This window comes from Leptonotus elevatus, chromosome 3 (genome assembly GCF_054856555.1).
Source record: "Leptonotus elevatus isolate MCC_2025b chromosome 3, RoL_Lele_1.0, whole genome shotgun sequence".
Taxonomy (NCBI): domain Eukaryota; kingdom Metazoa; phylum Chordata; class Actinopteri; order Syngnathiformes; family Syngnathidae; genus Leptonotus; species Leptonotus elevatus.
Window position 1 is genome coordinate 8,137,996 of NC_141241.1, and position 72,089 is coordinate 8,210,084.

A 72,089-nucleotide genomic window follows, 5' to 3' on the forward strand; every position below is an offset into this window, starting at 1 on the left:
CCGCCGCCCGGGATTAGCATGAATATTTTGATATAGATCGATAAGCAATCTCCCCTCCATGAGAAATGCCAGCAGCCTTCATTTGGCTGATCAAAGGCGCATCAGCCAGCGGACGACAGCAGGCTATTGTTTTTTTTTCTTCTTCTTTTCTGTTGTTGTTCTTGTTGGAGAGAATCCATGGGAGAGGGATCCACAAGCGGGGTCTCCGCTAGTCTTCTCACCTCATCGTGGAAACAATCATTGCTTCACAGGATCCCATCTTCCAGGGACGGACCCTCCCAAATGAGGGAAACATAGCCAGAGACCACAGTTCATTCCGGGCGGGGCCCGTAAATTGCTTGGCCAGTAGGTGCTGCTGACCCAGAAGTAAAAGGTTGGGGTCAGCAATCTGTTTATCTGGCTCCGACCTTCACACACCTCATTGGATTTAGAGTCAGGACACAGCACTCTGCATCTTTTTTTGAGTGAAACTATGCCCTTTTTATGGATTACTAAATGTTGCTGGTCCATCATTCGTAAGCACCCTTCTGTCATCGTCAGTCCGTCATTTTATTTTAACCACGCTTCTGTCATCGCCACTATTTTAGGACCAAAATACAAAGGTGGGCATTCCATCATTCATCAACAAAATGAGCGTCAGTTAGTGATAGACTGAGCGGTCCGCATGAATATATATCAAGATACGGCAAAAAATCGAAATAAAAAACATTTAATTTGATTAAAAAAAATTCCTTTACTTTTGCAAGAGTGCAGACTTGACGGTTAGTGACGATTAAACTGACGGACGAAAACCTGCTTCCGTCAGAGCTTAGTCCCTTATTTGTTTAATGGGGAAGTCAACCCATTTTATTTTTTTTAATAATATGTTCTTTGCAGCCACACAAGTCTAAATATGGTATTTTGGTTAAAATGGCGTTAGTGGAATAGCAGCAAAATCCAGCCGTTTTTATCCATCTCCATTTTTGCCACTTGCTGTCAACTGAAGATGACATCAATGTTGCTCAGGTCTCATGTAACGGCCAATCACAGCGCAGCTTTAGAAAACAGGTGAGCTGGTTAAAAATGGCTGCATTTTGCTTGATAACTCATTTTCCACAAATGTAATATGAATCAGAATGACGGACTGTCCGTCAGTACTAATGGAATGCTGACCAATGCCAACTAATCTCTCGACCTGCAAATTCGTGTTATGGTTCAGCCACACTCGTGCATTTCTTCCTGGGCCTTTTTTTCCCTCCCTCCCTCCCTGCACTATGTGACCCCCCACTCATTTGCCAGATCCCATAAAAGAGTGCAGGTATGACCCGGGCATTTAGCAGTTAACTGGTGCAGAGTGGGACCACACGCCACTAACTGACAAGGGGCCGATGCCCCGGACTGGCACATGGTGGGAGTTGGGGGGCACCAGCACATGCGGGCAAGAACGTAGCACTTGTAGAAATTGCATGGTTGATTAATTAGGAAGTGTCACTTTATTCCAGGGAAGCCGGAGTGGTCTAAGTGCTAATCAGGATTAATTAGGGGAAATATATATGTGAGGATTAGCAGGCCTTGACCCCCGGTTCCCTCTTCTGACAGCATGCATTTCTCGAGCTCTTTGACGAGCTTTGGTTCCTCGACCATATGTTGAAATTTTAGCACCACTGCCCCCTATTGATCTTCTGTTTACCTCCACCAAGGAAGATAGCATTGTTGTAAATCCACTTCATGAAGATTTACATATTAACAGATTCTCAGTATATATAAGTACGGAGTCTCACAACTATTTTATGATGTTGTGTCTTTTAGTGAATATATATCAAGATACGGCAAAAAATCTAAATAATTTTTTTTTAATTTGATCCAAACAATTTTTCCTTTACTTTTGCAAAAACTCAAATGACAGAATAAACAAGACTTGGGTCAGATTCGATGGAGAACCAAGTTTCCCATTCATCATTTAAAAGATTTTACACAAATTGCCTTGGGGTCATCTCAAATCTTTCACACTGCTCGTTTATCACAGTGTTTATATTATCACTTTACCACGGTTCTGTTAGCATAACCTCGAATAGCAGAGGTTCAAAGTGCCCTTCTGTCATTGATGTTGGTGAATGACGCATGTACAACCGAAGACCAAGACCCAAATCCTGCATGTTCAAGGTGGGACACAAATCCAGACTTTTTTTTTTTTGTTGCATGAATAAGTGTGTATATATTGCAGCACTAACTTGGTTTTAACAGTTATAAATAAGATGTATTCTTACAATAACAATAGTGACTAAAATAAAGTACACCTCCATCTCTATCATTTGTAGGTGTAGTATGAATCACTTTTTGCATTGTTTACTGTACTTTAGTATGTGCGACAGTGGACGTGACCATGCACAGTACTCGAATCAGGCAATAAAGCTCTCAGGAAATGTCAGTTGCAAGCAATCAGTGGGGATACATTATATGCAGTTTAGATATTTCCTCCCAGTCCAATACTTACAAACCCAGTTTTTACTTGACTGTGCAATTTAATGATTTTTTTTTTTTTTTTTTTGCAGATCTGAAAACAGGCCAGGGACTTAAATAATAGCAGGAGTGGTATTGAACCTTTTCGAGGGAGATCAAACGAAGCTTTCATTAGTTTAGTACAGCGCCGGGGCCTCATTGACGACTTGTCAGACAGTCTTGCCTTCAATACGGGGCGAGAGGCTCTAAAAATCATCCTTTTACTGAGCCCCCTCGGCTGTAAATTCCACCCCCGGCTCGATAGAGCACCCCCCCTTCCTTGGCCCGGCCCGCCATTATTTCTTGCCGTGGATTAACCCTACGTCGCTGATCAAAAGGAAGCCTCCCCGCATATCCGTGCTCGGCCGCCCATTAGCCACTCATAATGATGTCTTCAACTTATTATGATGGAAAAATCCATTGTTTGTCCACAGGTAGCATATTTAGTGGGAGTGCATGATCTTCAGGGGGATTAAGGGGATGCTACAATGGGGGTTTGCTGATCTTCATTGGGAATGGAGGAGGTGGGTTTGGAAAAGGGATTGCCTCACAATATCAGTAGTCTTAAGCCATGTTTCTACCGCAGTATAAATTACTTTACTACACTCTAAAAACAGTTGGGTCAGAAATAACGGAACTAGGAGGTAAAAAAATGGACCGATCCTCTACTTGGGTCGATTTGACCCAACTTTAAGTCAAGAAATGGGAAAAGTGTAAAACAACTCATAAATAATGGTCAGACCCTTTACTTGCATCAAAATTTTTTGTATAAAACAACCCAGAAAATTGGGTCAAATGGACCCATAAAGGTGATCGGTCCATTTTTTAAAATCAATAATTAGGTAACTTTTGAACCAACTGTTTTTAGAGTGTACAGTACTTTTTTTATTATTATTTGCAGGTTCATTGTGAAATGTGAAGGAGACACAAAAAGGAGTATAACCAGTCCAGGGTGTCATTTGATTGTAGTTTTCAAGCCTCCTAACATGACCTCGTGCCAATCAAGATCAAGTTTATTTCGACCAGGACTACAAGTATGAAAATCTCCTTATTTGAGACCTTTGGTGGGTTACATTGGGTCACACTAGGGTTCACTAGGGTCATAGGTCAGGTAAGTGTAACTATCATATGCTTCATCCACAAATCTACTCCATAAACAACCACGGTTCGCCTCAGCTGCCAGTTAGCGTCAAACTTTTGATAGTATGTCAAACTTTTTAACTCATTTGAAATGTCATCAGTGCAGCATGAAAAAAGAAAATTCCAATGGCTTTTAAAAAGCTTCTTCCCGGCTCTTCAGATGGAGCCAAAGTAATAACAAATGTCATTGGTGTGTTTATAGCATAATATTTCACAATGTTCACACAGTTACTGATACACTTGTATCATTCACTTCCTGAAAAAGAAGACAAACCATGTTTTTAGTAGTTATACATCTTAAATATCTGATTTTGTTGTCATTATATAGATTATTTTGTTTATCTTATAATATTAAATTTAGAAGAAATTGCACTGCTAGCAGTTTGCATTTCTTTTAAATCATCGATTTTATATCATTTTTACACAAAAGAAAAGAAGTGCTTATATTTTGCATTTTGTTCCCTTACTCTACCAAGGCATGTACTAAACTGTGGCATACCATTAATATCTTTCGAAGTATGAGCCAGATCAAGATGAACTGTTCCTCACCATACTGTTGAAAACCGTGTGGGTTGTACAATTTTTAATTAGAACCTCATGAACCCCACAAAAATCACTCTTCTACCTGATTGCAGTGATTCACACATTCGATCCATGTGCCGTGAGAGATCATCAGGTGTGCTGTGGGAAACGATGCAATTTCAATTCATTTGACCCAAAAAATGATTGACTAAAAAGAATGTATGTTTGTTGAACTAACCAGTGACGTAAAGTGACACATTAAATGCTCTTCCACTCAAATCGCAGATTAACTTGTGGATCCACTTTATTGGAACTTTTTGATTGGTGGTGAGGTTTTCTCAAAGTAAAATATGTGCCTTGGCTCAATAAAGGTTGAGAAAAAAACACCGTTTTATTGCATTAAAAACACACACATACAATTTGAGCCAGTGATCATATTTACTTGCTGTCTTCCCCAGTTGACCTGAGCATGACTATTATGCCCGCTGATTCACGTTGCATTAGCCCTTTCTTTGGCGTTTGAAGTGTACTTACAGTAAATATGATACATACACCGGGGCTAAAAGCTTTACATAAAACTGTCTGAGCGCAGCATATTAAGCCATCTTTGTTTACAAGAGGCAGGTCGAAGAGAGCAAGAAGGAGAAAGAGGAGGGGGGGAAAAGACAATTTGGCACAATGGTCATAAAACGCTGCATTTGCCCCCCCCCATCCCATCGCATCACTGGCACACAAACACAGCAGACGTAACGCAGACGCGAGGCTAAATCACTGGGGACGGGAGCATTTAAGACGCAGAGTCACATTTCTGTGTAATAAATAGCAGAGATTGATTTGACCTCCCAGCCTGAACCTGCAGTTTACTTATATACACACACCGGGGAGAAAAAAAAAAATGGCTCCCTCTCGGGGGATGCCTCAAAAAGGAAATGTGATCAGGTTGGAGGGCCGCGATGGTGCCCTATAGCGTCAAAACGGCTAACCCAGCGACTCGCGCTAGAGGAGAGCACGGCGAGTCTACAGCTGAGCTGGAAGGTCAAAGGGTTTCTGTTACCGCTTTCTTCTGGGAACAATCTTGTGCATTATTCACTAGACGGGGGTGGGCAAACTTTCGTGCTCAAGGGCCAAATTTGAATTTTAAAGCGCACAGATGGGCCATTCCTAGATGAGGTTTAAAAAAATAAAATAAAAAGCATGTACATGAAATATGTCAAATATTTGATGGTAATCATAAAATATGATTTCTTAGTCATTTTTATTACTTATGATTCATTTTAATTTAAACAATATCATAAAATATTTTTTTAAAGGGATAGTCGATAACACTTTTTCCCCCCCAAACTGATACCAGTATGAGTACTCAACTCTTGAGTATACTGATACCAAGTACCAATACCACTAATACTTTTGATACATTTCCCCAACAAAACAATGATGATAATTTTAAAGAATCACCCATATATCCCAATAGAGCATTTTCCTTAAAACTGCATGAAATTAATTGAAAATTTCTGTTATTGTAATTTTTCATTTCTAGTTCCTGATTGCAAACAGCTACAAGGGGCCACCATCATATAAAGTCAAGTACTGATACCTTCAAATAAAGCCGAGTATTGGCCCGATACTGATACTTGGTAGCTGTGCTTACCATCGCTAAAAGAATTTAAAATGGTGAAACAATGAAACCTCAATTTTATGTCCATTAGAGCCGATTGTCCATAAAATTTTAGTTGTGCAGTTATTTATTCATAAATTTTTTTGTCCCAAAAATACAATTCAGTAAAGTTTTTTTCTTCTTCTGTAAATTTCCATGGAACGTCGATTTTATGGACTGATTCGGATGTTATTGTAAATAAAAATGTTAAAGCTTTAAACTGTGGTAAAACTTTTTATGTTTGTCCAAACTTACCTTGGTAGTGGTTGGAAGGAAAAGTGACTTGAGCCGCGATGTTTCCTTTTTTTCTCATCCGTTACAATTGGATTCCATACATAAGGGACTTGAAAAAAAAAGTCTATACGGTATATATATATATATATATATATATATATTATTATTATTTTTTTTACTGTTCAATAGAAAGCTTTTGATCTGCGTGCCTATAGCCCATGCCCATTCTTTCCATGACCTTTTCTGTGACTGGTGCCCCTGCCAACATGGCCGCCACATATGTCCATGCATTGTGTTTGACGGGAAAGTCGGCCTTACAAACATGGCTGCCTGCTCTAGTATACTGTAGGTTTGAGACAACAGCGGCACAGCCTGGAAATAATACCATGGAAATAATATATATTATATATTGCAAAATTTCTGTCACGTTTATTATTTGCAATAAATCAATTATAAATGAGTAAAAAAATATTAAAATAAAAGTACAACATCTATTCTTGATCGTGTAAAAAATTAGTAGGCAGATTATAGATAATATGGATAAGGCCATATGTGGCCCGCAAAACGTATTTTGCATACCCCTGCATTTGCCACAGGATACACTCTAAAAAAACAGTTGCGTTAAAAGTAACACAATTATGGATAAAAAATGGGCAGATACACTTTATGGGTCAATTTGACCCAACTTTCTGGGTTGTTTTATACAAAATGACCGAATAGTTTGACCCAAGTAAAGGACCAATATTTATAAGTTGTTTTACACTAAAAGACCCATTTAGACCCAAGTAGAGGATCGGTCCATTTTTGACCCATAGTTGTTGATTTTTTTTACCCAACTGTTTTTAGAGTGCACCACACGTCATTTTGGGAGGACGTCCAGGGGATGTCTTTATCGCCTCAGGGGGTGCACTGCAGGTGGGAGACAGCAGGTGTAATAAATAAATAAGTAAATAAAGAAATAAAGAAATCCCAATTTGGGACATATCACCAGGAGGCAAAGACGCCTCTTCCGCTTGTGAAGCGCATATCTGCAAGCTTAAATAGGGGGGCGGTGTCTCTGTAAGCATTTAGTGTGACACAAGGGGAGGAAATTGTCTGCGACGCAGGGCAAATGTGCATGCACGTCTGGCACACAGCTGCAGGTCCACTCACAATCGGCATGTACCTACTGTAAACTTCGTCCATAGAGTCTATGACGGGATACTCAAGAGCCGGATTTGATTTTTAAAATGGACACATGGGCCAGGTCATTCGTAGATGAGGTAAAAAAAAATAAAAAGTTTACGTGTAATAAATGAAAACGAATATGTACAAACATGGTGACTTCGTGGTTTGCATAGTGAAGAAGTTCTGAGTTCGAATCGTGACCCTGCTTTGTTAATTATAACTTCTTTCTCAAATAATTACTTACAGCTGCACATTTATTATGGGTATTGTTTTAAAATTGCGATTCACATAATGACTCTTAGTAAAAAACTTTCCTGTAAAATTGCATCTTGTTCTTAAATTACTATATCACTTTTGTAAACTTAATATACTCTTCAAAAAAAAAAAAAAAATTAACAGAGAAGAAATTCTGACTAAAATAAATTCCTGTAGCACCGTAAGATTTGACTCTTTTTTTTCTTCTTTTTTTTTTTGTGGATTTTGCGCGTGACAAAGACTGAAGCCCTGCTACAATTTTGGTACCTCATCAAGCCAACTTAATGTATACGTTGGCTGAAAAAAACCAGCACATCACAGGAGGCAAAGTGATGCGTCGCAGCGAGAGCGGAAATCCACAGAAGCTGTTTTCCACGCAGACGGCAACATGTGGTGGCCATAAAGCACCGCGTCTCATTTCGGCTAATTATATCGCTGCGGCCACATGAATTGTGCGTGACGCAACATGTAGTGACAGTATCTTGAAAATATGTCAGCCGCAACAAGGAGCTTGGTGGAGGCTAAACGCATTTGCGCCGGTCCGCTTCCGATTATGGGCTTGGTGAGCGGGCTTAAACGTGCTTGAGTTGCGATTTAAGTTTGTTTAGTGGCCTTAAACTTCCTTCGCAATAGACATCAATGAATTATTACTGTTGTTATATGTTAAATGTTCATTACTATGTTCTTCATATTGAGTTGTTTTATATGTGAGGCATATTGGATGAATGTGTTATTTGTTGCATGATAGCAACCATTTGACATACACAACCATTTTCATTTTTTACAGTGCTGTATAAAAGTCTAAATCGACATACATTTATGTATGTATGGGGGTTTGCATCTTTCTAATAAAAGACAATTCAATATGTATATCGATACATGGGGTGCGATGCGGTTCAATGACATTGTATTTTAAAGTAAATTGGAATGATTCCGTTTGGTTCAATGCAGTCATGTATTTTAACTCAAAACGGATTTTATTATTCAAAGTTCTTTTTGTTACACCACTAATTAATAACTATTATTATTATTATTACTAAAAAAATAGAAATAAAATAAATAATAACTTATTTATTTTGAAATGACTAATTATTTTAATGTTTTTCAGTTCAATATATTTAAGTTACAATATATATTAATATATTTATTTCCGATATATAACCTACATTCTTGCATAGTGACCGAGGGAAGAATATAGATATTACAACAAACAAACCGTATTTTAGCTTACAACTTAGCACATACACAAGTACATATTAGGCCTATATATACAGTATATTTCTATGTAGGTATAGATTTTTAATTTTATTTTATATATTTTTTTACAAATCAACAACATAAAAACCGTTTTGTGTGTTTCAAAAGTTTTTGGGGTGTTTGGGAAAACATGCTTCACACCAGACAGTGTATTAGTCCAGTAATTCTCGGGGCATTGAATCAATCACAACTGAACTGACGCGGTTATCTTAAAATTCTACAATTGTTAAAACAACCAAAACAATCCAGTCCATACAATGACCAAATGAATGAGAACATTCACAAGCATAGATCAGTGAAGTAAATGTACAGTATATTACAATACAGAAAATGCCATCTGGTGGGTCTGTAGTCATTTAATTTGCATGGTTGTCTGACTTGACTTATGAATGAGAAATGTTATTTTTTATATTTTATAAAAACAGTTGCCATGTTCTTTCTACAATAAAAAAAAAATTCTGAAGGCTATTTTTGAACAATGGTGTGCTTACTGAGCTTAAACCATAATATTTGACAACTAAAGCAACACGTCAATAACTATATTTTGACATCTTAATCAAGAAAGAAAATCTTATACCTGTAATTAGCAATATATGTTGACATTAAAAATCTATTGGTTTAAAAAGCTTCTACCTACTGGTGCATTAACCATTAAAGAAAAAAAAAAAGCTTAACTGCTGCTTTTCTAATACTGTATATTATTCAGCATTTTTCATGACACTACAGGCCACCTTTGAGACAGACACTCAGCACGTTATATAACATAAGCCCTCTCCAAAGCTTTAAAAATCTTTAGAGTAATGTTTATTTATTTACTTTATTTATTCATAAGAAAATGGAAATAATACTTATTAATTTTTATTTTCAAAGCACTTTCCTAGAAACAGTACACGGTTAAACAAAAAAAATATATATACAAGAGACAAAAAACAGCAAATATACATTAATATCAAATAAATATATGGAGAAAATGTTTGAATTTCACCGCGCAATAAGGTTGAAAGGTTTCTTTTGAAGTGGCGCAAAAGGCCGGCAAGCGAGCTTCTATCGACTGGGGCGCCTCCTCCGCGGAAAAAAGCAAAGCAGGCGGTGATGAACGATGTCAGTGCAGTCGATGGGGAGAAAACACACACACACACGCACACACCCCCACACACACACATTCACACAAAGCTCTTAATGCTGGGCCATATTGGTTGCTGACGAGAGCAAATAACACTAGAGCGCAGCACTTATGGCGACCAATCATAGCATTAGCTTCCGGAATTGTGCCGTAAATTCTTTGCTCTGATTAAACAGTAAATTCTGCATGCCTATCAGGCTCCCATTAATGGAGGGGGTAGGGGGTGCTTTCAAAAAGAGAATCGTTCATCAAGCAAGAGATATGGCGTGGAATATCCGTCATCGATTGTGAGTGTTTATGACAGTTCACACAGGGAGCGGACGCCAATCTATCTATTACCAGTTGCTGCATGCTAATTGTGCATTTCTCCCTCTGTTATCGTAAGGCCTTAATGAAAGCGTGGAAAATCAATAAATATAAATTATACATGCAAAGATGTACTACTGTGGACATAAAGCGGCTATTTAATTGCACTTGATTAATTTATATACTTTAATTATCTCCGGCGGGCTGCACATGGCGTCAAATATCGCGGACAATCTGCTTATTGGCGCGTCCGGTCATAAAAATCTGCAGATTGCGGCACGCCCGGTTAGTGCGCTTTCGCTCGGATATCTGCTGACAAAAGAAGGAAATGTTTAAAAAAAAGTGGCCTGTGAATTATTTAAAAGGGAGCAAATTGCGGAATTGTCGCGGGGCTGTCATGATCTCTCATCTGTTGGCGTTATGGTGACTGGTGTGTCCATGTTATCGGGAGCCCAGCGAAAACAACCTTTTTAAGTTAGAGCTATTGATGTGCCCCCGCAAACCCACCTCTTTTAAAAGCAGCATAAAAGGGTAATTTCTGCGTTACGATTTAATATGTCATATACACGACAATAGCGATTTTGTTTTTTTTCAAATGGAAATACAGCGTTTTAACTTGGTTAGCATTTGTCATTAAACAAATGGAAACTTTAGGCCAAAGGCTCGCCCACTTTTTGGGTCCAATCACCACTCACAAGTGGATTTTTTTTCTCTCTTTCTTTCTTAATCAGGCAATCAAACAAAACGATCACATGTAAGTGCCTATTTTGGCAAAACAAACTCTTACGGCTCTATTTATTATTATATTCTTATTAGACAGGCGCATGTGCACTCAGCGTAAAAAATGGCCACGTCTTCATTTTCGCCAAGTCTTGTTTAGTGTGTCTGTGAATTTGGTAGGCAGACTGAACACAACATGCTAACAAAAAGTAGGCAAGATATTAGACTCGGTAAAACCAGGTCTAACTTGTGGAGTGGGTGGTGAAACGTGATCAAGGATGTGTGTGGTAAATGTCAATGTGTCTCATAAATATGACAAATGCATGGGACCCTCCTAACCATTGATCAACTAATTGAATGAATGATTATCCGTATCACCTTAAAAATATTTTAATAGCAGTCCCCTGACCGTGTGTCACAACTGGGATCAGACTTGGACGCAAGGCCAATAATTGGTTAATGAGGTGTGTTTTAGTGATCTATTCGATACATTACCAAATAAATATTGCTCAATCATTTATTGCAAATTCTTTTTGAGGACCCCCAAACTACAGTTTACAGTTCCCATTTTGACAACCACTGCTTTAGGCCGTTTAATGAGGGTGGGAATAACATAACTGTAAAAAGTTACGCATGACGACGGTGTTTTCCAAATAACTTCACCTCTAATGGGTGTACATCTTGACATTGTTAATGAGGGTGCGTTTCATATAATTAGCACAACAGGGGCTCTGCAGCTTAATTACCAGATAGACATTAAAGAGGTACAGGAAATGCATCCCGATATGCAACGATGACGTCTGTCCTTGTACGACTTGGCTATTTTAGGCCATGCAAATACAATGTCTTATTTGAGTCAAGCGGAAGTACATAATAAACACGATTTTACAGTTGATCAGCTGGTCTTGACGATGTAAGATCTGGTAGGGTTGTCTAGTGACTCCAGACGTACAGCTTAGAGCACATAAATGCCACAATGCCTTTAAATATCACGTGGCCAGTGGCCACGACTTCAAACGTCAACAGTGCACTCTATTTACCTTGGTAGGACTGTAAGAATATAATTTGACGACATAACTCTTGATTTCATTGTTTAAAAAACAAAACGGCAATAGTTCACAACACGAAGTGACGTAATCGAACCGTAAATCGCATCAGTGGAAACAGGAAGTATATGAGATAGATCATCGACTACGTACAACTTTATATTGTTGTTAATTCACTGTCAATGCGCTATCTGTGACCGCTGCACGATCGGAGGCAATCTGAGGTGCGGATGCGCGGAAGGTCGGCCATCTTGTCTCGCTAACCTATGGCAACCAGTGCGTAAAATCGGCGCTACGCATTCGTAAAATGCTATGAAACAATATACAACACTTTGATGTTGTCTAATAAAAGGTAACAAGTTCTTCACAGCCTCACTAAAATGAAGTGAGGTAAAAAAGTGAACTAGTTGTCTTTGAAATGTAGTGCAGTTCAAATAATAAGTATAATAATATATATGTTCATACAGTAATTCATTCATACAGTCTAGTAAACACTAACATACATAAAGGTCAACATCATAAAACTGTCTGTCTGTCTATCTATCTATCGAATCAAATTTTTCTACTCACTCTATCTAATTTTACGAATGCGTACCGCCAATTGTACATACAGGAATTACGTATATGTTTTGTCCTAGTGTGGTTGCCGTAGGTTAGCGCCTCAAATCGTGCAGGGGTCACAGATAGCGCCTTGACACACATTTTTGTGGCATTATTATTTGAAAAGATGTTAATTTGGCAATGTTTATATAAGCGTTAAAGTCTATGCTAGCACTCGCTAATTGCGTTAGCATAAGAATGCCATTTCTCGAGCAGTTGAGGTCATGTTTAATTGTTTAGTTCATTCAAGAATAAGTCATTTATATCATCTGTAAATTCACGGTGCTTTTATTTTAACATTGACTTTGTCTATGGTGTGAAGTGAAAAGTAATATCAACTCAAAGTGTTGTTAGTTTCACCTTTTTCTACATCATTAAACCTGTGAACCAGAGCATCGTCTTCAAAATCGTGATGTTGAAAATGAGTTTAGCTGTCTGTCTGAACAAGGCTGAGACAGTACAAGGACTTTTAGCCTATTTAGGGGACCATGACGGAAACCAAATAACAACTAAATTAATGCAGCAACGAACAGGCCATCACGGTCCCTTATCAATGGTGACATCAAATTTGTAGTCGCGGTATTCCCCATTACTCACGTCCTATTTGTCCGTTTCGTTAGCTGCACTTCTAACGTTCAGGACCCCAAAAATACATACTGTACATTTTCAAGACAAAGTCACGGTCAACCATTTTTTTTTATCTGGTTCTCTGGATCCAATGTCAAAGCAAGAAGTCTTTATTTTTGTTTTACATTCTCTTGCCATTTCAATTGTACATCTATTGAAATAAATCCAATGCAAGTGCAGCAAATCATCAACAAACGCCCACACCACAACAGCGAGGGAATTCACAGACGCAGACACGATTCCTCAAAGTGCGTCTCAACTTTATCTCGGCTGTCGGCGGAGGCGAGCACTTTTAATCATGCAGATATGATTGAGTCACTTTTAAACAATAATGATCGTGGCGGGGGCGTCGTTTGGGAGGAGGTGATCAATCAGAGGCTCATTGAGCTTTAATTCATGTAGATGCACACCTAATACTCATTACAAAGATGCAATTTCCAGCCAGTCAACATAGATTAATGGGCCCGAGCGTGGCGGCGCCAGTCGCTTCGCGCAGTGCCGCGCATTGCGCAGGATGGATGGCGGACGTGACTGGTTATAACGCGAGCTTGTTTATTTCACGTTTATGACAAACAGCCATCAAAATGGCCCCATCCCAGTGGTGTTGTCTTAAAAAGTTGTCTCAATGCTTGCTTGCCCAACTCAATTTTATATAGCATTGAAACTAAACTATTGTATTGTATTGTATTTGCAAAAATGTCACAATTATATGTGTAAGATGTGCACATTTATTTTAAAGATGGTACTGTCATAATGCTGCAAAACCAGTCCTTTGTTTGGAAAACCAGCTTTGAGAATAACTTAAACTAGACTAAGTGCAATTTCTGTAGAAATTGCATGGGAATGCTGAAAGCTGAATGCTAATGTTAATGCTAATAGCTGAATAATAAGCTGAATGCTTATGAAAAGTGTTATTTGAGAGTAGCTTTCACTCGATAGCGCCCCCTAGGCATGCAGTACCCTCCATTAATTTACATGGAAAAGTGGAACTATGATAATTAGTTGGTATACATTTATACCCCTTAGCATAATTTCCATTGATATATTTGATTCGAACCCACGACCTCCTGGTTACTGGACAAGGCAATTTACCAAATGCAAGACAGCAGGTAATGATGGTCAGTTGTATGTATGGAAGTGGGCCTTCAATGTCAGTCCCATTGAAAATTTATGGGGAAAAGTTAATATTTAACGTTAAATTGTGCCAATACTGTAAGTAATGTGGAATCAGATGATAAATACCCCAGAAGGCGTACATTTTTTGTTGAAAGTTGAAATTTGAATGGTGTAAATCGGATGTATTATGTGAGAGTTATTATACGGCAAAAAAGTGAGAATAAAATGCTATAATAACTAAGAATAAAGAATCTCAATAACATATGTTTTAGGTTATGCTTCCAGAATTCCCACAACTATTTAAAAACTATGGATACACCAAAAATTTGATTTGTTGTCCAAAATTACCCGGAAAAGGCATTTTCGTTTTTGGGCTGAAAGACTTCTGTCACCAAAACTGCATGGCGGAACTTGGATGTTGTGGTGACGCAAAAACCTTGCAGGCTAACCAGTGCTAAACCTGAGTTGAAGGTAAGATTAGACTAAAGTAAAAAACAAAAATGGGGGGGGGGGGGGGGGGGCAAGATCTGTCAGGGACGGGGTAGAGGTGTGCCAATGGACTGCTGAATTGAGCGGATTTGGGTGACGATCAGGAACTAGATAGTAGAAGAACAAAAAAACTGCTATTATTGTCTTACAGTAATCTAAATTATCTTCTTAAGTAAGTATGTTCATTTGTGGGAATAGAAAATCTGTGGAAATGCCTAATTAATTGTAAATGAGTTATCGAGTGGTTTAAATATGAGCAAATAGGCTTAGCAATAACGACATTACACGTCCTTGCGACCCCAGTTAAAAGGCCTCCGTGCCCCGTTCGGCACCACCCAGGCATCGCCGCCATCTATCCCGCATTAATTGGGTTTGCTGCTGCCGGAATCCCCTTCTCACGCCAGCCGCGAAGACAAGCACGTTTAACACGACAATTATGATAATTGCTGAGGGTGGGCTGTAGTGGATGGGGGGGGGGGGGGGTACGCAAATCTGATTAAGAGCACTTCTGCATGATCAAATATTAATCTGATGTGTCTTCACTCTGACCCGGCTGGGAACATAAGAAGCTCTTATGGTCTTATGCATTAACAGATTTGCACGGGCTGAACTCATAGCAACTAATAACAGTGGACATGTCGGCTGTCTTAGCCCCGGAGGGAGCATGGCGTGGCATGCTGCTGCTTCCCAGGCAGTTAGCATCAAGCTCAATAAAAGAAATGGCAATAACTAATACGGAACGTATTAATGTTGTGTGCACGAATGGGTGGTAATTCGCTCATTCGTTGGAGTGGGCGTGGCAAATTAATATTCAAATCATAATTTATGGACTCAGATCAAATGGTGTGATTTTATTGGAACCACCGTTTTGTTGATCACGGAGCTTTTTTATTCCCGGTTGTTAGTTCAAATGCCAACAGTGCAACAAGTTGCTAAGCTGCGCAGGACATTTTCCAATGCTACGCCATCATTTAAAAAAAAGGATGGAAAACACGTACATTTTCAAGCAAACAGCAATCCGCAAAGATATCAATATATAGATCCTTCCTTCTGAATCGCTGCCGTGTTGAGCGAATCTCGCGATGGTCTTAAAGCGCTAATAATAAAATGACACCTGGCTTATATCATAGCCACACGTCTGATGTTTACAACAAATCAATCTGCTCAAAATCGCTAAAGAATTTAAAGACTTGCAATAAACTTATTGGATCCAAACACACAGCTTGTTCGATCTATCCTTCATATATCTATGCTCTCCGCCGCTAGCTAGTAGAGCAAGTAGCATGCAGGGCAGGCTAACCCATCCAGCATTCAGGGGATTCACCGCAAGGACTATTTACTACGGTTTTACAAGACAAAGTGCGCAATACCAGAGCCAGATTCGACCGTTAAGGTAAACTATTTGAAACTTTAAAGAACAACTTTTCCGCAGGTAGACAATGCAGCAATGCGTTACATAAGTCTTCTCCATTTACTATTTAGGTCAAATTTGATTTATTTTCCGGGAAATATGTTGCTATATTATTATTATTTATCATTTTACCGGCAGGTAAATGAGCTGGAGTAGAAGCTCCTGTGGTTAAAGCCAATCTGTGGCAAACTTTTTGGACCTGAATTCTCCACCTCTGTTACATAATAAAGTCATTATTGTAATTTTATGACTTAACTGTGTAATGTTACAATTTTATACTTGTTGCATCACAACTTTTACTTATAATTTGTTTTTGTAGCATCACAACTTTATTCGTAACATTATGACTTACTTAAAAGTTTTCAACTTCACTGTTGTAACACTGCGACTTTTACTCGTCGTAATATTGCAACTTTATTGTTATAACTATTATTGTTTATTATTGTTTGAGTGTGATTGATTGTTTGAATTTACACGTGTCTGTTAAGTTAATATGGTGAGAGGCACGGTGTTTAGGAGGACGTTTGTTGCTATAAGGGTGTTGACTGCTGGCTAATTGTTTGTTAATTGCTTGAATTGATGCGCTCGGTTTCAGTCACACATGGTGAAAAGTTTGTGATGACGATTCTGAATTAGCAGGAGTTGAATGAGGGATTATTGGTAGCGTTGGTTGAAGTGTGAATGTTTACAGGATAAAAAAGGGGAAAAAATAAGTTAGAAAAAAAACATTTTGCAATTAAATGAGGTTTAAAACTTAATTTAGCTATGTGTTAAAAAATAATGTAAATTAATTTTAAAAACTAACTTAATGTATTTTTATTGAATGGGTTGTATTGATATAAAAATGGTTTGCATTGAATATGGAATACAGATGAATTTTGCTAAATCCAGATTATTTCAATGTGCTTGTTTGTAATATTTTGTACATATGGTGTTTTCTTGTTTGAAAGGTTTTTCACCTAACGGTCACTTAATGGTCACTTAATGGTCAATGCCTTGAAAAAATAAAAGGAAGAAAGGCAAAACCTGTCATTGAGTGAATCCCAGTTAGAATCTTCAAGTGAATGCTTGTCTCTCTTTCAAGTTGGAGAAACTGCACTTAAATCAAATAACTTGACAGTTAGAATGTTTGACTTAATGTTACAGCTTTGTCCTTAAAACAGAGGGGCTTCATTCTCAACTAAGGTTACTGTTTTTTCCCCTCTAATTTATCATTTACAATTTGAAACATTTCAGAACCTTTTCCATCTTTTCAAAGTGTTAACGTTGTTGCTGTGACAGAAAACGGTATGTATTTAAACAGAGAAAAAGATCAAGGAAAGAAAGAAAAACTAGATAAGTGAACTTCGTATAATTGGTTCAGCAGCTTCCACTGTCTTTAAGGTCCTCCGATGCAGACAGCGACTGAGCGTTTAAAGGCGATTAGAATAATATTAATGCAACACAAATAACAACAGAAAAACAGCTTGTAAGAATGAGTGGATTATGAATGTGGATTATATCTCTCTCCGCCCTCGTTGCCGGGAGACGCCGGGGATGGACGAGGAGGGATTAAATCCAGATGACCTAATCTTCTTTACAAAGCATATTTAACACGCTATGATTTATAAACATGATCAGGCTTATTCAGAGGTCAAATCTTAATTCAAAACATATTGTTTGCTCGCTTCGGCATTAAGAGCAACAGATGTCCCCCCCTCCTGTTGCTCCTGAAATGAAGACTCATGTATGATGGGAAATGGAGTTACAATTTTGTACAGTTAGCTGAGGTAAAAGATGTCCAATTAAAATACTGTACTTGCCCCTCACAATAGGCTCCTCCACTTTGTCCTGTTATGTAATTTGATTTCTATGGAATTACACAACAAACGTGAAAGCATAACCACGTTCGACATCTTTCGATCTACACGCTTTTAAAGCATGCAAGCATCAGTCTGTTGCGTTTATTACTACCCTTGCCTTCTCATGATTGAATCTGTACTGTTTGTTTCACGCTGTAATCCAGTGACAGCGCGTGCATTTAATTTAGCGCATCGCCCTGCGAAACACACGTCTAAGGTTGTTAGTGAGAATGAACCTTCTTGACTAATATGAGATTAACCCAGAAGCTTTTCACTGGAATAAAACAACACACTCATGCACACACACGCGCACACACACACACACACACACTGGAGACTTGCTTTAATGGAAATAAAAACAGAAATCTAGTGTGGTCAGATAGATAAAAACGGTAAAGTTATACACTGGTGATCCTGCCTCCAACCTCTGCAACAACCAAGTAAACTCATTCTAAAGTATAGCCACAATTTTGAAATATTTTGAATCTGCGACCAAGATTAAGCTTTTTATATATTAAAAACTCTTATCGCATCTGATTCTTAATTTCTAAAATTTTGTGTGGCCTTGGACTTTTGTAAATAATCTTGAAAATTAATTAAAAACAATATAACACTGAGAAGGAAAATTACTAAAGTTCAGTTAATAATGAAAACAAATCTAAATTTGCAAAAACATTTATTAAAAACAACACGTCACCCTCTTAAAATAATTGCCTAAATTATTTATTTGTAAAAATTATTTATTTGCTTAAATCATCTCCTCATGATGCAAATGGTTTCATTATTTTTTTTCTGAAAAATCTGAACAAATTCAATTTTAAGAAGGCGTCAAATAACACCCTCGCCCCACCCCTATTTAAAAAATAATTAATTGAGGGGTAGGAAGTTAAAAATTCAAATATGTGGAAATTTGTTCACACAAAAAAAACAACCAAAAAAGCATTTCTTTATTTTGAAAAGCGTAACAAAAAATATTAACTTTGGTGGGATGGTTACATTTTTATAAGTATATTTTGCTTGTTTATTAATGTATTTATTTATATTGTGTCTATCTCTGTTAAATGCTGAAGAAGTGCAGTAGTCATGTTTACATATCATTGTTTTATGAAACGTGCATAAAAAGCGCTAAAGCCACGGATTTGTTTGAATTATCATTGCAATCGGGTTTACGAATTACTGATTTATGTTTACATCAAAGACGTTTGGTAGAATTTTGTAAAGTTGTCGTGAATTCATATTGAATCACAATCTTGAGTAGAAAAAGAATTGCAATGTGATAATTTTTCAAGATAGTTCAGCACTACTTGTGCATTATTGCTAACACAGTGTTACGCACACAAACACTTACATACAAATATATATGGGCAAACCCATCTATACATCCCTGTACGCTCCACACAATTGGATTACAGCACCTACCCAGCTCTAATTCGGACCTCTTCCAAAGATTTAATAATACGCGAGTGGAATTTGATATATGACTTAATGGAAATGGAATTCACATGACATGTTGCTTGTGATCGCTCTGTTGAAAGGCTCATGAACTCTTTGTCGTGCATATTGATGTACGTCTAACCTTTGGGGCTGTATGTATTTATGTATTTGTTTTACATGAATATATAAATGACAAAATTGTTTCTTCTTCACATTCTGGCATGAAATAAAACGTGATTTTTAAAAAAATATATTTTGTGTTTGCCAACCCCATATATATATATATATATATATATATATATATATATATATATATATATATATATATATATATATATATGCTCCAGCGCCACCCGCGAGCCTTGTGAGGACAAGAGGTTAAGAAAATACAAGTATATCTGAATCGTATCATCGTAATATGAGAAAAAGGTCATAATTCAAAGTATATTAAAAGTTATAGTTTTGAGAAAACTCAAGATATCACCAAAATACGAATTCTGCAAGAATATAGTTGCATGATGTTATTAAACAGACTGTTGAGCATGTATTGGAAATTATAAAAACAATTTTATTTGTCATCAACACTGACTTCATTCTCTAAAAAGTGACTTTATTATTGTAATATTATGACTATTACTTGTAATGTTAGTTTTATTCTTTTAACATAACTAAAATCATGACGTAATTATAAACCCCTTATAACCCGCATATGCAAGCAATACTGTTTTCATTTCACAAGAAATAAATTGTAACAAGGTCTTGGTTTTATTTTACTAAACATATTAAGCTGTAATATTAGTAATGTTCACAACTAAACAAATGCTTCTTCTTTTTTCAGATACAGTATTGTCATGCGTGAGATGGAAGTTTCCACAATTGTCCGTGGATTACTTCCAGTGAGGTGCTCGCGCAGGTGCACGCAGGCCGCTGTGGGCTATCAGGTATCAACCACCACACACATACTCACACTCACATATAGAGACCCTCCCCATTTGTCATGGTGAATGAGCGGTCTGCCTCGCTGCACTTTCTCATTCCATTTCCTTTGGCGGAGACCCCCCCCCCCTCTCCACTACCACCCACCGCATACGCTGTCATCCCTTTAACATTCCTCCTCTTCCTCGCCGACTTTCCCCACCTCCAACTCACCCCACTTGTGGGAAAAAACGGGACTTTTACCCCAACAAGTCACAGGTGTCCCTCCTATTGGAGTAGAATATTACTCCAAGATTCCGGTACGAGCTCTTTGCACTCGCCTTCCCTGACTTCAAGTCCAATGCCTGCTCTTAAATGCCTCTCCATTCCAAAAATCTAAGATCCCGGGCAGCATCCTCTCGGTGCCTTAAAACATTCAAGGGAGAGAAAGAGAGAGAGAAAAGGAGGGGGGACGGAAGGAAATAAAGGGCAACAAGCAGCAGGGAAGCTATCACCCAACACTATCCTTTTTTTCCCCCCACAAAGGAAAACCAGGAAATCTCCACTTATTTCAACAAACATTTGCTTCAACTCAGGAACTAAGCCCCAGTGTGACTTTTATTTTTTTTTTACTCCCCCCACTCCAGAATTACGGAAGCGTTTGCAGCTCTGTGAAGAGATTGCAGCACCATCTGCTGTCTAGAGAAGAGAGTCAAGGAAGGATTCACTGAATGCAGGACATTTGCTGGGGGAAGTACTGGCAAAAAAAAAAGTCTTAAAGAAAGTATTTCATTGAATAAAATGTCTCCAATGCGGTTTGTACATGAACAATTTCAATGAACAAAAAGTTTGTGACCTTCATGAACCCTGGATTGGTGGCCAGCCAGAACAAAAACACAGACAGACAACCAACATTCACACTCACATTCACACCTAATGACAATATAGAGTCTTTCAGTCAAGCATGGAGAGAATATGCAAACTCCACACAGCCCCAGATTCAAACCCTCAACCTCTGAACTTTAGCATTAGGTTGCTGTCAATGTTTTGAAAGATATAGTGATTTTCCAAATGTACTGGCATGTGTCACAGTGAACTTTTTCAGCAAATAGCTGAGGACAGGGAAAAAGAGGTCAATTTGTGAATAGCAAAACCACTACCAGGTGGTTAAATTTGATTTTAGAGACCCTCGTTGCCCATCATTAGCAATCTTAGTTTGAAAAGTTCACAACGTCCTCTTCTTTGCCTGACAAAGTGACAGAGCGCTAGATATAAACAACATTTTTTTCTTCTTCACCCTCATTTCCTCCGGTGGATCCCAAGTCGGGGCTAATAACGAGTGCTCGGGCCTTGATTGCACATCCATCACTGTGACCAGAGGAGATGTTTTACTTGGGAAATGAAATATTTCGCGACCCCGTTCCCTTTTCCGCGCGGCCTGGAGACGGAGGAGGAGGAGAGGCCCCGGGGCCCAGCTGAGTAAATACTCGAACAGGTAGCCCGCTATATAGCGAGCGGTGACGCCGTTGTTATTATGAACTTATAGTTAAATAGGAAAAACAGTTTCCTTTTCCAGCTGAATAGTGACAAATTGTACTTGTGAAGAGTGAAGCTAATATGAAGCTAATTCACAGTTTCAGCTGGTTTTCTAACACTCGGTGGTAATGTGGCTATTTTCAGATGCAACTTTGCTTTAACTGCTGCTTAGCAAGCTTCATAATAGCTACAATCGTGTGTCAACCAAGCTAATGGGGCTATATGATTACCTGTTGAGTTTGAACTTAAAATTCTGGTTTGATTTACCCGCTAAAGTTTGTTTTTGTCAAGACGTTATTTTAGCAGGCTGATATGCTAACTCTGCCAACACTTACATTGTCTTTGAATTGTCTCAACATTTTAAATGAGCTATTAGCATGCGTGAAAAATGCTAATGTCGCTATAAGATTCTGCATGATATGGTTGGCTATACCCAGAAAGTGTTTTTAATCATCTTATTATGCTAACAAATGCAACGCTTACAAAAAAAGAAACAAAAATGAACACACCCAATAAGACACAAGTGTCAACCATGCTACTTCCTTTATACGGTTTGCTAATGTGTTTGAATTGTGCTGATATTTTAGATCCTGTCAAACTTGGTTAGCTATAACCATTAAGACATGTTGTTCTTTTTGTCAATATGTTTGCTGGGATCGCTCATCTGCTAACAATGTTAACACTTCTCTGAACTAACAGAATTACAGTTACTACTTGTTTTCTGATTGGAAATGAGACATATTTATCATTATTTGTCTCTATTTGTTTTAAATTGAGGACACCCCATCGACTGCATGGGCACACTTGTTAGAGGGTCGGTATTCAGGCTTACAAGATGTGGGTATCTGTGAACAAATCGAATTTGGTGCTGAACCAAATACAACCATCCACTGTTTTTTTGTTTTGTGTATGCAGAATGTCCAACTTGACACCAATTACTAATTTCCTATTTAACCAGTGGCATATAAAAGGATGGCAGAAAACAAAACAAAAATGCAAATAGGTGAATTATTATTATTTATTAATTTATTTTAGCAAATAGTTGAGGATAGGTCTCACATAAAATAAAATTAAGTGAATTTGTGTATAACAAACCACAAATTGCAGGTAGACTGTCATGTTCACGCTACGTAAAATTAAGTCCTTTCAAACCGTTCATTGCTCGCTTTACAAACAAGATTAGAAAATGTCTCTGATTAATGGCTTACTGTAACAACTTCCGTATACACAGATTTTTGTGTTTTGTGGTAGTACGCCACAGAAGATATTAATGCCCCACAGTAAAAAAACCACATCTCACACATTGCCACCTTCAAGGAGAATCTGATCTTTTGCTGTGGCTTCCTTCATCTGCTTCAAAGACTCCTAATGAGAAACCCACAAGAACACTCACTGGGAAGAAACTCCCCAAATAATTTGCTATTTTTGATAGAAAAGGAAAAAGCCAAAACCCGTAAAAATGGAAACAATTTAGGATGTGTTTCCTGAAAGAAATGACCTCTGTGAAGATCCACGCTGGAGTTCTATTAGAATTCCTGACTTGGTGCACGAGAGATCATTTACGACAAGCCAAGGGCAGTGCCAGTACGTAAATAATGAGACAACTGAATGCCGCTTCAGAATCCAAAAATTCCCAACAGAATCAGCGCCTGCAACATGTAACACTTTGGTAAGCCGGGAGGAAGTGCACAACTCGGGTGAGAAAACACCTTCTTTACGAGCATATGTTCACTGAAGCCCTATTCAACGATTTATGCACAAAACAGCTGAGGGGAGAAGACTTTCTATAGGAGGGAGGTGTTAAGCGACTGGACATATATTTTTGTTAACGGGAAAAAGACAACAACAAAATATATATTTAACACTTTTTATTGGGACTCACAGATCTTTCCAACTTCTGTATGTAATTAGAGCATCAAGTACACACTGAAATGTTAAAATAGGATGCACTGACACAGAGATTACGTAACATTGTGTGGAAATCTTTACTTGAATTTATTCTTTATTTTCGGTGGGGGGGGACTCTTACATGAATTTTAAGTTATTTAATAGATACTTGATAGTTTAGTTCATTTTAACTCACAGTGAGATATATTTGTAATGTTCTGAAAATGAAGTGGTAGTTTTAGAGAAACAAATTTGCAATCTCAAAGAATGAAGTGGTACTTCATGTGAAAATAAAGTTGAACAAAATAGAATGTGTATAATATGCATAATGTTCTGGCGCGAAGTAGTTTTTTGTTGTTGTTGTTGTTGTTGTTGTTGTTGGTATTTTGCTTGACTAACACAGAATGAATAGGTTGTTGGTGCCATTGTGGGATGGAACACAGCTGACTCCCAGCCAATCAAAGCTGCTCCCCCGCTGGAGCCCATTCAAGCCGACTTTCGGCGGACAACCCCCTGAACTGGTCGCCAGTCAGTCGCAGGGCACATAGAACAACAGAGTTAGCAGAGTGCTAGCATTCAGACTCACATTCACACCAACTGTTTGATATTATACGGTTAATAGTTGGAGTAACATTCAGACTTTTTTTCTCGATTTATACTCGTGCTGTTTCTTTGCAGTGCAGTCTAAAAACTCCTAATTAGAAGTTGACTATTGATGAAGACAGATGAGTTGTGACTGATAAAGCTGTATTGAATTCTTACCTCTCAGGCTTTCTCAAATGACCAGTCAGCATTAAAGGCACCTATATTGTGTCGAGAAGTGCAAATTGATTGATATCGCCGCAAAGCATCAGCCAGACGCTCAGAGAGACAGAGCGCCATTGGAACCCGAAGCCAATTATATTTGTTTGTTTCTCTGGAAATGGCCACTCAGTACATTGGATCAATGTGCACATCAAAAGGTCAGATCAACACATTTGTGCTGAGGAGTTGTGCTTGAATTTTCTGAAGCTGCTGGAATTTTAAGTACATTTTAGTTGACAGCAACTCAATATGCTATGGGATAAAAAAATATATCTTAAAATAATTAAATTCTTACAAAAAAGGCTTCTCACAAGAAATAAGTATTTTCCCCCCTTAATTTTTAAATTATAATTATATATAAATATTATACATATATATACTCATATATTATATATAATTATAAATAATAAACTCAAATCTCTGTCCAGGCTGCGCAGTACAGTATGGCTATGCTGACAATACACAAAAAAAATATTGATAATAAGTCAAGAATAAAATAGTTATCTTATGAAGACAAAGATGCATTGTATTGTTTGCCAAAACAATCGAAAACATATTTTTGAGGGGCAAAATTTAAATTTAGTCATATGCTATTTAAAACAAAGTCAGAATCTTACAAGAAAAAAGTTGCAATGTTACACGAATAAACAAGAAAAAACATTTGCAAGGGATAGCTAATCTTTCAAAATGGAGTTTTCCACAAAAAAAAGTACTGTTAGAAGAACAAAGTCGCATTTTATCCAGATAAAAATTGTTACAAGAATGAAGACATTTTTGGGAGAAAGTCTAGACAATATGAGAATAAAGTAAAATATGGCTACATTGACATTAGAACGGATCTACACTTGCTTGACTTGGTCTGAAAACTTTTAGTATAGTATTATAATGGAACGCTGAAATAAATGTGGCTATAAATGAATGTAAAAATGAAATGAAAAAAAAAGAGAGCAATAATGATGACATGTCAAATCGGTAAAATTACCGAATGAACAATACTGAGCTCTTAGAAAAGGAAAAAAATAAATAAATAAATGAATAAAAAATAATAATAATAAAAAAAATAAAATAAATGAATGTTATTGCAAGCCTGCAAACTTGCAGCCAGGCTTATATAATTTCTCAGGGACATCATGTACGAGACCCCAAAAATTATGACACACCTTTGTTCGTTAAATCTTAAAGCAGACGATAAATTCAACTGAACCAATGGGAAAAAATATCTGAAAACATTTCAGTTCCATACAGAATTAGATCTCAGTTGAACTACTAGTGTAAATGGATTACCATGCTAGTTATGCGCACTTCCATTTGTTAACAAACGTTTATTTCCAGTTTCCATTATTTTCCGCACCAAATCTATTCTGACTTTTAACACGCTTCGTTGAATTCTCACCTCGTTAGCTATGGGATTCGAGCGTAGTAAGCCTGCGTGGCCCACCGACATGGAGCGCCCTCCACGCCGCTTATCGACGTTCATATGCAAATCTAATTAAAGGCCATATTAATTGCCCCGGCAACCCCGTTGCTGACAGGAAACTCCTGACGCGCCTGCACAGAGGACTTCCTCCTTATGGATTGTTTTACCACGCTCGTCTCGGAGGACTAACTCGGATCCATATTAATTTCCTCTCTGGCAGTTATGCGGGGCGGGTTATGAACTGTGCTGTTCCACTTTTAATCTGCCGGTAATTTAGTAATGTGCAAACTAATTGTGCTGCAATATTAATGTGCAAGTGGGAGCTGTTCATAGAAGGGGGAAAAAAAAATCAATGCTGAGAACGGAGAGAATTAAATTGCCATGCTGCAGCCGTGCGTCAATTTCTTGTTATGCTATGAATTGACTGCGGTGGAAGTCAATGAACATGCGGCGCTAAGAGCAAGTGGTCATAACACAATGTTAATGTGTGCGCCATGAAAATGCTAACCTCCTGATCCTCTGTCATTTTATTCCATTCATCGTGGGAATGTTGGAAGTATTCCCACATATGTTATTGGGATTCTTTATTCTTACATATTATAGCATTTTCTGCCGTGCAATAACTCATAATACCCACATAATGCATCCGATTTACACCGTTGCTTAAAAAATTCACGCCATCTTGCAAATGTATCGTATATTGTATAATATACACAATTTAATGTTAAATATCAACTTTCTCCGATTCATTTTCAATTTGACTCACATTGAACTTTTTCTAAGTCCCACTTTAGACGCCCACTTCCATACGTACAACATCTCAACATAACTTCTGCACGTCCGCCTCCCAGTGCAGAGGACGTGAGATCGAGTCCGGGTTTCGGCCTTCCTGTGTGGAGTTTGCATGTTCTCCCCGTGCCTGTGTGGGTTTACTCCGAGTGCTCCCGTTTCCTCCCACATTCCAAAGACATGCATGGCAGGTTAATTGAACACTCTAAATTGTCCCTAGGTATGATTGTGAGTATGAATGGTTGTTCGTCTGCGTGTGCCCTGGATTGGCTGGCAACCAGTTCGGAGTGTACCCCGCCTACTGCCCGAAGCCAGCTGGGATAGGTTCCAGCGACCCTTTTGTGAAATAAGCGGTTAAGAAAATGGATGGATGGAATTTCCTTCATAAACATTCAGCTTAGCATTCAGCTTCCAGCATTCCCACACAATTTCTGCAGAAATTGCACTTAGTTTAGCTACTTTATATTGTTTCACGTTTTCATAAAGATTTTTAACTCACATTCACTCAAAATAAAATTGAATCATGTCAAACAAAAATGTCAGAATCAGAAAATTTGATAAAAATACACATTTCTAAAGATTATGACTGCAATGTTTGAAGAAAAAAAAAAAAAAAAAAAGCTTTTCAGGCCCAAATTACAAAACGTGAAAAAGAAAAAATAAGTAATTAGCTTCTCAGAAACTGCAAACAAAGCCTGTTCTAGTTAACCAGCCACTAATAAAAATAGATGAATGTTTGATCCAACTGGCACAGAAGCCAACGACTGAACTCTGTACTAGTCACTACCACTTCTGGTAGCAATTAAGACGCTGGACACTTATGATGGATCGCCTTTGTTTACAGAGTTTAAAAGGGGAGACATGTACACACAAATAGTCCAGCCTAACCCGAGTGCTAAGCCGGAGCAAAGGCCTCCCCGCCCCTACAAAACGTCAACAACCAAATTGTAATAACATTGCCCATCTTTACCATGAAATTATGTCCGCTTATATGCCGACTCATACATCTTAGCTTGACAGCACTCAGCCAACTGTGACCATTAATGTGCTGGAGTGGTTCAAACTTCCTCAAATAATGTTGCTGAAACATCTTAAAAACGGAGATTTGATCTATTTTTAATTGGCCTTCAACTCATGTTGAAGTTTAGTATATAATTGTATGTATTACAAGTTATAGTTAAACTCCACATCTTACTACAGTGAAACCTTGCTTATTTGTGGTGCGCTAGTCACATTTTTCTTCACTAATTTGCAGAAAAATTCACCTAATTGCAGTTTTTGTGCTCTTACTATAACTCTCCAAGATGCCACAAGAAGACGTCAAAGTCCTAAAGGATATATTCACGTGTCAAACTCAGCCAATGAGTACATTTCCCACAACGCGTGTCAAAATCCTTTCGTCACCCGTGTCAAATTTACGCAGGTCCCGTCCCGGTTCTTCCAGTCAACAAGCAATCGTTTGGCTCATGTGTATGTCAGTCACACTGTTGTCAAAGCGATTGATATGACAAAAGGAATTGAACTGCTAAATTCCTTCCTATTTACTTTTACGTTCACAATTGTGTCATACTGGAACTAGAACAACTTTGAATAAAGGTGCTTTAAATGACCATTCACACTATAGGACATCTCTAACATCCGTAAAAAAAAATACTCATTGAATGCACTAAACAGCAAAGACTAAAACGTGAGCAGATCGCAGTGATTATGTAGATTTTTTTTTTTATATATATATATATATATATATATATATATTTGATGCACCAAAATCAGAACAGCCGCTTGTCATCTCAAATTGCAGGGGGTACAAATTTTTTCAGGGAATATTATTACATTGCCTCAACATCAGGACTGATAAAAAAAATTAAAAAAATCGATAATGGTGAGTGCATTGACTTGTTGAGCGCGAGTGAGCTTTCAATCATTTAGCATTAGTTACAGTAAGAACTGACTAGCGATTAAGTTTGTTATAAATAATTCCTGGTGAAAATGTATTGTATATTGTATATTCAGCAAAATTGTAGCGTCCCGGTTTTTTATTTTGAAAATCTGGTCACCTTAATATTACTGTGTTATTGATAAGCATCATTTTTTACAAAAATGTGGTTGGATTTGAATATACCTATATATTTGTTTGGGGTAATGACACATAACGTGCAGAAGTGAAGCAGCCTGAAGGTGTGGAAGTTGGTGTGAAACAAGAAAGTAGGACCATGGAGGTAAAACTGCCTTCTGTGGGAAAAAAAAAAATCTTGTAAGCCGGCGCTTTGAAAGATTTTGAAAGCGGTGGTGAATCTGAGCTACGGGTTAGTCAGCGGGCTTCTGCACTGCACAAATGACACTAACCCCTCTGTCCTGTTCCGACAAATTGCTAGTACCGCACAGCTAATTGTCTGCCCAGACGCTTTGTAGTCTTGTAGGTCATCTTGGGGTTAGCACTTTAAGTCACAGCCGCTGTCGGACAGCGCTGATTGGAAAGGAACGAGACATTCCAGCTGAGAGAGAAATACATTATGCGTCCTATTCTCGCTAATTTACTCCGTAAGCATAGTTTGATGTGAGCTGATGAGAATCAGTGGGATTTTAAGTTTAATCATATTACTTGATCATCTGAGTTCTAGTAATGGTGGAGGCCAGCTGAGAGATGCTTATCTGTCGAAATTGGAACATGACTTTTGGAGAAAAGCAGATTCACAGCCGACCATTCAAATGATGTAGTAATGTTATTTGTATTTAGATTTTTTTCCAAAACAAACAACTGGGAGTCATTTTGTACGCTCTTGTCCTTACATCTTATTTGACTGCATCAGACAGCTCGAATTTTTTTGAGTTTGGTGTAAAAAGATTAGTGAAAATGTTTTACCCTTTGTTTTGTTACACTGATTTTTAAACTCACATTTACCATTGACTCAACTTTATGGGTTGTTTTATGCAAAATTACCCTTTTTTGGTGCAAAGTTGGGTCAAATTGACCAAGGTAGAGGATCTGACCCAACTTTCTGGGTTATTTTATATTGTACAAAATTACCGGTTTTTCATTTTGTTTTTTTTGTTTTTTGTTTTCCAAAAGAACCCAGAAAGTTGAGTCAAATTGACCCAAGCAGACGATCTGACCCAACTTTCTGGGTAGTATTATACAAAATGGCCCAATTTTGAGTCACAAACTGGGTCAAATTGACCAAAGTAGAGGATCTGATCCTAGTTATAGGTTATTTTATACTAAATTACTTTATTTGATTTTTTTTGCAAAACAACCCAGAAAGTTGTGTCAAATTGACCCAAGCACACGATCCGACCCAATTTCTGGGTAGTATTACACAAGATGACCCAATTTTTGACTGAAAGTATAGGATCTGATCCAACTTTTATTTTATACACAATTACTTATTTTTTCTTTTTCTTTTTTTGCAAAACATCCCAGAAAGTTGGGTCAAATTGACCCAAGCAGACGATCTAACCCAACTTTCTGGGTAGTTTTATACAAAATGACAATGTTTTACTCAAAATGACAATGTTTTACTCAAAATTGTGTCAAATTGACCGAAGAAGAGGGTCAGTCCATTTTTGACCCATTTGTTTTTTTAACCCAACTGTTTTTAGAGTGCACATTTTTGCATCGTGGTGCAGGATTTAGAAACTGAAAGCATCCCGTCTGCCGGATGCTTTAACAGCTTCCATCCACCGGATTGTTATCCTGTCTGATAAATGCCCGGTGACATGTGAAGCACACTTACACACCTGGGAGTGTTTTCATATCTCACAATGACATGTTGTGGTAAGCATCAGTGTTGGAGTCAAAGGTCGACTGAACCATTTAGCCTTCGAGCGGTTGCTAGGCTCTAAAAGACGCAGCTCCCCGGGTGAATGATTCACTTGCGACGAGGACGCTCCAGCTGGGGATGGAGAGATCTCAGGTGTACGGGACTCCGTGGGACTAATTCATCTTTCTTTGCATTCGGAACGCTAATGGCATGAAACAGTTACGACACTTGAGTCGCTTTCCCACATATCGTACCACCTCTCCGTTTCCATTGGTTGGCGTGCTTACTGTGCTGCTAACTTTGGAATAGGATATTTGTGAAGTGAGAGAATTGCAATTTTTTTCTGGCCATGTTGGGAATTCACCAAGCGATTGCACCTGTAGATTTGGCATCTCAGACTGACCATGAGACTGTGTTCAAGTAATTGGTAGAAGTAAGGTGGTAAAGGCAGGCCGAGGGCCGCCGGGCTGGGATGGAGCTAGATTTCCTCGCCTCGGTCCACAGGAGCCGGAATCATCGATCGTGGAAGTCGCCATTTAGGCTGCGGCAATACAACTCTGCTCCTATTGATTGATGAGCCCGCTGCCGTTAATATTATTTATAGAAGCTGCGGTCGACACAACTCTATGACAGTTAGCCCACCCCTATAATAGGTGGTAATTGATGGAGGCCTTCCCCTCTCACCACTCACGTGGTGACCCCATTGCAATGGAAGTCAGGTGGATTGCCTCCAACGGCGTTATGATTGATATCATCAGATTACATAACCCTTCCGCAAAGCCTCGTGGCCCCACTCAAGTGGGTGCATTGATTTTTGATTAGGACGCCACTCAACACATCTTGCAGGGAAGCTGTGGAGATGTATCCAGCAGATAAAACCATATTTGTTATTATCTCTGCCAAGGAGGTTCTGTTGTTATTGGTGGTTGGGGACCCCTGCTATAACCTGTAAGAACCAACACTGGCCTAAGGTTGAAATGTAATTCCAAAGTTTGTAACTGAATCCAAATAAATGAAATCAGCAATTCATGCATTCTTTCACTAGACTTTTTAAAAAATAAAATAAAATACACGCCGGTTACTGGAACTAGATTACCACAGAAGGTCAAATGAAGGAAACCCGCCGTTATTGCTTCGTTTAAAATGACGCAAATGGCATGTGTGTGTGGTCAGTGGCTGAACTGTTGCGTGACTGATTTTTGTCACAAGAGGGGGGGAAAGCATGTAATGTGAACTGATGGACAACATCAGGGGTGGGCAACCTGTCAACAGTGAGACATATACGGCCTGCCAGAACATAAAAGGAAAAAAAAGTCCGTTGGTTGTTTTGTGTGTGACCATGTAAAGAAAATAAATGGTCTTCAATGGATTGCGATAACATGCACATTATCGTCACTTAATTTTTTTGTGGGTGAAAGCAAACTCAAAGAAATTTGGTGATAAGCACATGCTTTTGTTTGAAAGTCAAAATATGTCAAATATAATTTTTAACACTTTTTTTTTGCCGCATCATTTTTCAAGATTATCCGAAACACAAGAGAATTTAATTTTTTACTTCATGTTTTATTTGTAACTAGCTTATCTAGCTTTTTTTTTATTACCATTTTACTACCTGGAACTACCATTCCAGCCCCACATTATGCTCCTTTTGGCATGTGTGCCTTGGCCACCAGGGGACCACATAATACAGACATATAGACACAAACGAAGAAAAACTTCACAACTACAGTAAATGAGCTGCAGTAATATTAGTAAAAAAGAGGATAAAGAATCTATGACTATTGTCTGTTTCCATGTATTTCTACTGTTCATTTTCAGATCTTTACTCGACAAACAAAAAGTCATGTCACTTGTAAGCCAAGGTAATGTAAAAAAAAAAAAAAAAAACTCTGATATACTGCATGTTCCTTCATGACTTTTGACACCTACAGCAGAATGGTCCCTTTTTTAAGAGAAAAATTATCTTATCGTTTCATTTCATGTCGTGATGGCATTTGACCACGGAGGGAGTTGTACAAAAATACATACAGAAATGTGTGTGTGTGCGTGCGTGCGTGTGTGTGTGTGTGTGTGTGTGTGTGTGGTGTGACCTCTGGCTGACCAGGAGCAGAAGGAACAAGGCTGGAGTTATTAAACTGAAAAAGGCATCGTAACCCCGATCAGGCTGCACTTGTGAACAGGAGCTCTTATTCAAACTATTTCTGGCTCGTGCAGAGATTATGTCAAACCACTTAAAAAATGACACCGGGTCAAATGTTTGAGTTGAGGGCGCATTCACACGTTGACTGTTTGCTTAGGAATGCTATAAATGGAGTAAACCGCTGATTAAATAATAGAAGTAGAGTCGGGTAAATGTCCAATGATCTTGACAAAAATGCAGAAACTGTTGAACTGGTAAAATTATTACATGTTAAAAAAATATATAATAATCTGTGTGCAATATGCTGCTTCATGGAAGTCATGTAAAATGTTTAAGGCCCCTTCAATCAGATTTAAGACCTCTCATTTACTTAAAATGACTTTGTGTTGACCTATGTGTGGCTTATGAGAAGCTACCACTGGTAGTTTGTTAGTTAATAATAATCTGTGTTTTCACCACAGTTGTGCTTACACATGATGATGTTTTAGCTAACTCCTTGAAAGTGGCTCTGGAACTTCAAAGAGCCCAGCTGCTAAGTCATGAGCAGAGCCAGGGTAATCACAGAATGACCACAAATGGCCACTTGGAGACCACTTGTTTGTATGACAAATTCTCTCAAATTAGTGATAAAGATGAATAATAATTCATCCAATGAATCCATCCATCCATTTTCTTAACCACAATCGATTTCTACAATTCTTAAGGGTTCGATGTACGCTGAAATATCACATGATCCACCACAACTCTGTATGCCTGCACCCCGATCACGCTCACCAAAGTTGCATTACACTACCTGCGCCAATACTTAGACGTGGTTACAGCAGATGTAAAGTTTAGTCCTTTCAGCGACAAGTTGTCAGGTGCCCCAGGGGCGTGTCAAAGGAAATGCCCAAACGCTCAGCATGGCAGAGAGCCGTCTGCCAAATTCCCAAACATGCTAAACAGGGCTTGCACGAAAATCAAGAGGCGTCAGTTTTTTCCCGATCTGCAAATCTTGAACCCAAAAGGGGCACATTTCCATAAGTGTATTTTTGTGTTTCACAAAACGGCTACCACCTACCAGGAAGTGTGTTTAATTTGTTGTATAAACACAAGGACTGAAGCTGAGCGATGATACTGTTGGGGCTCCAATGTTGTTGCTATGCTTCAATGAATCCAAAAACAACTTGTAAATATGATAATAACACATCCCCCCACAGTGCATTTCCTCTCGTTGTCTTATTGCACGTGTGGGCAATCTAGCAGATAGACTCGCATTGATTTGTTTAATGATCTTCAATCCCTCCAACGCGATTCCCTGGTTCTCTAACGGCCTGCCTGTAAACACTCGAAGTCTCAACGCGCTAACCCCCCCTGCCTCTTTAGCGCGCCTTCAACCGGGCACACAGTAAAGCTGTAGAATATGAACATTATGAGCTTTGCCTTCAAAACGTAATGGTTCACAAATCAGCCGCTATGGATTTTCTGCTGCCCCGATCGATGGCTGCTGGAAGGGGGTGATGATTTCCAGCTTTCAGATGTACTCCCACGCCTAATTCATATCAGTCAACAGGGAAGAGTCGCAATCAGTTCATGCTGTTGACAAAATAAAAATGTTGTTACAATATTAAAACAAATGGAGCCAAATTTCTTCAGGTACGTTATCAGAAAAGGTTTTTTAATCCCATGAAGAGTCATACTTTTATGACAATTGTCAGTTTCTTTTAAGAAAGTGACAAAGTGGTAATATTACAAGAAATGTCATATTGTAAGAAATTGTAGCAATTGATTAAATTTGCCATTTGTATTTTTTTAGTGTAACTACTTTTTCAAAAAGAACAACAATCATAATATGTATCAAATAAAGTGGTATAAAGAAGCATTTGCAAAAAAAAATGTTTTTAATTTAATTTGCTGAAAAGTCCCAATTATTTTAATATCTCTTCCAATATGAAAGAAAATAAGGAACCATTTTTCCAGGGGGGGGGGGGGGGGGGGGGTAATATTACAAGAATAAAGTTATATTTTGAAAAGAAAAAAAATCAGCAGAATTATCACCAAAAAAAATACAATTTAAGCTATCTTTTTAAAGATTACAAGGCAAGAATTTAAAGCAAAATAACAATGTGAATTATTTTTTATAACGGAATAAAATCATAATTTTTGTTTCTACTGTGTAACTATACAAGAATAGTGCTTGATTCTTTCAAGAACAAAGTATTATTATGAAATAGAGAGATAGATTGATAGAGAGAGAGATACAGATTGATAGAGAGAGAGAGAGAGAGAGAGAGAGAGAGAGATAGATAGAGAGAGATACAGATAGATAGATGTGAATTTTTTCCCACACAAATGTAACATGAAGAATAAAGTTGTATTTTGTCAAAATAAATCCATAAAATTGCTACACTAAAAATATGTTGTAATACAACAAGCAAGTTTCACACACACACAAAAAAAAAATAATTAGCATTACAAGAATGAAATCGGATATTTTTTCAAGCACACAAACAAGGTAATTTTCAGTGAATTACGTCAAGTCCCATTTTCCCCTCATTTTAGATGTACACTTGAGAAAGTATATTTGAGGTCTTATTTCTTTTCAGAGAAAAGCTCAAGCAAATCAGAGATTCTATTCCTGGCATCTCAGCACCAAACAAGCTAACGCTAACTGCTTCTTACAGTATGTTGACTACAGTGCGCTCAGCATCTGGCCCACACGTGGCCACCATGACACGGGGTCCTTGTCCACAGAAGAGACCTCAACATGACGACAGAAAGAAACATTGGGTTGTTCCCTGCCTCGCATGATTAATGAGTACCAATTAGGACGTGGACGCCAGGTTTCATGGCTTCCTACGGCCCACGCCGCCTACGAACGCTGTTAATCTCCCTCAGGAATACTTTCCCACTCGCCCACGGACAACACCCCAAAGCAGGAAAAGCTCGCCCTGGACAGGAGCAGTGTTATGCTAGTTTTTATGTTGGTTGTTTCACAAAGTTAATTACCTGCTTCTTATTATTATTATTTTTTTTTAACTATGAACTTAAACAAGATTCCGTTTTGAAAAATAAAAACAGCCACACATGCATTCCCTTTTGTTGCTTACGACTAACTAAAGCTGCGGTTGAATTTCAAAATAGTATCAGAGAAAACATACCACATTCTACACAACAGTCAACGTGGACACTGGTGACTATTGTGGAGTATAAAACCGTACCAACCCAATCACAAGCAATCAGCTAAAACCACAACTATGGTAAAAGTCAATAGTAGCCAGGGGCAGAGATATGTGGTGGCCTCGTCCCGCTTTGACCACCACCGCATCTTGGGGATACATTTTAAATAATAAAAAAAATTGCCTGCCATTTTCACATGAATGCAGTCTTCTGAGATCAATTGATACTCTGTCACAATACATTTATATTAGCTGTATACGTACAACTAACCTTAATGCAAAATGTAAAGAATATGTCTTTAGTCATCATTCAATTATTACACTGAACGTCAATCAAACGTACACTTATGGCAATCCCTCACTGAAATGACTAATGAAAATTTTCAGGCTACACCCCCTGGAAGTAGCCTTTCCACACAATCAGCCTTTGTGTTGCTAAACCAGAATAGCGGCGAGGGTGGGAAGTACATCATATCATAGTCGTCCCGCAGGTGGTTCAGCTTGGAGAGGAAATGGGATCTTTACACCCAATTTGAGGTGAAGTGACTTCGAGTTTACATGTAGGTTATCCTGTGACCCCGCTGTAATGACTTCCAGACTGCAGGTTGGCCGGCTCTTGTGCGTTGCAGTTAGGATTCGCCCCAACACAAAACAGACGACAAGATAACATCCCGTACATCTCACGGAAATCAAAGCAAAGATTGCGTTTACCTCATCACAGGTGTGCGCGTCCGTCGACCACCGGGCCGGTAGGGTGTTAGTCCTGATGCTGTCTAAAGAAGAGAAGCAGAAAACAGCTTTTCAACAGCCCTTGAGGCAACACGGCAATCAACATTGAGCTCAATCCAGGTTAATTTGATGACTGCATATTGAGCAGACAAATGTGCATGTCTGCTGCAGACAAATGAATGAACATTTATATTACTCATTTTGGTACATGATAGGGTTTGGCACATACTGTATTATGACATTTTTGTGTTTGGGTGGTCTTAAAACCAATTATAATTCAAAACTGTAGGGGGAGACAGAATTGTAAAATTGCTCCTTATCTCCGAGTTGTTGACATTTTGATAATACATTTCAGTAAATTCTATGTCAAGTTTGAGGCTTAAAAAAAAAAAATAATAATAATAATAATACTTTTGCTTGCATCAGATTATCATAATTATCATCACTGTTGGGTGGAAACCTCGCATCCAAATGTGGTCGATTTATTTATTTTTCCTCACAATCATGCCGCTTTTGTGGTTTTCTGAAAAGTGATGTTTTGGAGATGTGAGGATTTTGCCCAGTGCCAGCATTGAAAAAAATATTATTATTATTATTATTTGTTTTTATTGTCCACATTAGTCTATATTTTTTTATTTAGAATTCATTACATGACTTTTTTTTTCCTAGAATTTATTAAATTTGTAATTTTACTTTCATTTTCTTAGAATTAAAGGCATTACATTAGTTTTTCTTTTACATTACATTCTTTTAATCTGTTATTTTTTGTTTGTTTATTTGTTTTTTTAGAATGTACTACAGTGTATTATGCTACTTTCTTACTTTACTACATAATACATCATACTGCAGGACTGAAATATAGACAGAATTATTTTATGATAATGAATTATTTTATGACACCCATCAAATACACTGTACAGTACTGAACATGTCAAAAATGAGGTGAGTCAGTATAGTAAAATGTCAACAACACGCTGGCCTGGACTGGTCAGCAGTCAGTCGCAGGGCACAGAACCATCCACGCTCATATTTACACCGTCACCGAGACTGAACTGGAATCACCCTTGTTGCAAGGAATTTTAAAAAATCATTTGATAGCTACAAAAGAAGGGTACAAGAATGTTCTTCCTGTCTTTGAAAAGAAACTGTGACAGTGAACTGACAATAAAACAAAAGTGGAATGCAGCGACCGCCATATTTGTTGCATACGATTTCCTGCGACTTAGATTAATATGCTCGCTACTGACAGCTCTGAATCATGATTCCAGCACCGCGCACCACCGGCAGCTCTGGAATGTCTGATAAAATGATATTAATTCCGCACATTAATGAGATTAATGAAAGCGAGCTTTTTCCTCTCCACCTTTTTTTTTTTGTCTGGCCCTGAAATAATAACACAAAGGTAATTATAGGGCATCCATCAATCTGCTGCCGGACAGTCTAATTATCTGAGCATTTTGTGAAGTGCTCTCACTTGTCCCACAGCCCATTTGTATGGCTGTGATATGTTATTTTTTCATTAATGGAAAACTCCACGGCCACATGTTACAGTGGCGGCGCGATGATGGAGCGGCGAGCAGATTGAGAGATCCAAAATGTGTGTGATGGATGAAAATGTCAAGCCGCTAAGAGGTGCACATCATTGACTCATCGCCGCGCATCTTGACAGAGCACTTCGCTACTTCTGAAGGGAATAATGAGGAAGCTGACAGCACAACCCCCCCCCCCCATCTTAATCGATGGCCTCCAAATGAATTATCAACTGCGCTAATTGAACAAAAGAATATCTTTTTGATTTAGTCTCCAAGTTTGGCTTGAAAAGATGTCACTAGGTTGAACAGATCGTTTCTAAATCAAAGCAACCAAACCATGAATTGAAGTGAAAGTCAACCTTAAACTTTTCTTGACAATAATATGGTGTATGTGACCTCACTCGTCTAAACATGACATTCTGATTAATATTACATTTGTGGAATATGAGTTATGAAGCAAAATCCAGCCGTTTTTGTCCATCTTTGTGCGGCCATTTTGCCACTTGCTGTTGACTGAAGATGACATCAATGTTGCTCAGGGCTCAGGCAATAACCAATCAGAGCTCACCTGTTTTCTGAAGCTGCACTGTGATTGGTTGTTGCCTGAGACCCGAGCAGCATTGATGTTCAGTCGACAGCAAGTTGCGAAATGGCCGCCCCCTGTGATGGATAAAAATGGCTGGATTTTGCTGCTTAACTCATATTCCAGTATTGCAATATTAACCAGAATACCATATTTAGACAAAGGGGCTACATTATTATTGTCCCCTGAAAAATGGGTTGACTTCCCCTTTAAAACCATGCACATTTATTGATTATAATTTTTTTTGTGTTTATTTCTTTATTTATGTTTTTTGGGGGGGGGGGGCTGCTTTGTTGCCATTTGGTGGCATCCTGGTGCCAAGTGTCTATGTTGAACTGAGGGGAGGAGTTTCATTTAACAATTATGAACAATGGAGAGTTTTCAAAGAAGCTAACATGCACATTTTTAGAACGTGTGAGGAAGCACGGGAAAACATGCAAACTCCACATCACGAAGCCAGGATTCAAACCCCAAAATCTGAAAAACGGCTTCTAAATTAAACAGTGTCATTGATTGCATTTGACCATAGATGGCCCAGATTATGATCCTGTAAATCCCTTTAAAAATAATGTTTACATGGTTCACATCATGTGACACGCATTGCTAGAACATGCGTTCTGAATTTGTGCCGTGGCAGACTCAGGCCTGCGTTTATGCTCGTCCGACAAACACTCTCCCAGGCCGCATATCCCGACATGTCCTCAACTTCTATTTCAATAAACTCGCAAAAATTTGAAACCAGTCATGCCACTCCATTCGAGTGTCTTGTAAAAGACTCTTAAAGGCCTGTGTGTTTTTATAAACTCGAGTTCAGCCACTTATCGGGCCTGAGGTCTCATGTCTTTGTTTTTGAATGGATGACGGAGAAATAAACAGCATAAAACAAGATGTCAGACTGTCAGCATCAGAGGCCCACGCGGGTGCCCGCCAAGCACAACTATTTACAGTCGTTCTTAATGGCTTTGAAGCTAATGAGCTTTTTAATATGACACAGGCCATGTTGCCGAGCAGTCCCCCCCCCCCCCCCTCAGTGGCCAAACCGGTTGCCAATCAAGATTCATTTATGTAAGGAATTAAAGTAATATGGGGTCACTGAAAGTGGATGTACAGCTTTTAATATCGGTTGAGTGTCACCAAACCTTTTGAAAATGAAAGTTTACTGCTAGAAAGCTCAATTGTGCATGTTTGATTTCGACATTTTGACCCTTTTAACTTCAAATGGTTAAATGACACCGTCGTTTTATTGCAAAGGTAGCTGAGGACAGCCAGAAATCAGATGTCGACAGCCAAGTGCAGACTGTGGATACATCATGTGGAGTCAAAGCACAGTAACATGGTCAAACAATGTCAGCATGTGTTAAATGTTATGATTTGGGCCTTTTCTAGCAGCGTATGCTCACAAGAAGGGACCTGAATGTGGTTTTGTCCTAATGGACACTTCCTTCAAAAATTGGGAATATAGCAACGGTTGGCCAGGAGTGATCATACAAAGTAGCTCTGGTACAGATGATGTCATAGTTAAGTGTTTTCTCTTGTATTTACACATCCGCCCGGGCTGTCGGCTTCCTGCTCGTCTCGTGAGAAATGGAAACGACACATCCTGATGCTAATGCATCGCTGAAAATATGTGAAACTCAGCGCTCGCTCGGCGACATTACAAACGCTCCGTTTGACATTGACACAGCGTCGCCTCCTCGGCTCAATGCAAATATTGCGGCGGGGGTGGAGAATGGGCCAGTGGAAAATAATGAGACATATTAATGACGTTAAACACTTTATTCATCGCATGTTTAATTCATAATAATTGCCCCCCCCCCCACCCATCTTGTATGAAGGAGTTCCCTACGTGGGAGAAATGAGCCACTCAAGATAGATTTCATCCAAATCTACACTGTCAAAACACGCGGTTCTTATTGCGCCAAGTAATGCTAATTGCCAAATCATTTCAAATTAGTCAAGCAACAGGGAATACGTCTCCATTTATCTTTTTTCCTTTCAAATTGGTGGCAAAGGCAAGAGTCTCTGCCTGCTTGTCACGTTTTGCTTTTGTAGTTTTGAAGTGTCATTTAACAGACATTAGCACTTATATGAAGTTGTACTAAAGACAAGTAACCTAGGTGAACGTTAGGTGGCCCTGGTAGTGACAGAGGCTATTGTCTGATTTGAAGTTATTAATTTAACATTAAATAGCTTTTTTTCCCCCCCACAGTCAAAGGTCAGTAACGGTGTCTACAAACAATATATGTCCTTATATCTACTCCAAGGCTGGAATGATCTTCAAGAATCCGCAGCAAGAACCAGCAATTATAATCAGAGCCTTTGTCGTAATTACACAAAAGGACTGATTCATGTTTGATGGAAAATTAAGCTTAATGTTTACCCATTAAAGATCTTATTGAGTAGAGTTGAATGCGTTCCTAAGTCCATGTTGGTTCGCTTCAGTCTTTCAGCCCATGACAAACATGATAACATGTTTTTGAACTGTACAAAAGCATCCGTGCACTAAACAAGCAATCATCAGGGCTGGTCTTGGAGCAGAGGTGGATGAGTGGGCGTGGCCTTCCGGCTCTAAAATGATGAGCTCTGTTGTATTCCTCCTCCGCAACAAGACAAGTCAAGAAAGGGTTTTTTATCTGACTTGATGGCTGATGATTGAAAATGGATTTCCTAATCAGCCGTGTTTTGAACCAAAGAGTTGCGGGGTCTTGGTTGATTATCATGCCGTATTGTCATCAAATGACTGCCTTGGATCATGACCGCTGATCTCTGAACATACGCTGACACCGTCATAAATTACAGGGTGTGCAGCTGATCCAAGGGGGATGTAAAGAAGTAGCAGGCCATCTGCGGCCGTGAATTCGCTGCGGGCTCAACCTACACATCAAGCTAGCATCTTACACTGCACATCATCTCCTTTTGTACAAACGTGAGATCGTGAGATGTAATTATGGCACTAGCATTGGGTGTAACAATTTTTTTTAATGCTTTCATTCTTCATCATTAACATTGCACCCAACAAAATCCCGTTTTTTAAATTTTTAAACACCCTAAATTTAGCACTACTCATTTGAAGAGGTGGCAAATCCAGGTCCATAAAGTAAAATCCCTGCCACAGTTTGGCTTTAGCCCCTTGTGCTAGCTATGGGGTAGATGCCACGGACTTCCGACTTCCGGGTTTTACACATCAGGGCCGTTTCCGGCCACTGCTGGCCGGGTTCCAACACTCGCACCCCCACCCCTGCGCCCCCCAACCGCGCGCTCCCACTCATCGGCGAGAGGGCGTCTCGGCTATCTGAAATGCTTCGGACACTACACACTCGCAGCCTCGCACCCGTCGACGGGAACGCGCACCGAGGGGCACAAAGGCGGAAGCGCAAGTACTGGGACGCGGCCCACACGTCGCAAACTGGAAACGGAAACAAAGTTGATGGGGGAAAACCCGGAAGTCGGAAGTCCCGCCTCTTCCGCGGCATATAGTCCATAGCTAGCTCCATTGCAGGTAAACGAGCACCTAGGTAGGTAGCTAGCTAGGGAGCTCCCTAGCTACCAGCTGGGGCTAAAGCCAAACTGTGACAGGGTTTTTACTTTATGGACCTGGATTTGCCACCTCTGTTCATTTATATAGTACATGTCATTCCTGTTTGGTAACAACCGGACCAAATCTCTTGACAAAGCTGTCTTTGAAAGATAGTTGCGGTTTGGTTGCAAATGCAGATTATTATTATTTTTATTTTTTTTGAACGATCACGATTCATGGAAAATTCATTTGATGACTTTGCGCTCATGCCAAGGAAAGAACACTAGACTTTGGCATCACCTGGTGAGTTGAGGAGTTTCATTTCGACAAAAGTACTCCTTTGCCACCATCTTGGGACATCCATTTGACAATTACAGTATTACAAAATAACCCATTTTAGGGTGGCGTCAATGACTCATGGATTTTCTCTATTTGCGGCATGATTAGGTCTCTATCATCTGCAAATAGCAGGGGTTCACTCAATCAATCAATCAAACGTGATTTGTAAAGCACCTTTTAAGCCAAAGAAATGACACTCAAGCTACAAATGGTTAGGAAAGCACTCAAAATGCGATTGCATGATAAGAAGCATTATTTGGAGAAATAGAAACCATTAAAAAAAAAACTGTTGACTAAACATCTATGCATGTGAAGGTCCCATCCTGCAGAGACCCCAATGTGAAAAAAATTAGAGTTGTATAATCTCAAAATAGTAGTAGTATCGTTATTGAGAAGCGAACTACCCGTCTCAAATTCCCTTGGCCCACTGGGGCCCATTTATAGCCAGATTCTGGCCTTAATTTATCTCACATCTGTGTGAATACCCGACCTCATGCAATTCTAATGCACATGATAAGGATTTCACAACAAAGTATTCCTGTCAAGAAATCCATGGCGGTGACAGTGATGCTCGTGACTCAAAGGACCGTTAAGAGTCTCTGCAGAGCGCCATCGTGTAGCATTCTAAACAAGCATGCGGGGGAGATTTTGATAAATAAGAATTGAATTTAGTTCCAGCTGCGACATGTTGATTGATCAAAAAGCTCATGGCTAAGGCCTCCCTCCTCTCCAGTCTTATTTATTCTTTCTCAAATGGTTTTAAAATCAATACGAGTCTTGCGCACAACCGTTACTGCTGCAGGCATTTGGGGAAAGTAAGCAGGAGAGGCGGGTGAGAAAAAGAAAAACACCTGCTCTCTTGGTGATTGTTACTAATTTTTCCTGTCAAACATCGGAACACAGAATAATTATTTGCCATATGGTTAGGGGGCACTGCGCTTGATTGTGCAATCCATTTAGATAACTTCTCAGAGGCGCCGGAAAATGAAATTGCCCCAAAGCACAGAAATCACAGCAGGGAGGCGATCGATCAGATGCGGCGGCGGCAAATAACTCGCCTTAAAGACGATTGCAGTTTTCCGACGAGCCGGAATCTTTGTGTTTGGTTTTTGCATACATCCCAAAAACATGCTTGGAATTAAAATTTTCCGTAGTTGTGAATACAGGGAGAAAATCCTGAAGAACCACGAGTAATTGCCACCCCCCATCTAAAAACATTTATAACTGCTGGGACTACTTTCCTCTGTATGAGGTCCTTGGCGGCATCTAGTGGTGGCTTAGGGTGCTTCAGGAAGAGCACAAAAAAAAAATTGAAATTCATATATTTAATAATATACTTAATGTTGAGGATTCAACCTCTGAACTGGTTCTTTGAGATTGATTACCCGCCACAGGGGGCTCAGGTAAGAGAATTACGTTTAGAGCAACTATCTGAGTGCTTCTATCATTCAATAACAAACTACACTCCTAATGCAAATAAAATTTATACAGGGGTTTTCTTGGCTCAAATTGAGGCAGAAGAGGTATCATCCTGACTATGATGGGTGACTACCAAAACCAGGTATCAGTGCCAATAAGTCTTATTTTAAGGTATCGGTACTTACCTTTGTTGGCCGCCCTCCTGCACCTTGACGTGCATGTATTTTGTAAATTCAACTGACTCGCTTTCATTTTTTTTTTTTTTACAGGCAACATATAATAATTCCATGTTTCAATAATAATAATAGTTTAAAAAAGGATATGACTATTATCATGTTAAAGCATTCATTATCAGTCACTTAGGCTCGAGGTGGTGAGCAAATAAAGTGGAGGTGGCAGCCTCTGAATTTTGTACACAGGAAAAACCCTGATATAAATATTTACAGGTCGTTTTAGATGAACACTTACTGTATTTTCGGTCTACATGACTCATATTTGCAAATTACTAACAGCCACACGCTCTATCAGTTAGCTATCAAATACAGTACTGATAACAAGTGCAAACATCAGTCAAAACGAACATATAAGATAGATTAAAAACTCACATTTTCTTACTAAACACAGATAGGAACACTTCCTATCAGCGTGAATTTAAATACTCACTCACTTCGTCATTGACTACTGCACACTACAAGCTGAATAACGAACGGAGGACTGAACACAGGAAACGGAAACACGAAGCGGCCTTACAAATTAAAAGCCTGGATTTCAAAATTAGATACAAGTAAAAGTCACAAACTAAACAAATTGAAGACTTCTTAACACTTAATATGTTGACCGAGCGTGCCTTCTTGTGCCGTGTGATAACATCAACTTCACTTGGTTTTGCTATTCTTCATTCAATATTCCTCTGATATGAATAAGGTTTAGGAATGCTAATGTTAGCATTGGCCGCAAAATTCGTATGACTTTTTAAAGGAGCCTATTTTAAAAACAATTTCCTCCGATTTCAACACAGGGAGCAGCTTACTTCAAATTAATACAGTTCACACCGTTCACAGCATGCAACTGGCAAGTCTACTATCGCACCGGATTGGTATTCCCAGTCATGTCCCTCACCCCGAATGAGACTACAAATTTATTCAAGGCACACATCTCAAAACTCCAAAACAGCCACAAAAGGGTGTACTGCGACGCTTTAAAGATGGACACCTCACGCGCAAAATGAATCGCTGGCGTGGCGGACTGCTTGAAAAAACATCATTTGCGCTCGCTCGGTCCTAAACATATTCATAACAAGTCGCGGAGGTAGTTCTGCGCAGTTCCGGTACGAGTCGTGCATACATTGTTCTAATGGATTCATCTCTGAAGATGGTAACGTAAAGGCGTGAGGATGTTTCCCTGAACGTGCCAAGCAATAATGTAACGGACTGCCTGCAACTACACTAACTGCTTTAATATCTTCATATTGGACTTGGTTAACCTTCAAAGCACCAACAGAGAATAAATCCTTTAAAACTACAAATATGTGATGCGTTTGAGTCTCCAAAAGTATTGTGGTCACAACGAAATGTCCAAAGTTTCTCCATGACAACAAAAAGGGGTTTGACAAAACCGTCTGACTCATCCTTTTGGTGTTAGTTTGGATGACCAATGTGTGAAAACAGAGATCACGAAAACACATCGCACACAAGTTTCCTGCGGTCAAAGTCTTTAAAGGTTGACAGGAAATCACCTTAACTGATCCTCCACTCCTGTCGTAACTTAAACAGATGTTTTATTTTGACAACAAAGCGTTCGATATGTTTGTATTGACGTCGTCATTTCTCCAGGCGACTCCGAGAGCGGATAGCAGATATGTTGAGAATCATGTTTCATCCGTCTCCCAAGGTTTATAAGTAGATTACCTTTTGTAATTCGTTTTGTTACGCCAGTCAATAAGCATCCGATGCAAATGCGGTTCATTTGTATTTGAATTGATGTCCTGTCCCCATTAACTTATGCCTCTAATGCATTCTGGTACATTAGTAAATAGACCTGCCGGATTAATCATTAGTTCATTGGGATCATTTGCTTCCCTTGTGCTTAATTGAATCTCTGACATTGGTAATAAGGGCAGACTTCACCTGCCTCCCCGGACACTCAAAAACAAAGTAAGACTAATCTTGTACTTGTTTGTTTCATTTTTGCTTTGACTTTTTTTTTTTTTGTGGAGAAAAGTAGCTTGTGTTTGGGAACTGATCAATAGTTTCTCTCAAGTTGTGATTTATGTCGTGATTGTCTTGTGGTTTAATTGGTATTCTAAATTCTACCGGTTTGGCCCGTTTCAATGCAACGCTCGCTTATCTCGCCCTCTCACACTGACCCCGGTAATAAATGGCCCTCGCGGTCTCCAGAATAAAACCTGTTAAATAGGCCCAGCGCACATTATTTATTCAGTTGTAATTAATCGCAAGGATACCTGGATTTAATTCAACAAAGACCAGTCTTTTTTTCTATTCTTTTTTTTAAAAGGGACCTTTGTGTCCCACGGGAAGGTTAGTGAAGGTAACGAAACAACCTCCGCGAGTGATGACTGCTGTCTTTTTTATTTCATATATTTACAAAGTATCATTCACACAGCTGATCCTCAATTGAAGCTCGTATGCACTTCATCTTGAAAAATGAAAATGTTCTCTTCCTCAACTTGTAATGATGCGTAAAACAGATAACGGCTATGGATGGCACCGACCCAACATTAGCCAAATCGTGACTTAAAGAGACATGAGAGGCTGGTATCATGTGATCACCCCAATGAACTCTTTTACTGTCAAACGTTATTCAAAAAGCCGATTTTGAGCATTTTCACTCATCTTTCAAGGCAAACAGAATACTGTGTGCTATGACTACGTAAACATGGTGAATACCATGTGAAAGATTGGATTCCATTCTCGCATTAGAAAAAAAATTATGATTCTACGTTATTCCGTTCTATAGTAATCACCATTTGAAAATAGGTAATTCGAGTGACACCAAGCTATAATGGAAAAAATAAGGAGAAAACTAGCTTTTTGTGAAAAGATACATTTTCTGCATAGCAGTGACTTTGACACTAATATATTTTTTGTTTAGTGATGCTCTGTGAATTAGATTTAACGTGGCAAAAAGTATTTCCCAAGATCCGCCATGTTTTCATGTAATTTGATACACGGGAGCCCATTGAAAAGATAGGGGGCGTAGTGTTACTTCTTGGGATTTCCGTTTACGTTAATGAACATTCTTGGCAGGAAAAGCATTAAAGTCTTTATTCAAGAAGTGCACGATATGCTGTTACTCACTGCAACCTAAAATTTGTGGACAGAGATGCTATGCTGGGATCATGTGAACAAACCATGAGGAGAAACTGATTACTTTGTTTGTTTGTTTTACTCGGGATAGTGAATAATATGCTGTTATGTCTCACAGTGATGCAAAATTAACCAAAATCTGAGGACAAATTGAGGCACTTATGCTGATACCATGTGGTCAAGATGGTGCATGAAATGCTGCTATGTCTTGCTGTGAGTGGCGGGGGTCCAAATTTTGCCCACATATGACAAAAAACAGAGACACCTATGTTTGAAAAATTATTTTACAGAAGGTGCATGATATGCTAACCTCAGCAAGATAGAAAAGAGATGATATTCAACCACCAAATTTGCAGAAAATTTGCAACAATAAAGATTGTGTTGCTCTATCACTTGATCACTTGATTAACAATGACAAAATAAGAATCTATCAGTCAATAAAACGCATGAAATGCTACTTACTGCAGAAAAATAAATTGGACCTAGGAATTGAACATAAATAGGGAACAAAATCCTCCTGTGACGTGATCAGCTTGCCAAACTAATTTTACATCTTTATTGAAGACTGTGAAGGATATGCTGCTATACTTCACTCAGCTCAGGAAGATGGGGGGAAAAAACGACATTGGACCTAAATTTTCAGCAATTGGCAACAAAATTCCTTGATTTTTTTGCAAAAAAAAAAAATTCTGGGCCACTGGGAATATAAATTAATTTGCATAAAACAGTCACGTCAGACTGTGCATTTTGTGTTTCTCAGCCAGGGTTATTATAGTTTTGGAATTTTTCATTTTATTTAGTTTTTATTTCGTTTTGAGTTTTGATTTTAAAATGGAGTTAGTTTTAAAGGTGGTTCTGTTAGTTTTTATTAGTTTTAGTTATTTCATAAATGCTTAGTTTTAGTTTTTTTTTTTAGCTAGTTTCAGTATTAGTTAAAAAAAAAGTGTATTACTTGTGCGCAATATTTAAAAAACACAATGGAAGCAACGTCATCTGAAGGTGCTTTTCTATTGGCTGCTGCTAGATGACATCGCTTTTGTGTGACACACTTTCAAATGTCCTTATTCCGGTTAATATCAAAATAAATCTACTTAAATCACATTTAAAATCATCACAGACTAAAACAAAGGACATTTTTGCTATAATTATAATTAGTTTTAGTTAGTTTTGTAAACGTAAAATGTAGTTTCAGTTTTTGAATTTTAGTTTTAGTTTTTTCGTTAGTTTTAGTGAACTAAAAATAACCTTGTTCTCAGCAAAGCCGCCATTTTTGTTATACTTTGCTTACAGACAATATGACATTGTTCCATCCATTGCGCATGCTAAATGGGCATATTGTAAATGCGGTTGCCAGCTGCCGTACAGGAGGCGGGAATTTCCCACACTCCCGGGTGCCAGGCATAGACCCCAAGTTTGGGGGGGGGGATGGTACCACGCTAGTGCCGCCACAGGCGATAGCACCATCCTCCCAGGGGGAGTCTGAAGAAATGATAAAAATACTCCTGTGTTGTGGCTGAAAGGCCCACCCTTAATCCTCGCTTTGTTCTTAGTGCAACATGAAAGAGCACTTCTGCCGATTGCTTCTCCCCAGCGCACAACCTTATCAATAAGTGCCGCGCTTAACCATCGGCTTTCACTGGAGGAAAATATTCTGCAATTTGAGGAAAATCCATCCATCCCCTCATCCCTAAGGTGATGACACTTTCACTTGCTTGTCTATTTCGATCTAGTAAGTGATTTTTTTGTGTGTGTGTGTGTGTGTGTGTGTGTAAGAGGAGGGGAGTTCTTGATATTCTATTTGATGTTTTCGATCTGGGATTGATAGCGAGAGGAAAGACTCCCATTCCTGAAAGTAGGATTATTGGCTTGGTCGGCTCAAAGATCCTCCAGGAGCCTTGTAAAGTGCACTGCCTTCTAGCTGCCGCTGAACTGCTTATGAACCCTCCAAAAGAACACCTGTCTACATATTAATGCGACACAGGGTGCTTGACGAGGGTCCTCTTCCCACAGCTACCTCTGCCACCCCCCCCCCCCCACCCAATGAGAGCACCACCACTTTTCCTGGAAATCTCATCCTCCAGCATCTCCTCGGATGAGCAAACCTGCAGGATCATCCAGAACAAGGTGGAGATGGAGGCTGCCATTAGAAAGATCACAACACTTTAGGCAATGCCGTGTATTTAAAATCGGATAAGACTATTTCCTGGTAATCCCTACAGAGTTTATTCCTTGCAAGAAAGAGAAAATATTGGTCATGCTGGTTACATCAAAACGAGCAAGGTTTATACAGCCTGAATCAGAAATCAACACAATTTGGCTTTTGTCTTCATTGTCGTTGCTTGTCGTGAATGCAAAATCAACGGAAGATGAATAAATACTAGTTATAAAAGACACTTTGTGCTGGATTTACACATGCACGACGATTCAAGTGACACAATTCCATCTTTTCGCTCTCGAGTTGCACATTTGGGAAATGAGTCATGGTAGCCGCTTCCAAACGTGGCGAGAAATCTGATGCCTATCAGATATCTGCCGAAGCAAGTGCAGTGTAAACACACAGATCAGGTATACCCCGGAAGGACCGCTCTGAAATTCTTTGACTTGAGGTTATTAAACATATTGAAATCAATAAATCAAGCAATTAAATGTTGTTTATATTTTTCTATTTTTTTTAACTGCTAAATAACAGCTTTCTGTTAATGGTGATAAGGTATTAGTTTCGGAATTTGGCATGTCATTTTTTTCTTTTCTTTTTTTTTAACGCAAAAGTATTACAACTACATTTGTTTTGTTGTGCTTATAAGTAATTTTAATACGTGCCTAAGTACATGAAATTATTTTTTTATTCTTATTATTTTAGTCGTAAACAAGTGTATTTGTATCTTTGCATATATAGAAAAGCTCTACCATATATAAACCAATTTATTAGTAATATTGGTACCGACAACCCTCTTTCGCACTTCAACCAACTAATCCCCCCGCCTTTTTTTTTTTTTTACTAGCCTTCTGGGCCTTATCAAATGTATTTTTATTATATGCCGCGGGCCAGTGAAAAATACTGCTAGGCTCCAAATGACTCCCGGGCAGTAGTTTGGACACCCCAACACTGACTTGTGACCTATTATGCACCCTCGTCTGCACAAACACAACCCAAAGAAACGTGTTAAAAGAATCTACAGCAAAAGCATAATCAATGCAATATGTTAATATGCTACAGTAGAGGCGTGTCCATCGTGAAATAAGCCAATGGAGCAATGACGGAGGTACACTCATTTAAATCAGTGGTGGGAGGAATCAGCCCAATCCAACTCTTTTGTTGGACATTTGTTATATATTGTTGATGTGTGTAAAGTTATTTACTCACAATATGGATTTAGGCATCTAGGTTGTTTGTGTTCTGTCGGTGGAACTAAACATGTGTCACTTGAAATGAACTGTAAAAAAAAAAAAAAAAACACGCACACACAGGTAAATAGGAATTACATTTGAACACTTGTACCTGCAGTGTAAATCCAGTTTTAGATGATGTGTCAATTTAAAAAGCATGTGTGGGAGTTTGACATATTATAAACAAACAGATATTTGTGTTTGAATCTGGCTCGTTACTCTCAAGGGTGCCAGGAGGGTTGAGCCAGTTGAGAAGTTAGTGAGGAGAGCGGTGGGGGCAGCAGCATGCTTGAACTGTAATTGATAATGTAAAGGCAGATGGGGGTCTCCAGGGAGATGGAAAGAATCCAAGCAGATGGTCAAATTGCTGCTTATTTATGTGGAGCGGAGGGCTCGCCCCCCCGCTCCACATGCTATGATGGATCATTATAAGGGCTGTGTGCGTGAAGCCCAATATGCTTTTAAACGCGGGGACGCCCGACGAGCACATTTCGCCGTATTTCAATGTCGTTCTGATGGGTTGAAGGCGAGCAACCTGTGCGCCAATGAATCCAATTAAAAGACCTCACACCCTTCCCAGTGCTCCATCTGCGCTCCACACGAATACATGGAACCTCGCAAATCCATCGTTTCCCATCGAGTCCAGCAATTAAAATACCACCAGTACAAATCACCTGCGCCTAAGTAGTTACTCCTGAAAAAAAATTGTAGGCTATCCCCTTCCGCGGGTACGCATGTTTTTCAATAAAAGCATGAAGAAGACGCGTGTGTTTTTGAGTTTTAGAAACAAGGTTTTGTAACAATTTTTTTTTTTTAATCGCAGATAAACAAAAGAAAAGCAAGAACACGCTCGCATTCTGTAATGGACTCTAGGTGTGTTCAATGACCACGCACGCAGTAGGAAATCTCAGCATACATAGAAAAAGCTCAAACGACTGATGAATGTTAATGTTTTTTCGGTTTTCTTCCATACGTTTGAAGTTTAAGGTTAGGAACAAGGAACATTTTAGAAAAAATTGCCACATTTAAGTGGTAAAAGTTAAGATCCTGTAGAAGGGGCTAAAAAAAATTTGCGTGGTAACCTATGGCGGAGGCACGTGGTGGCCATTGTTTCAACCTGGCCCACCCCAATGAAAGATTTCAGGCTACGCTCCTGGTGGTAACTACTTTGGCACAACACCTGTTAATTAGCATGGCGTTTGAATGGTAAAATGGAACAACGATATTATTCACAAATAAAAAGCAAGACAAGGACATTGCAGTTGTTCAGCGTTTTGATGACACCCATTCATTTTCTTCGATCAGCTATTGCGGGCCGACACAGACGGATTGGTTAATATGGTCGAGGCCAATTTAATCGCCGCCGCCCCGCCCAGTTCCTGGGTTAACTCCATTAAAGTCACCTTGGAGCGGCCATTTCATATTTACAAAGAGTCTTTCATCTCAGCGAGTGGTAATTGGTCTCCTAATGTGAGCTGGGTGCACTGATGGCGAGGGCCATCCATCGGACTGAAATTACACCACACGCTCGCTCGTCATCTCATAAAAGACGCTTCAATACTAACCCGCTTTGCACTGAGCCCTGTTGTATCGCGAAGCAGCTGCTCCCAGGCATTTGTACACATGTTGCCAATTTTCAGGAAAAAATAAAAATAAATAAAAACAAAGCCACTGGAAGCGTTACAGCAAGACTGTGATAAACAATGTCAATTTAAGATCATAAATGGTTTCCGATGAAATTTTTTATCCTACAACATTTTATTTCACACTTTGACTATCAAGTAAAGGTAAGGTTGTAACAGTGCACATACTTCTACCATGACTTGGGAAGGCGCTAAAGCTCCAATGAACGAGCTCAGGGCATGATTTCTGATTGGAGAAATGATTTTGTAAATACAAACAGCGATCGATTCACATCTAAAAACATAACTACAACATTTGCTATAAATCACATTTGTGTTGTATCGAAACATAACCATGAGATTAAATTCAAATCTTACTTTTGCAGTCAGCAAAAAAACGAATCAGCCGGCAAGTGTACAATGATGTTGAACGCTGAATGAGGCATTTATGTGGATGAAGAAAAACAAGAGTGTAAATGTGTCATTAAACGAGGAATGTGCAACACCTCCTGGGCCTCCCATATTTCACATTCCACCCTAACACCAGTTCATATTAATATTTGCTTTTCATTTTAAGCAGGAGGGCAACTCGGCGCTAGTCAAGAAGGCTGAACACGAGGTGAGCATTAAGCCTGGCCAATGGGACCTTCACGCCACATTTTATGCTGGATAAATAGACTGGAAAAATGCAAGTTTATTCAAGCAACACTTAGAAGTGTACTACTTTTTCCACCCAAAACATGAAATGCAAATATGTCAGAAATCAAACGATGAATGGTCTGCACAATGGAAATAGTTTGGGAGCAATGTACAGTAACATTAACCTGGGTTAGGCCTATAGACCGCAAAATAAGAAAAATAACAAAACTACACACATGTTCTTTTCTTAAGATAGAAAGTATGTACTTTGATTCTTACAACTTTATCCTCAAACTGATAATTTTTCCTTATCATGACTTAATTGTAGGCTATATTATATTTGTTAGTTCAATGGCTAACGTCGGCTTGTTTACAATGCTAATGCTAGCCTATTGTTGAAGCGGACCTGTATGTTCTCTGTGTCTATTTATAATAAGCAACCACATTTTTCTTATAGACAACTTTCTCGCAATAACATGACTATCTCCACAACATCTTTTCTCCTCACAATAATACATCTTTGTTGCAAATGTATGACTTTTTCTCGTATTATCATGGCTGTTCTTGTCACTTTACTTCAAAGTAATATATTGCCACTTACAAGCAAGATGCAATTTTCCTTAGTTAAGATGAATCCCATGTTGAGTGGTTGCATGCACACTAACTTGAACAACAATGTATGATGATTTCCTTTTTTTAATGGTGAAAAAAAAAAGCATACTTTTTAATAGTAGTCCTGGAGAAAAGGAAATAAACCACTTTTGCGGGAAGAATAAAGCGTAATCACGGAACAAAACATTTACAGGATGGAAAGTGTGGTGTTATGGTCGCAGAGGATGCTCAAGAAAACAATAAAAAGGTAATTTGAGCGCTCCAAAGACGCCGCGGTTGCTCCGAGCATCCCAGCGTCGTTATCGGGCCATTTTGCGTCAATCAGAAATCCTTTCTAATCTTATGTAAAGTGAAATCCCAGCCAGGCATGTATTTTGCACATGAAACAAATAAGGGGGGGGGGGGGGACTAAGGTCACGATTCCGAGCAGCACTTCAAACAATGTTTGAAAATTCGGCTTTAAGTGTTGTCAGTTGTCTGCACTCAATTTGGCTAATAACTGGCTCGCAAAGAAAGCCACCAATCTGGAAGCAATTTGCCACACTCCCGCCAAGTTTTCCTTTTCCTCTTGACAAAAGTTATTTTAACTATTGACCTTTCCGGGAGTTGAGTGGCATTTCGGGATGCCATCGCCACTCGCAAAACGGAACTTTTTAATTTGGCACGTCAGCGTTGTTGTTTTAGGCTCGTCTCCTGGGTATGACAATTCCAACACTTTATACCTCAATTATTTTTAGCCGGTTATTTCCACGCGGCATCACTGCGTTTTGCAGCATCAATTTTGCAAAACATTGTGATTGGTGCAGTCTCAAAAAACTTTGTGTAGTGGTAGTGGAAAACTCAATGTCATTTAGGCTCACGGAATTTACAATTGACATTTTCAGATGCCGTTCACTGCTCTGTGACCTAGAGAGCGCCTCTTCCCTTTACACTGCTGCACCCTTGTGGTGTTTTCACATACTGCAAACTCCAGCAACCATATGAAAGTCCATGTGATAATTGGAAAGAAAAGTCAAAAATATATTTTTCATCAAGGAATTCACTGCAATTTGCAAGGACGAATTTGTAAAAGTTTCAATAGCATGAAGTTTTCAAAGTGTTTATACTGGGATGAATACATAGGCGACTGAGAGTGCCATTTAAGTTTTGAAGAATGGTTTACTATTTGCAGAATTATGAATTATACAGCGCTCATAGTTGTCACTTGCAATTATATTTTTACTATTGTAAAATAAGGTATGACTTGTTTTTGTTTTAAATTTTTGTAAAAATAAATAAATAAATAAAGCAGTACTATGACTATTCTTGTAAAAATGACAACTTTAGTCTTGCATATTTATGATTATTATTTAATTATATTAATTAATTATATTTAAATTGTCGGGTACCAGGCCTTTTTTCATGGTATCGGTGCTAGTATCGGCCGCCCTCTTGTGACTGTTTTACGATGAGATTTTACAAATTACAAATTAGAGTAATAGAAAATCTCCATTAATTTCATGTAATTTTGTGTGGGATTATCTGTCATTGTTTTTTTGTGTGGAAATGTTATGTATCAAAAGCACTACTGGTGTCAGTACTTGTTATTAGTATCGGGGACTACTCAAGAATTGAGTATTTGTACTGGTCTGGGGGGGGGGGGGGAGTGGTATCAAACGTCCCTAGTCATAATTATGACTTTTTCTAGTAAAATTAAAATGCTTCATGTTATCCTGTTAAAATTGTAATGTCTTGTCCCACACATTACATTCATTTTTTTTTCTTCTGATTTTTTTGGGGGGGGGGGGGCAAAATGTTTTGTTTGCTGTAAATGATTTTTGGGCTGTAATGAGTCCCAACTCAGTCACAGAATTAGCTGCAAATACCAGAAGCAGCACTATTTGCAGTCGTGCACAAAAAAAAAAAAAAAATTATATATTAATTTCAGACTTTGGTGTCCTCGTCCACACTCCTCTCTTCATTCCCGACCCTGTTCAAAGCAATCAGACGCATTAACTCCAGGGGGCTGAGGGGAAAGCATCCCATTAATATTTCACCTGTTTCCAGGCCTGTTTGTGCCATACATCAATGCCCTGCCTCTCCTTTTGCAGCCATACATTACAAGTATTTTCAAAATACTTCGTTGTCAGCGCGTGGCAGCCTCATTACTTATTTAGATAAGAGGGGAGATGTGCCGCCGCAGTTAGGAGCTCCTTTAGCTACTGTTTTCACCTCCAACTCAGCTGGGCTAAAAATAAAGTCAGGCATTTAGTTTAGTCGAGAGAAGAAGAAAAAAAAATCCTGGTGCTAGTCAGTGTTTGATCAACACTCCGCAGTGTGATCTTGCCAATTAAGGCTGATTTTAATGCTATCCACTCACCAGACACTTCATTAGGGACACCTCCATTGTCTATTGAGAATCGATATATGAGCTGGATCCAAGCCAGGTATACCAACACTAGTCTCAACTGTAAGGCGGGTGCGTGCCTATAAACAGTACAGACACATAACATTCAAAACGGAATGACGACAAGTTGACAACCGTATTCAACAAACACAATAGGTCGGTCCCCTTTGAGGAAACCCTCTTGCAAAGGTTCAAGGTTTTGATAAATATTTAAGAGAATTGAATTACGTTTCTTCTAAAAACTAGTAATACAAATGAATTTCTCAAAACTACTCACATATATTTTTTTATAAATATGAATACAAGTCATATTGTTGTTTATATGTAACAATTGACTTATTCCTCGGAACCTACCGACTGGATGAGGTGAGTTTCCTGGCCCTCGGTGGTTCCTCGGTGCTGGGGTCCCTGGAGTAGTTTTCGGCCACAACTCTTCTCTGTATGGATGTGAGGTTTGAAACTTGTAGTACAAATTAGTCTATTGTTTAAATTCTTGCCTTTACGTTCTTCTGCCCAGAGTTGTCTTTTATTTTTGCTTCACATGCACATCACAGCCTATTTGCAAGATGCAGCTCTCACCTTCAAAGAGCAATTAAAAGTGTAGCATTTTACTGTATGTTTGCTTGTTTGTTATTGAGCTCCAGAGAGAGAATGGATAAGTCACCACACTCATACTGGGAAAAAAAAAATAGACATGTTGTATATGTACTGTTTTTGTTTACCAGTCTGGGTACAAACTACATAAAAATAACCAGACATATAGGAAGGAAAACAACAACAAAAACAAGGTCAAAAAACAATCCCGGTAGCACGATTTATTCATAATAATGTTACTGGTTGCTTTGAAGTTTTGTTTTTTGTAATGTATAATCAATTTAAAAAATTAAAGAGATGATAAAGCAAGTCTGGATGAAACAAGTCAGGCTGCAAAGGTCACATCATCTGTTTCGGGTTGCTTTTCCTCAGCTGAACTGGTTTGTTTAAAAAATTAATGAGAGTTACAAGACCAGGGCGGATGGAGATTTTTTTTTTCCCCAAGATCATTTTACTAATGTACTATAGTCAATTGTATATTGACAGTTTTAACAAAATTGTGTTTTTGTGGAAAATTGAAATTTACTTTATTGAAGCTGCTCCATTGAATGTATTTAAATAAGGGACAATGCACATTAATCAACATTTTACAACATAAATGTGCCCAAGTTAGCTACGTTAAGCTCATTTTGATTGGCAGCCCCTCGCGCGGATGTAAGAGACAGCCTAAGATGAGAGTCATCAACATCACAAATCTCCAATATTAAATCAATTTCCAATCATATAAAATAATAATACTCAAGTACATTTCCTGTACAGTTGATAGTGCTTACTAATCTCTCTCATTCAATGAGAACAGTTTTGGCCTGACTTCAGCCACCGTTTCAGTTTTTTGGTGAAGACACTTGTATTTGTCTCCAATTTGAATTAGGTGTCCAAAAGCCAAAGAGAACACAAATTACACACGAAGAACAAACTCGTGATTTTTTTGTGCAATACTAACAAATTTCATCGTACATTTTCCCAGAGAATTCTGCATTGTACAAGAACATTCCGAGATTTGTATTAGTTACCCATTTACTGTAAAACCTATTTCCATTTCTACAGATGGCGCATGGCTGCAGACACACACACGCGGCACCAAAAATGTAATAACACTAATTATGGCCTTGTCACATTTCGACAAGACAATTAGCCAGCAAGCCTACAAGTTGAACTTATAACACGTTCAGTAAATGCTATTCAAACATCATCAGTGTGATTAATTATAGCCAAGCTCTGCCAGACAACACGTCAAAATGTCCAAACGGGGAAGCTTGCACGTTACCATGGCAACCATGTCCATATTAGTAATGGAAGTAATGTTTTGTCATAGAAAGCCTCGCAAAATTGGAGCTCTCCAGATGTACAGTATTGTGCTTAATCGTGAATGGAGTATTTTGTTTTTGTATTTTTATAGGTCATAAAGAAGCCAGAAGGACTATTTGGGGACACATAACTTTAGGACATGATGGCATCATTAAAACGTCCATCACAGTTCAAGGGCGTAGCTCCTTAATAGTTCTCTTTCGTGTCATTTTTGGACCCGTTGAAAGTTATTTCAAGACATTATAATTTTGCTTTTATTTTTCCAGCAAGTATCAATCACCCTTTCCCGTAATTTTCACTGCCTCAAAAAAAACTAAAGTGGAAAGCTCAACTTGTTTCCCGAAGTATGTTTAAGGCAGTTTAACATGTATGTATATTTCGAGTTACATTGTCACTTGTAAATATGAAGACAAATGACCCACCACGTCTCCCAAAACATGCACATGGATCACACACAACATTGTGGAGCGATTCCAATGCTGTCATTGACGACGACTAATCATCTTAATTATTGTGCATGGAAGCAGTTTTGGACATAAATTGGCTCTCCACGCTAAGATAAATTGTTTACCTGCTCCTGTTTTGGTTAGCAACAGAGTTCAATTGACTCAATGACAGTATGCCTTGGTCAAGTGGACACTTTTCATATACTGTATATCACAAAAAGATGAGACTGCATGGGAGTCATAATCAGGGTTGGAAGGGTTACTTTTCAAATGCAATCCATTACAGTTACAAGTTACCTGCTATAAATGTAGTTAGTAACATAATCCAAGTACCATAATATTAAAGTAATGTAACTGGATTACTCCAATATTGAGTATGCTCATGAAGACAAAATAAAAATAAATATCACCACAATATATATTCTATACAATGTGCCCCTGCTATTTGCGGGTGATAGGGACCCGGGCAGCCCACAAATAGCAAAAATCCTTGTGTAATTAAAAAGAACGTAGGCTATTGATTGATTGATTGATTTAAGGCCATATACTGTTTTCGAACTGTCACTGAAAGCAACCACGACTCACAGATAGATAGATATACAATGCGGATGACGATGTGACATCAACTGCAAAATGAACTTTTATCCCAGTCACAAGTTTATATGTTGTGTATGATGTTTAAATAGTAAATTGGTGGGAGGAAGATTTGTTTGGAAGGTGTAACTCACATTATGGTTGTAGGCTAGCGGGCTAGCTAGCAAGAAACTACAGCGCGTAGCATGCCGCTGGACTCTCAGCTCAAACTTTCGCTCCGAGTAAGTTCCAGTGAATACCGGTCGTCATTTCCTCCTCCCGTCCATGAAGCTCTTTCAAACTGCCCGCGTGTGGAGGACACGACTAGTCAGTTCGTTCGTTCGTTCGTTCCCACCTCCCCGACTTGAAGCAACGGTCCCACTCACTCGGGCGTGCGCGGGCTTGCTCTCTCTCTTTCTCTTTCTCTTTCTCTCTCTCTCTCTCACTCTCGCTCTCTCTCTTTCTCGCTCGCTCTCTCTCTCTCGCTCTCTCTCTCTCATCGTAGAAATTGTAATCCCCCATTTTTAATAAATGTACCTGTAATCTGATTGATAGTTTTTTCCTGTAACTGTAATGATTTTAAAAAATTGCAATCTGATTATGTAACAGCGGTACATGTATTCCATAATTAAGATGAACATTCTACTCTGTTCTTAACATATGCTAATGCGCTTTTTCAAATCGCTCTGTACTCCACAAAACAGGAGCAACAATGGAAAAAATTTCATCTCATATTTTTGGGGACAAAATGTCACATACGAGAAATCAGGCTATGAATAACATGAATATAAAGATGACATTGCTGCTCAAGTTGAGTATCTGAGGTTGAGAATAAAGTGGAATATCATAATGATTTTGATCGCTTAAATATTTTACCTGCGAATATCGAAAATCTGTGTATAACTGACACCAATTGGAATGCATTGGAGAAACACAAATAGCAAACTTCCTACCAATCAACTATCTATTATGTGGAATGAAATGACAGTAAAAAAAAAAGAAAAAAAGTAAATAAAGAGTTCCATCCATTCCCCATGAATAATCATTTTTAAACTTTAAAGATATAACATTTGTTTATATGGTCTTTAAAAAGTTTACTCCTTGATAAAGACAAAGCATGTGTTGTCACAACTACCATAAGTAGATGGATGACCCCGTAAGGGCTCAATTTTTCAAAGCAGCCTGAAAGCGGAAACTTTTGCAACGTCTTTTAAGAGCTTGCACACGTCACTTGGGGAAGGTCCAAGTCTTGCCAAGTGTTCTTGTGTTGCTAAGGGGCATCCCGAGGAATATGTGCCAGCTACAGCTATTCGTCATCACCGTGCTCATGACAGAGTTTTCTGTGTTCAATGGTGATGAAGTGAGCAGCGCAGCGGTGCTCATCCGTCATAAATCTCTCTCGGGAAAGAGAGGCTCAGTCCAGCAGGTAGTTGCCATCTTTTATATACCATGCTAAGCTAACACGCTATTTGCTTACATTTTCCTCAACAGTTTAATTCAACTTTTTATCACGGACACAGAAAAATGCTAACTCTATATCATTGTAGCCTACTCCTTGACCACTGAACATGCATTAAAAAAAGAGATTTGGGTAAGCTTTTGCTTGGCACGCAAAAATATTCAGATTTCAGTTTCACCACATGATGTTGAAGATGCTTTGACTAGTATTGAATTTGACTGTACTAAGTTACTTGCGTTGTCTTTGTGTGATAGACATTTATGTGTGACAACTGTAGGAATGAAAAAAAAATCTTGGTTTGTTGTGATTGTATTGCTGTTAATGTTTTATGTTGTTTGTTATGTGTTTCTGTAAAGCGCGTTGTGACAGCTACGGCTGTTTGAAAGCGCTATACATAAAGATGACTAGATTGCGCTCAGTATATAAATGGGCGCATTTTAACTCATTCACTGCCATTGACGGCTATAGACGTCAAATATTCATTTGAACTATTTCTATTAGTTTAACATTTTTTCCACTTTTGTTAACAAGAGTATAAAAATCTAGAAAAAAATTATTGTACATTTAGAACAGATATAAAATGTGTGATTAATCGTGAGTTAACTATTGAAGTTATGCAATTAATTACAATTTAAAAAAATAATCGCCTGACGCGATTTAAAAAAAGAAGAAAGGTTTATTAAAAATTAGGGGCGTCAGGCGATTACAATTTTTAATCGTAATTAATCGCTTGACTTCATTAGTTCACAATTAATCACAAATTTTATATCTGTTCTAAATGTACAATAATTTTTTTCTAGGTTTTCATACTCTTTTTAACAAAAGTGGGAAAAAATTAAACTAATAGAAATAGTTCAAATGAATATTTGACGTCTATAGCCGTCAATGGCAGTGAATGAGTTAATGTTCATGCCAGTGCAAATCTAATTTAGCTTGGTGTAAAAACAGACGCATTTTAATTTTCATGACGTGTGAATTCTGCAGGCTATTTGTATGACACAGCTGCAAATTTGGTTACAAAAAGTAGACTCGGTTCGGTAAAAGTAGGTCTAAATGGTGGTGTAACATGATTTTAGTGTATTTGATCAAGGCGCAGGCAGTCAGATTGCAGACGTGTGGTGGATGTCATCGTGTTTCATTTTCACAAATATGACAATCCATCTGAATCGTTATAGAAATCAGTCCAGTGAACAAATTATGATTTGTACCATCTTAAACATATTTTAATAGCACCCTTGTGAATGAGGGACGGTTCACACACAGTGACGCACGGTCATGGGTGAAATGTGGTCTTCAATTGCCCACGTCACGTTAAACTCGGCATGCTCTTCCACCTCCGTTTTAAAAATGAGGGGAGCCGCTACGATTGGGCTATTTTCAATCCCACACGCCCCATTATGCCCAATTGTACTGGTGCAAAGTCTAGAAAAATACCACAAGAATGAAAACTCCGCCCTGCGTTTGTTTCCCCTCATATTTAACAAGCTTGTACTGCACTTGATCCCATTTGGAACAAAAAAGACACTTCAGGTAGTTTGAAAGGAGTGATATCTATTGTCCAACAAAATGTCTGCCCGTTACAAATGAGATACATTAAAGAAGCTGGCAAAAGAAAAACAGCAATAACTGCCTGAGCTTGTAACTGTGGAATGTTCACTGGTTTTGTAAAATTCTGTTTCATGATTGTTAATTGAATCAAATTACAATACCTAGACTGGGTGACATGTATGCGCAGATCTGAGAGGGCGTCCAGCAGGAAGGGCTTTTTTGTGGAGGTGTGGGGGGGGGGGGGGTGGATGTGATGTATGAAAAGCAAGACAGTCATCAGATACGCACGCAGTCGCTCCTCCAGGAAGTTGTTGTTGGGAAAGGTAGAAGATGTTCTGAGCCATTTATTTTTTTTAAAAGCTCTCCAAGTAAAAGTGTCAGTGTTCAAGTGTTTGGCTTTCATTTTGCTGGTCTTCCTTAAGTGACTTCAATTCATCTTGGCTATGGATCATCTTTAAAGGCGAAGATGGTTTTGGAGAAGGAAGAGAAGAATAACTTGCATCTAGGACAGAAAGTGGTTGACAGATCCGGAACGGGGCCTTTTAGTATCCAGACCTCCTCAGGTAGTCCGCCATCCCATATGCTTGCTTGTTGAGCACTCCTCCATGGATACTTGCCTTCCCCATAACCATAACCAAGACTTTGTCAGTTCTGGCTACAGAAATGTTGTACGTGGGCCCCCCGTCGGAATTCTTTGTCCGGAAGTCCATTGTCCAGTCACCGTCAACATTGAGGCTATCTCGAAGTACCGAGCATTTTTTATTGCCTACGGTCAGCCCCTGGGTGAAGAAATTGTCGCGTTCCTTGGCCACCATCACGTCGATTTCAGTGGGCGTGATGTTGGCGAACGTGCCGCCTTTTAACGAGGCCCAGACGTATTTGGCCTCACCGTAGCCAACAATGGCCGCATCCTGGCAGGTGCCTTCCGCCATCAGTCTCTCCACGTAACTTTGCCAGGACATGTTTTCTGACGATGGATCCGAGATGAAAAAAAAAAGGAAGCGCGGTGACAAATGTTAACAGGTGCGACTGGAGCTTGTGTACTCGCCAAGCTTTCTTGTATCGCCAAGCTTTCTTGTAAAGTCACCAACCAAGGGAAGCCACTGCAGCCAGACAAGGACTTGGGTGTCGTTCTGACAAAAATCCCAATTGCTTTTAAATGCATTCCTCGATGCATGTGAGGAATTGTGTCATATTGTGTGACATCATCCAGCTATGAGGTCTTGTGACATCACAGGGCTGTGTGTTGTCATCGCGTTGCTTACTTACCAGCGTCAAAAGACGCTTCATGAGGTAAAAACCCCGACGGAGCTTGTGTTTCCACCGTGGGATGTGGAGCGGTGCTGCGGGATGACATGATCCAGAAATACATCTCTCCATCATAATCCCACGCAGCTTTCAATAACACGTAAGTGACGATTGTGTTCTGACCAAGAAAAAAACGGACCGCAAAGTGTAGCCACTAAAAGTCTTAATGGATCCGAGAGTTTCACGCAGATGTACCTGTGCCCGAGTTCCCACGACAGCCCCGGAGGCGGCGCATCCATCTATGTCTTTTTGCCAAATTTGATTTTAAATATTAATCATGGCGGCCATACATCTTGGCCCGTGAACAAATTGCCAAGCAAAAGTGCAATTGTCTGCGAAACGGCGCAGCAAGAAGGATGGAGGCTTGGCGGGGAACATCAATGTTTCATTTGGTGGAATGTACAAGCCGCGACAGCGTTTTACTGATGATGCAAGTGTCAAACCCTTCGTCCTGCACAAAATGGAACTTATATGATCTCACTGTGAATACAAAGGGTTCTATTATATTCAAATGCTTATAGGTGGGGATGTTCAATACCACTTTTTGTCTGACCAATATTGATATATACAATTTCCCCCAAAAAACAATGACAAATCATTTTAAGGAAAGACCTACTGAATATATCCCAATAAGCATATTCCGTAAATTTGCATGGGTCTAATAGCAATTTTTTATTCTTATTTCTAATTTCTTGTTGGTCACAAGAGGGTGAGTACCAATATGAAATAAGGGCGGGTACTGACCCAATACAATACCTTGTATTGGTACTCAGCTATATATTTATTCTTATCGGTAGGAATAAAATATTTTTTAAATGTTTAAAGGGGAAGTCAACCATTTCAATTCAATTCTTTACAATAATATGCTATATGTAACCTCACTAGTCTAAACATGACATTACTGATTAATATTACATTTGTGGAATATGAGTTATGTGGCAAAATACAGACGTTTTTATCCATCTCAGGGGGCGGCCATTTTGCCACTTGCTGTCGAGTGAAGATGACATCACAGTTGCTGCAACAACCAATCACAGCTCACCTGTTTTCTGACTTCAGTCGACAGCAAATGGCAAAATGGCCGCCTTCTGATAATGATAAAAACTGCTAGATTTTGCTGCTTAATTAATTTTCCATTAACACAACCTTAACCTGAATACCGTATTTAGACTAGTGGTGCTGCATAGAACATATTGTCAGGATTGTTGTTGTTGTTTTTTGGGGGGGGGGGGCTGACTTCATGACTTTAATACGCAATACCTTGTGTAACCACATAATTTAAACATCAGACAGCTATGGTGTTAATACCAGTTGTTGCCGTGTACAAACTAGTAGTGTTTGCATAGAGTAGAACACATCATAGTAGAACAAATTATGTTGATTTAAGTTAAAACTATTCATGGCCAGTCATCCCTTTTTGTAACTATGGAAAGATGCAAAAATGACCACCGCTAATCAATACTAAAACATTGTAGACTTTTTACTGAAAACCTCCAATATAGATGCACAACATACATCCTGCTAACCAAACATGTCAATGTCCAATTTATCAGTATTATTTTGAAAGAAACAAGAACTTGGTTTCTTCTTCACAAAACTCTCAGCGGTGAAAACAATATACTATTGTGTATATATAAGCTTACCGCACTCGTAACTGTGACTAATGACAGATGTTTGCTGGCAAGCAAAAAGATGACACACAGCTCACCTGAGGACAGGAAAATAAAACACATTTTGCCTCTGACAATTTAACAGTGGCAGAGTCAATAAATATTGTGCCACATATTACTGTGCTTCAGGGGCAGTAGATTTACTATTGCACTTTCTCTACAAAAATACATTACTGTTCACTGTACCTCTTTATTGACAGGAACTGAATTTCAAGTCCTCGCTCTGAAGGCCATAGTAAATTTTATATAAAGTATATAGGCCAAAAGTTTAGACGCACCTCATTTGATGTGTTAATTGCTTTATTCTAATTACTATTTACACACATTGTAGATTCTCACTGAAGGCATCAAAACTAAGAATGAACACATGAGGAGTAATTGACAAAAAAAGGTGAAATTACTGAAAACATGTTTTATATTGTAATTTCTTCAAAGTCGCCACTCTTTGCACACTCTTGGCATTTTTACCTCTGGGAACTCTTTCAATACTGTGGTGACTTACACTTGAAGCTCATTGAGGGGATGCCAAGAGTGCAAACAAATCATTAGAGCAAAGAGAGAATATTTTGAAGAAACTCTAATATAAAACATGTTTTCAATGATTTCATCTTTTTTTTTTTTACTCATTCACTGCCATTGACGGCTATAGACGTCAAAAATTTATTTGAACTATATTAGTTTAAAAAAATGTTCCCCCACTTTTGTTAAGAGTATGAAAACCTATATATTTTTTCATTGTGCATTTATAACAGATATACAATTTCTGATTAATCAATTAATTACAATTTAAAAAATGTTATCATCTGGCGCCCCTAATTTTTTATAATCTTCTTTTTTTTTTATTAGGGGGCATTAGGCAATTACAATTTTTAATTGTAATTAAGCACATGACTTCACTCAAGATTAATCACAAATGTTTTATCTGTTCTAAATGTACAATACATTTTTTTCTAGGTTTTCATACTCTTGTTAACAAAAGTGGAAAAAAATGTGAAACTTAATAGTTCAAATTCATTTTTGACGTCTATAGCCGTCAATGGCAGTGAATGAGTTAAGTACATAACTCACAGTTTTGATGCCTTCAGTACAATATGAATAGTCATGCAAATAAAGAAAATGCATTTGTGAGTTTCATTAGTTTTATTTATTTTGGACTTTTTATAACAACTCTAAGCTTTTATTGTTTTTTTTCTGTCTGTAACTAGCACCACATTATTAGATTTTATGGGCAGAACAAAAACAAACAACTAGTTGTTGTTGAACTCGCACATTAAAACCCTTTCAAGACATTTTAAGTGCTCTTCAAATAATAATAATAATTTAAAAAAACAATGAATCAGCAAAAATGTTACTAAATACTTTATGTATGTTTTAATTTAATTTCAAATGAATGTCACCGGGGTAAAAGCTCCAATCAATAAACTATTAATTTAACTTGCTCAATGTGTGTTTGTTTTCAAGGAAGGAAGTCACTCAATTGACTTTTGCTCGTTTGTTTCTTTCACAAGTCTTCCTCACTCGTCGGATCCGTGCTGCTTTTCTTATCTTCGCGAACAGGCAGAGTCGAAAAGCAGCGCTTCTAAAATGCAGCCCTTACATTTATGGATGGCTTAACACAATGGGCAAGTTAAAATGATCACATCATCATGCAAGGTCTCTCTTCATGTAACAGTCCAGTTCTCCAGACGTTGCTGTCAACTTATTGTCCGGTCCTCCCAGAGATGACCTCGGCGGTGACCTTGGGCCGTTGGACGACGCCAAGCATACTGTAAACACCTTTCCCGATTGTGTGCCTAATGATGGATAGCTTAAGTCTGATTTAGTGAGTTTCTTTTTTACCATAAAATGTGTGGCATATAACAATAGACTGACTATGTGCAGATATGCAGGCTATAAAACTAAAATGTGTGTGCGTACATAAACTTGTGCGGATTGGCTACATTGTGTAACACGTTCCAGTAAAATATGAATACAGCTAATATGAGTATAGTTGATGTGAGATTATCGTAAGATTATTGTAAATGAGTTTAACTAACAATTAACATGTCGTGGATATGAGTGGTTAACATAATCATTTCGTAAAAGTCTCCACTGCAGGAAATTAATTTTTCACCACCAACTAAACTTGTTTCTTACAAAAAGTAGATAAAAGATAACTTGCATGAAAACATTTGTAATTTAAATACAGTAATTATTTGATGTATTTTAAAAGTAATTTTAACAATGTGCATATTTTTATTTTTAAGTACTGCAGACTAATTCATTTTATTTTATTCTAGGCAAAAAATAATAAGTAAGCAACATTTTTTTCAAATAAAAGAATGCTGTACAAGTGTACATACCAATCCTACAAAGATAAATACATGCAAACAAACAAAATACATACATACAAAAGTATAAATATATTATAGAATAGCTTGCTTAGACTATGACATTGCTATTAGTATAATTCCATAAATTAAAGTGGGTCAATATTTAAATGTATAGTGGCTGTGGCAATCTGAGTTATTGTCAGCGTACCAAGTTGTAGCTCTTCAGTATGACCACACGATGGCGGTATTATACTGTTACATTTTGTTTTGTTTTGTTTTGTTTTTGTGGAATTAACTCAAGTCAAATCAAGGCTTAATGATTGAATGCAGCTTTTACGTGATTATTTTCTACTAGTAGTCTATATCCTTAAAAAAAAGGGAAAAAAACTGGTCCTGATATTTCATTCACTTGTCAATTTCACCTCACTTTAAGTTATTCTATCATTCTAACGCGAGTACGTCTCATAGGCACCCCACACACTTTCCACTAGATGGCAGTATTGCAACACTACTCCACTTCTTCCACCTTTGCTACTGTTGAAACCAGCACCAGTTTGTCTTTATATGCAGTAATCATTTATTAGAGCATGAGGCAGCAGTCGCAAATAGACATGTGAATTATCACCGTGGAGCTTTCAGACGTGCATCACTCACCGCTTCCATAATCATTAAAGTGTGCATCACATGCAACTCAATAAGGAACGTTTACAGTAAATGTGGCCTTTTGAGTAAGAGACCTGCATAGATTTGCCTTCATCGCTGCAGTCCATTAAAGCAGGACGTCCACATATCGTGCAAGTCATCAGCGCAGCCCACAGGACCTCATTTCAGACGGCATCAAAAGATTAAGTCTGCATGTGTTTTTTTTGTCTAAAAGATGGACAGAGAAGGAGGCCAAAGCTGGATTTACACGCTGCATTTTTACCTTTTCACTTTATGCATGTTGGAAATTTGCCAAACCGAAATGTTACAAGTTTGATGTTGTATTTGGGGGGGGCAATTAATTCATTAATTCACTGCCATTGTCGGTTATAAACGTCAAAAACTCATTTCAACAATTTCTATTAGTTTAACTTTTTTTTCTACTTTTGTTAACAAGAGTATGAAAACCTAGCTTTTTTTTATTGTACATTTAGAACAGATATACAATTTGTGATTAATCGTGAGTTAACTACGACTAAAAATTGTAATCGCCTGACAGCCCTTATTTTTAATAATCATCTTGTCAGGTGATTCAATTTTTTAAATTGTAATTAATCGCATGACTTCACTAGTTAACTCACGATTAATCACAAATTTTATATCTTCTAAATGTACAATCATTTTTTTCCTAGGTTTTTATACTCTTAACCTAACAGGAATAGTTCACATGAATTTTTGACGTTTATATCCGTCAATGGCAGTGAATGAGTTAAAAATACAAGAGAGGTGACCAACAGTTCTCATTTTCTTTGATCTCTACAAATACCCGTAACTGCCCAAACCACACAAAAACAACATCACTTGCTGTCAACCTAATCGACAGTGGAAGCATAAAAAAAATCTATATGGTCTCAATATATTACACTACAGTTGAGCTCATCCTTAAATAAGCAAAATAATTGCCCACGGCTGCCAGTGGAGTAAATGTGGACTTTACAATCATTTAATTCAATGAAGGGAAGAGTCAGATCAGGCCTTTTGCCCAAAGTCGGGGATACGCTCCAGCTCACCTGTAACACTAATGAGGACAAGCGCTATAGACAATGGATGGCTGGAGGAAAATTTGGTTTGGAAAGTCAATTGAATAGCTGCAATCTACCAAACTTGGAGACAGGACCGTTCGAGTGTTCTCGTGGAGTGTCTTTAAAAAGAAAAGAAAAAAAGAAGGTAAACCATAGCCAATTAGGAGAATTTATTTCCACATTTTTTCATCGACATGGTAGAGAAAACTGAAAACAATACAAAATAGTATGTTTATAAACATAAATTTACTACCTTATTCTATGCTGTGCAAATAGTTGTAAACATTAGTGTTGCCACAGTTACTAACTTAGTTACTCATTACTTGATTTTAAGAGTACTTTAAGTTAGAAGACAAGTTACTTTAATCGTTACATTTACAAGATCACAACAACCCCGCTTAACATAAAAATGCCAACCGTTTTTGTCGATGCTTTATTGGACGAGCATTTTTTAACAGCAATGTTTAAGAATAACATTTGCGACATTAATCACAACTCCGTTTCACACAACCCAATGCGACTTTCACTGTAAGCTTGAATGGCTTTTTTTCCATCTTTGGTGGCTCTGTGGTAAAAGAAAAATACATTGTTAGCTCACGTTGTGGGTGAGTCGTTCCAAGCCCTCCTCAAAATGACGCTCTTCGCTCATTGAAAAGCATTGGATCGTTGTCATTTTGATTATTTTGATTTCAAAATGTAATGAAGATGTCATTTGACTATTAAAACAATCTCCCTGGTTTGTTTGCAGAAATGCACGGATGTTCGGAACTGTCAATAAGATTCCCTAAGTATTTTCTATTTTTTTTAATTACGTATCATTAAATACAAGGCATTTTGAGCACTCTATTTTATGAGTATAATATTTTTTTGCCCATTAAAACCCTAATATGAGGATCTATTTTACGGATAATCCTTTAGAGGGCAGTATCACCCAGCTGATGGCTTTTTAGCAACCTTGCAAGATCGCCCCAATTGAGAATGGAAAGACACCTATACTTAATAACTAATTTGCTCCAAAACATGTATAAATACGTTCTAGTTTTTATGTTTTAAGTGTCCCCAAAACATTTATACATTTAAAAAATATATATAATTTTATGCTAGAGCATACAGAAGGCTTTGATGCAACCTCTGAAATGAAGAGAACGCTTAAAGCAATGGTAGCTGGATATCATATTTCTTTTCTTTGGTCCTTCCTCGGGTCTCTTGACGGCGGTGTTCGGTTTAGGTGAACGGTATGGGATTTTTTTTAATAGGTTTTTGGTGAACTAACGAATACACACACACATTCACATACTCACCCACATACAAAATAAAAATAAATAAAGAAAGAAAGAAAGAAAAAAAAAGCAATGATGATGACATTACCGAATGAACAATACTGAGCTCTTTAAAAAAAAAAAAGCAATGATAGTTACTACAAAAACGGCCAGCAGGTGGCAACAGAGTATGAGATCAACCAGGGCCATGTTGAAAACAAGCTCTTTTCACCAGGGTTTGAAACAGATTTGTAAACAGAACAATACTTTTTTCCCCTGAGGAAAGATGAGACTATTCTTTCCTTTAGTAGGTTCCATGTTTTATTGCAATAGAACACAATATTCTGTGGGCCTTGCAAAATCAGTCAAAATCCAGTAAAACAGCCAAGAGCAAAGGGGGTTGCTTCAATGAAAATGGCTGGGAGTGAATGAGCTAATAATGGGAAACGATTTTTGCCAGGAAATACTAATATGTTTGATATGTCTGTTTATTATTATATTTTTGACAGTTATAAATGTACAAATTTAAAGCATTGTGACCACATGTATCAAATATGACACAAATCAAGTCATGTCGAGGTTCATTTTCATTTTTTTATTTTTGGGATTCAAAAGGACCAATAAATACTCTTATTTACAAAGAATCATAATTTTCTCATTTATTTCATGGTTTATACTTTATAGGGTTAATTCTGTTTCCTTAATTTGAGTTGCTCTGTGATGTCGCGGTATTCTTATTTGCTGATAATTCAATATATTTCCCAGAAAATATGAGGCCCGCTCTTTTTTTTAACATTGTGCACGTGTTGGTGGTTGATGTGGCGGGCACCATTGTGGTGATTTCGCACTGGGTGCCATTCAAGCTAGGACCGGCGCTGGCTTGATCAATGCTGAAAGGGTTTCATACCGCTCTTGAGCATTGCGTGCGTGTGTGGTCTTATTTTTATTACATAGTAGGGCCAACATTTCGAGATTTCACAGAGTTGTGGGGCCCACCCGTCCATGTGGGGCCATTTTGCTGGGCCCTACCTCTTATTGAGGGTCAAGACTTGGTTTTAGAGTTTAGGTTTGAATTGGGTTATGGTTGAGGTTAGGGTAAGGAATGGGGGTAGACAATCATTTTTAAAGGTTGGGGTTAGGGGGAGGGGCTAGGAAATGCATTATGTCAATGAGATGGCCCCACAAAGAGAGTAAAACAAACGCGTGTGTGTGTGTGTGTGTGTGTGCACCTAATGAGAGCCGCAGCTTCATTAGATTTGCCAATAAAATATTTGCAATAGCTCATTGGCCTCTAATGGACATCACGAGGAGCGCTGCTGGATCCAGTCGGTGTACGTTACATGTAATTTGTTTGGCATTTCACAGATGGTAATGCATTCACAAGTAGACTTGAGGAGTCATTACAGAACCAGAAACATCGACCACGCCACGAAAAAAAAAAAAAGGCCCGCGCTCTTCCCAAAATGCTTTTACTGAATAATATGTCAAACCTCCAAAGTTGAGGAGCACATAGTGGAAATGCCAGCGGTTGATTCTGACATATTGCATTTCAACATATCGGGTTACTGGAAGTTAATTAATGCAATTCCATTCCTCATGAATATCTGCGGCTGGCTGCGGTCCAAGTGCGAGATAAGATTGGCCCACAGACAAAGCAATAAACAATGGAGCTGCTTGTCATGTGGGAAAAGGAAGCCACTGGCTATGCACGCTGACGCACACTCGCGCGTACAAAACACAGCGCAATAGTCGCAATCAAACAAGAACACTTGGGGTTTCATTACGTGATGACGACCTTGTAAAAATACCTTTTTCAAAGCAATGTCGATGTTCCCATGGACTTGCTGTAATATGCATGACAGGCCAGTAGTTGGCAATTACTTGAAAAAGTTTGCTCTGCTCCACATAAATGGTAGATGTATTTAATATTTCAACAATTGGGAGGTATCTAGATTGACAGGCTCAAAAAC

At 38.5% G+C, this 72,089-nt stretch overlaps 1 long non-coding RNA gene and 1 pseudogene across 1 annotated transcript; one reads left to right on the forward strand and one right to left on the reverse strand.

The window, feature by feature from the left end:
- The first annotated feature begins 7,143 nt into the window (after window positions 1-7,143).
- LOC147176852 (uncharacterized) lies at window positions 7,144-21,151 on the forward strand. Its single transcript, XR_015094313.1, has 3 exons — window positions 7,144-7,290; window positions 20,259-20,361; window positions 20,983-21,151. It is a non-coding gene; the product is annotated as an uncharacterized LOC147176852 (long non-coding RNA).
- Window positions 21,152-61,910: 40,759 nt separating this feature from the next.
- Window positions 61,911-63,198, reverse strand: LOC147176853 (profilin-2 pseudogene; annotated as a pseudogene).
- Between the last annotated feature and the right edge of the window lie 8,891 nt (window positions 63,199-72,089).